At 36.4% G+C, this 60,948-nt stretch overlaps 1 protein-coding gene across 1 annotated transcript; it reads left to right on the top strand.

Moving 5' to 3' along the window:
- Window positions 1-6,957: 6,957 nt before the first annotated feature.
- On the top strand, window positions 6,958-50,387 carry LOC127626029 (ras-related protein Rap-1A-like). Its single transcript, XM_052101538.1, has 8 exons — window positions 6,958-7,160; window positions 26,644-26,732; window positions 32,466-32,534; window positions 32,647-32,703; window positions 35,540-35,680; window positions 47,000-47,143; window positions 47,264-47,383; window positions 49,284-50,387. Exons 2-7 carry the CDS (start codon window positions 26,676-26,678, stop codon window positions 47,351-47,353), a joined length of 558 nt encoding a protein of 185 aa, XP_051957498.1. The 5' UTR covers window positions 6,958-7,160; window positions 26,644-26,675; the 3' UTR covers window positions 47,354-47,383; window positions 49,284-50,387.
- Window positions 50,388-60,948: the final 10,561 nt, after the last annotated feature.

The raw sequence follows: 60,948 nt of genomic DNA, 5'->3' as shown, positions 1-60,948 counted from the left end.
GCCTGTGTAGAAGTCTTTATTACCTAGTAGGAGAGGACTTGTATCAAATCCACATTGTCATAAATGCACATGAACCAAAATGGACTTTGTCAAAACCTACCTGGACATTATTACAATACATAAATAACTTTTATGATACATATAATTTACCTAAACAATAATTTCACTTGTTCATTTACAATACCATTGAGGGTTTTTATGAAAGCCGGTTTTCACCTCAGTTGATAAAAATATATGATAAATATTTTAAAATAACAACAATTTGATATTACGTGAAAAATGTCTTATAATAATGATTGGTATCTCATAATATAAAATACTATAATTATGACAAACATTCTCATCATATGAGATACTTTGTCATTGTTTTGAGAAGTCATTATCATAAGAAAATAAAGCATTATTATGAGAAAGTTTCTCATTATTTTGAGATACTAAGTTGTTATTATGAGATACTTTGTCATTATTTTGAGAAGTCTTAATTATGAGAAAATAAGAAATTATTATGAGAAAGTATCTCATTATTTTGAGATACTAAGTCGTTATTATGAGATACTTTGTCATTATTTTGAGAAGTCTTAATTATGAGAAAATATGAAATTATTATGAAAAAACGTCTCATTATTTTGAGATACTATGTCATTATTATGAGAAAGTTTCTCATTATTTTGAGATACTATGTTGTTATTATGAAAAACTTAGTCATAATTTTTTAGTAAGTCATTATTAGGAGAAAATAAGGCATTATTATGAGAAAATGTCTCATTATTTTTATATACAATGTTGTTATTATAAAATACTTTGTCATTAGTTTGAGATAAGGCATTATTATGAGGAAATATGGCATTATTATGAGAAAGTGTCTCATTATTTTGAGATAATATGTCATTATTGTGAGATACTTTGTCATTATTTTGAGATGTCATATTATGAGAAAATAAGGAATTATTATGAGAAAGTTTCTCATTATTTTGAGCTACTAAGTTGTTATTATGAGATAATTTGTCGTTATTTTGAGATGTCATTATTATGAGAAAATAAGAAATTATTATGAGAACGTTTCTCATTATTTTGAGATACAAAGTCGTTATTATTAGAAAATTTTTCGTTATTTGGGACAAGTCATTATTATGAGAAAATAAGAAATTATTATGAGAAAGTGTCTCATTATTTTGAGATAATAAGGCATTATTATGTGAAAGTTTCTCATAATTTTGAGATAATAAGGCATTATTATGATAAAATGTCTCATTATTTTTATATACAATGTTGTTATTATAAAATACTTTGTCATTATTTTGAGATAAGTCTCAATTATGAGAAAATAAGAAATTATTATGAAAAAGTGTCTCATTATTTTGAGATACTATGTCATTATTATGAGAAAGTTTCTCATTATTTTGAGATACTATGGCGTTATTATGAAAAACTTACTCATCATTTTTTAGTAAGTCATTATTATGAGAAAATGTCTCATTATTTTTATATACAATGTTGTTATTATAAAATACTTTGTCATTAGTTTGAGATAAGGCATTATTATGAGGAAATATGGCATTATTATGAGAAAGTGTCTCATTATTTTGAGATAATATGTCATTATTGTGAGATACTTTGTCATTATTTTGAGATGTCATTATTATGAGAAAATAAGGCATTATTATGAGAAAGTTTCTCATTATTTTGAGCTACTAAGTTGTTATTATGAGATAATTTGTCGTTATTTTGAGATGTCATTATTATGTGAAAATAAGAAATTATTATGAGAAAGTGTCTCATTATTTTGAGATAATAAGGCATTATTATGTGAAAGTTTCTCATAATTTTGAGATACTAAGTCATTATTATGAGAAAATAAGGCACTATTATGAGAAAGTTTCTCATTATTTTGAGATACCAAGTCATAATTATGAGAAAGTTTCTCATTATTTTGAGATACCAAGTCATAATTATGAGAAAATAAGGCATTATTATGAAAAATGTTCTCATTATTTTTAGATACTAAGTTGTTATTCTTAGAAACGTTGTCATTATTTTGAGATAAGTCATTATTATGAGAAAATAAGGCATTATTATAAGAAAGTTTCTCATTATTTTGAGCTACTAAGTTGTTATTATGAGATAATTTGTCGTTATTTTGAGATGTCATTATTATAAGAAAATAAGGCATTATTATGAGAAAGTTTCTCATTATTTTGATATACTAAGTCTTTATTATGAGAAAATAAGGCATTATTATGAGAAAGTTTCTCATTATTTTGATATACTAAGTCTTTATTATGAGAAAATAAGGCATTATTATGAGAAAGTTTCTCATTATTTTGAGATACTAAGTTTTTATTATGAGAAAATAAGGCATTATTATGAGAAAATAAGTTATAGTTATGATAAAGTTTCTCATTATTATGAGAAAATAAGGCTTTATTATGAGAAAGTTTCTCATTATTTTGAGATAGTCGTTATTATAAGAAACTTTGTCGTTATTTGGGACAAGTCATTATTATGAGAAAATAAGAAATTATTATGGAAAAGTGTCTCATTATTTTGAGATAGTCATTATTGTGAGAAGTCATTATTATGAGAAAATAATGCATTAGTATGAGAAAGTTTCTCATTATTTTGAGATACTAAGTCATTATTATGAGAAAATAAGGCATTATTATGAGAAAGTTTCTCATTATTTTGAGATACTAATTCGTTATTCTTAGAAACGTTGTCATTATTTTCAGAAGTCATTATTATGAGAAAATAATGCATTAGTATGAGAAAGTTTCTCATTATTTTGTGATACTAAGTCATTATTATGAGAAAATAAGGCATTATTATGAGAAAGGTTCTCATTATTTTGATATACTAAGTCTTTATTATGAGAAAATAAGGCATTATTATGAGAAAATAAGTTATAGTTATGATAAAGTTTCTCATTATTATGAGAAAATAAGGCTTTATTATGAGAAAGTTTCTCATTATTTTGAGATAGTCGTTATTATAAGAAACTTTGTCGTTATTTGGGACAAGTCATTATTATGAGAAAATAAGAAATTATTATGGAAAAGTGTCTCATTATTTTGAGATAATATGCCATTATTGTGAGAAGTCATTATTATGAGAAAATAATGCATTAGTATGAGAAAGTTTCTCATTATTTTGAGATACTAAGTCATTATTATGAGAAAATAAGGCATTATTATGAGAAAGTTTCTCATTATTTTGAGATACTAATTCGTTATTCTTAGAAACGTTGTCATTATTTTCAGAAGTCATTATTATGAGAAAATAAGTCATTATTATGAGAAAGGTTCTCATTATTTTGAGCTAAGAAGTTGTTATTATGAGATAGGTCATTATTATGATAAAATAAGGCATTATTATGAGAAAGTTTCTCATTATTTTGAGATACCAAGTCATAATTATGAGAACGTTTCTCATTATTTTGAGATACTAAGTCATTATTTTGAGATAAGTCATTATTATGAGAAAATAAGGCATTATTATGAGAACACAAGTTATTCTTATGATAAAGTTTCTCATTATTATGAGAAAATAAGGCATTTTTATGAGAAAGTTTCTCATTATTTTGAGCTACTAAGTTATTATTATGAGATAATTTGTCATTATTTTGAGATGTCATTATTATGAGAAAATAATGCATTATTATGGGAAAATAAGTTATACTTATGATATGATAAAGTTTCTCAATATTATGAGAAAATAAGGCATTATTATGAGAAAGTTTCTCATTATTTTGAGATACTAAGTCGTTATTATTAGAAACTTTGTCGTTATTTGGGACAAGTCATTATTATGAGAAAATAAGAAATTATTATGAGAAAGTGTCTCATTATTTTGAGATAATATGTCATTATTGTGAGATACTTTGTTATTATTATGAGATAGGTCATAATTATGAGAAAATAAGGCATTATTATGAGAAAGTTTCTCATTATTTTGAGAAACCAAGTCATAATTATGAGAAAGTTTCTCATTATTTTGAGATACTAAGTCATTATTTTGAGAAGTCATCATTATGAGAAAATAAGGCATTATTATTTTAGAAAGTTTCTCATTATTTTGAGCTACTAAGTTGTTATTATGAGATAATTTGTCGTTATTTTGAGATGTCGTTATTATGAGAAAGTTTCTCATTATTTTGAGATACTAATTCGTTATTCTTAGAAACGTTGTCATTATTTTCAGAAGTCATTATTATGAGACAATAAGTCATTATTATGAGATGGAAAAGTGTCTCATTATTTTGAGATAATATGTCATTATTGTGAGATACTTTGTCATTATTTTGAGATGTCATATTATGAGAAAATAAGGAATTATTATGAGAAAGTTTCTCATTATTTTGAGCTACTAAGTTGTTATTATGAGATAATTTGTCGTTATTTTGAGATGTCGTTATTATGAGAAAGTTTCTCATTATTTTGAGATACTAATTCGTTATTCTTAGAAACGTTGTCATTATTTTCAGAAGTCATTATTATGAGACAATAAGTCATTATTATGAGATGGAAAAGTGTCTCATTATTTTGAGATAATATGTCATTATTGTGAGAAGTCATTATTATGAGAAAATAATGCATTAGTATGAGAAAGTTTCTCATTATTTTGAGATACTAAGTCATTATTATGAGAAAATAAGGCATTATTATGAGAAAGTTTCTCATTATTTTGAGATACTAATTCGTTATTCTTAGAAACGTTGTCATTATTTTCAGAAGTCATTATTATGAGACAATAAGTCATTATTATGAGAAAGGTTCTCATTATTTTGAGCTAATAAGTTGTTATTATGAGATAGGTCATTATTATGATAAAATAAGGCATTATTATGAGAAAGTTTCTCATTATTTTGAGAAACCAAGTCATAATTATGAGAAAGTTTCTCATTATTTTGAGAAACCAAGTCATAATTATGAGAAAGTTTCTCATTATTTTGAGATACTAAGTCATTATTTTGAGAAGTCATCATTATGAGAAAATAAGGCATTATTATTTTAGAAAGTTTCTCATTATTTTGAGCTACTAAGTTGTTATTATGAGATAATTTGTCGTTATTTTGAGATGTCATATTATGAGAAAATAAGGAATTATTATGAGAAAGTTTCTAATTATTTTGAGCTACTAAGTTGTTATTATGAGATAATTTGTTGTTATTTTGAGAAGTCGTTATTATGAGAAAATAAGGCATTATTATGAGAAAGTTTCTCATTATTTTGAGAAACCAAGTCATAATTATGAGAAAGTTTCTCATTATTTTGAGATACTAAGTCATTATTTTGAGAAGTCATTATTATGTGAAAATAAGGCATTATTATTTTAGAAAGTTTCTCATTATTTTGAGCTACTAAGTTGTTATTATGAGATAATTTGTCGTTATTTTGAGATGTCATTATTATGAGAAAATAAGTTATACTTATGATAAAGTTTCTCATTATTATGAGAAAGTTTCTCATTATTTTGAGATACTAATTCGTTATTATGAGAAAGTTTCTCATTATTTTGAGCTACTAAGTTGTTATTATGAGATACTTTGTCGTTATTTTGAAAAGTCATTATTATGAGAAAATAATGCATTTTTATGAGAAAGTTTCTCATTATTTTGAGATACTAAGTCATTATTACGAGAAAATAAGGCATTATTATGAGAAAGTTTCTCATTATTTTGAGATAATAAGTCATTATTCTTAGAAACTTTGTTATTATTTTGAGAAGTCATTATTATGAGAGTTTCTCATTATTTTGAGCTACTAAGTTGTTATTATGAGAAAATAAGGCATTATTATGAGAAGGTTTCTCATTATTTTAAGATAAGCCATTATGAGAAAATAATTCAGAATTATTAGAAAGTTTCTCAATATATTGAGATACAAAGTCATTATTATGAGAAAATAAATCAAAATTATGAGCAAGTTTTCCATTATTTTGAGATAATAAGTCGCTATTATGAGATACTTATTCATTATTTTAAGATAAGCCATTATTTTGAGAAAATAAGGCATTATTATGAGAAAGTTTCTCATTATTTTGAGATACTAAGTTGTTATTTTGAGACACTGTCATGTTTTTTTAGATAAGTCATTATTATGAGAAAATTTGTAATAATTATTTGCAAGTTTCTCATAAATATGAGATACTAAGTCATTATTATGAGAAAATAAGTCAAAATTATGAGCAAGTTTCTCATTATACTGAGATACTAAGTTGCCATTTTGAGACACTTTGTCATTATTTTAAGATAAGCCATTATTATGAGAAAATGAGTCATAATTATGGAAAAGTTTCTCAATATTTTGACTCAGAGAATTACATTTTTAACCAAGTGTGGCAGAAACCGGCTTTCATAATTCACGTTCACAGCCTTTTCCAGAAAATTACCTACAATTTCCCGTTTAGATGTCATGTCAACACTAACCTTTTGAAAATAATGGTACTTTTTTTCTGGCAGTTTTCAATAATGCGAAGATGTATCGTTACCTATAGATTTCCTTATTGATAGTATGTGAACAGCACATTCAGTACGTATTCCAGTAAAGGCAACCCAATGATTTTCCTGTAATTTACCTCGTTGCATGTGTGAATGGGGCTACTGAGTCATGGTTTGTTGTGATAAAATGATAAAAAAAATAAATAAAAAATAAATAAAAAAAACAGATTTAACCTACGTAAATATTATTCATATTTACAAAAGTTTATTCATTACACCATGAATGAGGTGCATTATTTCTTGCTTTCATTTTTGTATCGGGAGGGCAAATTTAAATTTCCTTCCGGCGTGGAAGTCAAGTTAAAATTGTTTTTGTTCAGATTAAAATGAGTGATAAAATGAAGACATTTGAATCATCAGAAGCAAATCATCCCACCGCAACCTTTGTCTTGTCGGGTGGAGCCCCATGATTCCGCCCGACACCGGAAGATGTCACGAGTCCTCTGCGCTAAAATAGCGGCGCTAGTCTCGCTGGAGCGCTTAGTGACAGGCGCGTTACGTGAGCGGCTTGGGAGGTCGCATTGAGGGCAGTACTGCCGTGTTTTACGCTCCCGTAGGTGTCGTTTCGTGGAATGACTCAGTCAGCTAAGGAGAAAAGGGATTGAGGTTGGCTGCAGCTGAAGACGTTGAAGTTTATCGGTTTTACTCGGGCGGGTGTGTGAAGGTAGGCGGCTAAACGAGCGCGCGCTAACAGATGCAGATATACACATTTAATTAGCTTAGAAATCCATAAAAATCTATTGAACTACATTTACAATATGTTATGAAGAGTTTGTATTTACTTATAACCACTTAAATATGTCAATCATGCATTTGGTCTTAAATATGGGAGTAGTTTTCTTTTCTTTTCTTTTTCTGCTCCAGCAGTTTTGGCATGTTAGCACTGATCTGACTGACTGAATTTAATTCTCTCAAAATCTGACCTAAAACAAACTCGGATATATAGTCAACGTTGTTTTTAATTTAAAACATGCTTCTGTTGTAAGAGTTCAACTTTAAATTAATTTGTCTGTGGTTGATGTAAATAAAACATGAGTGGTTTAAATTCTCTCCCCTCTTAGTTCACGTGAAACGTGTTATAAATTGAATCATAAGATATAGGCTATTTTATGTGATATGAAGTATTCCCTGGTTTGAAAATATATTATACAGATAGAAAAGCTCTGGTGCTGATCACGTTATTCCACACATCTGAGTCGAACTCGAGCTGATTTCTTTTTGTTTACACAGGGATTCATGATATTTTCTTTGCCTAGGTGACTATGACAGTTCAAGTGGATTTTGCTGAATAGACAAAGTGGTAGTTTTTTTTTCATTTCCTGACACTTATGTTTAGCAAAGCAATTTTCAGTTCTCATTGCTGATTATGCTCTAAAATGATGTCTGATTGCAGCTTCCTTTTTCTTTCATAGAAGACATTGGTTTCCACACTTAAGGTGATGGCTTTATTTATGATGTTTGCACTTGTAATGGTGCATGTTTATAAGATGAAGCTTTGAGAGTTTTTGGACCAAACTATCTTATTATATTAAGATGTTCTTCTTGTGTAACTCGTGGCTGACAGTTGCTTATGAACGCAAACTGAAAGTCAATAGGCTTTTTGAGTGGTTTGTGGCAGATGAGTCTGACTTTTCTTCTCTGAACAGCTTCAAACTGCCAGCCACCGATCTGATCAAAATGTTATTTTGGCATGTTTCAGTAAACGTTTGCTCATCGTCTTCCCAAGGTCCTTGACATCCGCTTAGTAAGCAGATTCTTCCACAAATCTATAATCGTGAATTCTTCTGCCTTCCACCTGATCTTTCGACAGTTTCACATCCCTTTAGCCTCTGAAAATGACCATATAAGTTCATAAATAAACTTGTTGTCTTAATGGCAATAGTTCTCATAATCAATAGCACAGGCAAACTGTTGAAGTTTGTGTTCTGGTAGTTTGTCTCATCCATTAGGGACCCAGCAGGTGGGAGATGCAATAGCGCTCCTCTGTTCATCTTTATAAATGGACGTTTGATCACATTTTCAGATATGATGTTGCCGGTTAAGTTGTGAGAAGAGGAGGATGGGGGTATACAAGTTAGCAGTTTCTCGTCATGACTCATCAAGTCTCTGCTGGACCAACAGAGTGGAAACTTAAAGTAACGTTGTCAAAGTGTGGCATGTATCTTATTAAATTGAGTTCATAATCGGATGTGTTGTTGTACTAAATACAGAGGATGTGCAGTCCTCTGATCTTGTACATTAAACAACTTGGTGACATTTTGGTGTGTGTGTGTATGTATGTATATATATATGTATATATATATAAAATTATTATTATTATTTTTTTTTTTTCAAACTAAGGTACATTTGTGGTTTTCTTGGATCTTTTTGTTTTCTTTTGGGTAACCTCAATTCGAGCAAGAAATCACATTATAAAAGGTGATACATTTTCAGTATTTCTATAAAAACGTTCCTTTTCATAGTTCACTGCACACAGTGGTCTTTATCGTAACTTCCCTAGAGTTGCCCCCAAACTTCATAAGTGTTTCTTTAAACAGGGTTTGGAAGTCCAGTGATGTAAGGCTGTCAAAATAAAATTTGAATATTCATTGAATTAAAAAAAAAAAAAAGAAAAAGCACATTCAAATGCTAAAATGAGCATTTGAATGTGTGCTAAGTAGGGCTGCAACTAACAATTATTTTGATAACCGATTAATCTAACGACTATTAGAACAATTATTTGACTATTCGGCGATTATTGCAATTCAGCGATTCATCATTAGCTCTTTAACGATTATTCAGCTTGTGTCCTGACATAAAAGGTTGTATTAAACGTGCTTGTTAACAATAAAGAGGAAAAATCATCTTTTAAAAATACCTCTAAATTGCATTCACTGAATTAAAGGGGGAAAAAATTATACTTTTTATATGTTTAATTGAGTAAAGAAATTCACTGCAAAAATGTTTTTCTTGAGCAGAGCAGCAACTCCAGCCCCGCTTTGCTATCTACATCACCTGAAGCTGTTTTGGAAATGTAGATTGCAGCTGGACTTTGAGCTGTGTAATTGTTCCTCTCCTAAGTTAGGTGCGAGCTGTAGTGCTGCTTTCGTCATTAGAGTTTAAAGTGATCTCATGGTACATTAAATTAGATCAAATGACTGTTCGATAATGAACATTTTTGTAGAATTTTTTTTATTGTAGACGTTGATAACGTCGACTAATTGTTTCAGCCCTAGTGCCAAGCACTGATGATGACTTGATGAATCACATTCTTGGGCTAAAAGAGACACTGTGCAACTAATAAAACAGAATGTGACTGTCTCAAGACATGTTTTTAAAGGCTGAATTTTCTTAGAAAATAACAAAAAAAATGCATCGCTCCTGCATGAGATGCTGAAAAACAACCAAATAAATCCATTGAGTGCTTGCTTTCGTAGAAAATGATGGACGCATTCGGAGTGAAAAGGCTAGGTGGAGGTATTTGGTACTTCTGTCTTGACTATGGCTTGGCTTGCTCTTATTAGGTACTTACATTCTACTGTGTTTAATAAAAAAAAACACTGTGGTACCACCGGTATAATGAAGCTTTGAAGTCTAGGGGTAGGGATGGGCGATATGGCAAAAAAAAGTATCACGATATTCTTTTTCATATCATTCGATATCAATATTATCACGATATTGAATCACATTTGCACATTGCACAAGTCTGAATGGACCATTTTTCTATTTTCATTAACTCTTTCCCCGCCAAACACGGAATTTTCCGGGTTTTATGAAAAAACGCTTCCCCGCCAAACATGGAATTTTCCGGGTATCCGTGTTTTAGGTGGTATACGGTAAGGAAGACCCGCACGCATGTTTTGAAAGAGTATGCAACTCTTTGATCAAAGAAACAGACTGCGATCGTCTCAAACGTGAAGTGGAACACCATACTAATACTAAAGCACTTGTTTGATAAAAATGCCTTTTTCTCAGCTTTTTGTCCGAAATGTTGTTTTTGACAAAACCTACCTCTGTTCAAGTGGCAATAAAAAAAGAACAAATGAAGATAAAATAAAATCGTTTTTTTTTTTGCCTAAAAGCAGAGGCTCGGATCTTTATTTTGATATATAGCATCTTCATATATTCATGGAAGAAAATATTCTGCGGGCCATTAAAGTTTAGCGAAAATCGTCAAAAACCCTGGCGGTGGCTGGCAACTTTTTTAAAAAACGCTGGCGGGGAAAGAGTTAAAGTGAGAAAGACTAGGCTACAAACTAGTAATTCTTTTGCCTTGTCAGAGATGATGACATCTGAATAATTTCACAAAATTAGAACTGAAATCTATTTGTTTATTATTAAAGGCTTGGAACATGCCAATTAATAAAACTAAATTTAGAAAGAAAAAAACTTTATGTTGTAAAGGCGCTCTGGAAACACGTACCTCATGTTTACGCACATGTGGGGAAAAGAGGATGCGGGTGTGGCCGGGTCAGGGCATCAGTGAAGCGTGTTTCAGTGGTAGAAAAAAATATTCAAGAACACAGTGCATAAAGATCAGATATGATGTAACTGTTGTTTTGTCGCGCTGCTCACTAGAGACGATTAGAGGGCGTAACCATTGTCATGATATCTTGCAGTCAAGATGGAATCAATCTGCATTGCAGTAATTCCAGTAGTCATCAGTAGAAAAGAAGCCGTTTTTTTTTTTTTTTTGCAAAATGTTTTCAACTTATGTATCTGGACTTTAAAGTATTCAGATCTCTTTTTTTGTTCAAATTAGTTGTAAGATATCAGCTCACTTTTTATTCACGCAGTTATTTTTTGGAACCCATTTAACTTAAATATTATTATAATTTGTAAACGAATGATAATAATAATAATAATAATATATTATAATAGGAATATATATTAATATATCTCAATCGTGCACCGTTAACTTTTAAACCCTCACGCTTTTATTTTGACATTCCCCAGGAAGTCCTGTAATTGTGTCTTAAAGTAGTTCAATTGGCTTCTTATTTCAATTCTGGTAAAAGGAAAAAAAAAGCACCTCTAAGCCATTCTAAATGCATATTATAAGTGAACCGAACTTTTGAGCATCTACATCTGAGATGTTGTTCATGATTAGCGCTCAAATATTGCACTCCACGTGAAGTCTAAAAATAGCCGCTTGTGTGTGTGTGTGTGTGTGTAAACAGAGCAGCGCCATTCACTGACGCACGGGAGCTGCACATGCATTTTATATATTTACTTATTAAACACAGCCTTTTGTGATTCACAGAGCTGTCGCACATCTTCAAGTGGCTTTGAATAAAATGCACTCATATGAACTACTTTAATGTTGTTTTAATAGTTCTTTTATGTCATTTTTGGAGCTTGACAATAACGAATATGACTAACACACAGTATCTGATTCGGATCGGACTTATCGGACCGATACACGATCCATCTTAAACCTTCAGTATCGGAGCCGACACCGATCCAGCTATCGGATAGGTGCATCCCTAATACTGTGTGGTAGTCATGTTCATTACTGTCAAGCTCCAAAAATGACATAAAAGACCCATTAGAACACCATAAATGTAGTTCAATATTTATAAATGAAAAGATTTTTGGCAAACAAAGTTTAGCTTTTTGTTTGTCCCCATTGTTATTATTTTATTATTATATTTTATTATTAGATGCTAATTCCATGAAAATTTTTTTATGAAATGTATCTAAGGTTTATCATTCATTTGAATTTATTGTGTCATTATTGGCCTATATCGCATTATTATGCATAGTCCATCGTGTTTACAGTGCAAAATAAACACAGAAATTAGGTGACAGGATGCTGGATGCCATTCCTGATGCAACCCCCAGTTACTGGGGGACTCTCACTCACATGGGGCAATTTAGAGACTCCAATTCACTTAACCTGCATGTTTTTGGACTTGTGGGGCAAACCGGAGCACCCAGAGGAAACCCACGCAAACACTGGGAGAACATGCAATCTCCACACAGAAAGGCCCTAGTTGAGCCTGGACTCGAAGCTCGAATCTTCTTGCTGTGAGGCGACAGTGCTAACCACTGATAGCATTCTCATAGACGATACTATTTTTGCAAAAAGACTTAAACAAATGAAGAGAGAGAACCCTTTACTTACATGTGTTCCACAACACTGCATGCCTCCAAACAAACAGCGCATAGACCGCTTTTCTGTCATCTCGTCTGAAAAATATAATTGTGTGTCTCTGTCTAACAGCATTTCTTGTGTCATTCCGAATCCGAGACATCTTAGTTACCCACCATGCAAATTTTTTTCGCTACCTGTTATTACACGTCTTCTGTCAGTGTGCATACTTTGCTGCCTTTGTAATTTTTTACATTGGTGAAGAACATCTGGCTTTCAATGTGTTAATTAGGTTCATTTATCATGGGTCAAAAACTCTTCATTAGGCAACTATTCTTTATTTAAGGCTATTGTATTGATATTGGAAGTTCCATTAATAATGTTTCCACCTTTTACACAGTATAAAATTTCACACCAGTGTTGTCCCTTGTACAGAGTTTTAAAGGTATTAATGGAAAGGAGGAGGCAAGAACCGGCATATTTGACGATGTAAAAATATTTTAATAAGGAACTTTAACCAAAAGATACAAATGCACACATATGACGGACCGCTGCCCGTAAATGTGCTCGCTCTCTCTCTCTCTCTCTCTCTCTCTCTCTCTCGCACCACCGTCCACAGTCGGCCTTTATATGTAGAATCATGACCCGGCCCCGCCCTCCGCCCTGTCACAAGAGTAAAACCAGTAACACTGTACACCATGGAAATCATACTTCACACCTCCCGATAAGCAGTTTGATGCATGGCCCAGTGTGATCATGAAACAACACAAATGCTGTGATTTAATTATGAATATATATAGTCACATTGACTTTAAAGCATGTAGCTCGTGCAGAGTAAGATTGCAGCCTTTCACGGTTTAATAATCACTATGGGACATATCACGAATTAACAAATCGTGTCAAATTCATGTATGAGCATTTGGAAGCAGTTGTGTGTCTGTCAGACAATGTGTGGTTTTCTAATTGAGTCGGTGCTCGAGGCTTTTGTTGTCATGTGAATGCATAAGCCCCTTTCTTACAGGTTATTGAGGAGTGCATATGTGCTTAAAAAGACCGGATAACAAACATCATTGGATGGAGCCCAACTACAAGTCAACACAGTGTAAATAATTCAATATTTCTGGGAGTACATTGGGAAAAGCACTTGCTTTCTAAACCAGTGGTTTCCAACCCAGTTCCTGGAGGCCCTTCAACACGGCATATTTTGTATATCTCCCTTTTCTGACACACCCAGTTCAGGTCTTGGAGTCTCCACTAATGAGCTGATGAGTTGAATCCGGTGTGATTTATTAGGGAGGTATCCAAAATGTGTAGTTTTGGGGGGCATCCAGGAACAGGGTTGGGAACCACTGCTCTAAAGTCTACCCATTTATACACACCAGTGTAAAATTTTGACTATCCCTCACATTCGCCTATATGCACTTGTTCAGTAGGGGAATCCCAGATTTTACGCAACACCGTGGCTACTCCAGACACTAGCGGCTCAACGCGATAAAAGAAAATCACTCCCATTATAATCAATGATGTGTAAATCGTGCCGTGCAGACAGAAAACTACTCTCAACAAAACAAATTAACAGTTTAGAGGGTTTGTTTAAACGTAGACAGGGTGTAAGAAGGAAACCCCATTGTTGCAGCACAATTCCAATGCAGGTCTCATTGAAATGTTAAGGAAACAAATATCTGGATTAGAGATGTAACGGTATGAAAATTTCATATCACGATTATCGTGACCAAATCTATCACGGTTATCAGTATTATCACGGGACTGTTAAAATGTGCTGAAAATGTACAAAAAGTACTGATACTCACACTGAAATCATTTAAACTGGTTTTATATTTGAAAATCAACAAACAAAATGAGTAAACAAGGGAATATCAAATAAAGTATAATAATAATAATTACTATTATTGGTGTGGTTTTATTATTATTATTAACTTACATTTTAAATGATCAAAATATGTTGGTTGGGTGACTAAACTACATAACATGCACCGAAATTTTGGCCACCGAAAATGGCATTTTTTTGTTTTGGCCGAAAGAGAGAAAAGGCCAAAAATATGTGCCGAAAATATGAGCCAAAAATATATGCCGCCCCTCAGTGCTCAGGTTTCACTCTCGGTCGATCTAGCCATAAATACGGCACTACCAATCAAAGGCTGATGTCAGCAGTGCGGAAATACTACGCAATCTGCGTAGGGCACCAACTCCCTAGGGTGGCACCATCTTACCGTAGGAGGGCACCAGAAAGTCCACCGGGTGCCCTTCCTCGCACGTTATACGTTATTCAAGGACCCGAAAGCAGTTGCGCAACACAGACGATCGCTTCACACTCATATCACGCGAACATGACAATCCTTTTGACTACTTGTACATGGACAAAGATCGCTTTCCATTGCTTGTGCGGACTGCATGCAGGTATTTATCTGTCAAAGCACCAGCACAGAGAGAGAGAGACTATTCAGTGCAGCATCTCATGTTCTTGATAAGAGGAACTGTCTCTCCTGCCGGAAAGCTGAGCAACTTTTGTTCTTGAAGAGAAACCTGACACTTTTACTTAAATAGAACGCAGTCCAATTTTTTATTACATTAAAATGTGTTTAGCCCTGCAAAACTTTGTTCTTCACTTGAGGCTACATCTGTCGTTTACAGTTTGAGGTTGGTTTTAGTTCTACTACTGCTGTTTTGCACAATAATGTTATATTAAAGCGGAAATATATTTACATAAACCGAATAGAGGCCCTCTGCCATTCTGTGTTCTTTCTGTTGTTTTCATTAAAATGACTGTGTAGCATATTTAAACTTTTTGTATTTGCAAGATGCTAGCCTAGAGCTGCTAAGTTCATTACTTGACTGCTGTTTTGCATATCATTATAGGTTTCTAGAACGTTACATTATTTGGATAATTGGCAAAAAAAAAATCTGTTAAATTTTAATGTTAAAGAACTGAATGAGGAATAATATATTTAATATTGTTTTAATATATTTTCTGTCCAATTTTGGTGCGTTACTTTCAATAAAAGTGTGATCATTTTATTGGATTGAAGTATTCAATTCAGATTAATTAAATTCATGAAATTAATTAAAAAGTATAATATTAATACAATTTTATATAAATTTTCTTTTAAATAGGTATAAAAAGTCATTTTTCGGTTTTCAGCCAAGTGCATCCTGAATTTTCGGTTTCGGCCCAGAATTTCCATTTTGTTGCTTTACTAATAACATGTTATTACATAGCTCTCTGAAATTTTTGATTCTGGACGCTCATCCTGAAACTTCCCCCGTATAACGAACCGGCTTCTTTCATGTCTCACACGCTCTCCTTTCATACATACACATCTGGTGCCATCGTGCGTCTCTGTTTTATTTATCGATTGTATTGAAAATGAAATCGGAGGACTTCAGTATTTGTATTAGACGATTGTTTGGTAGACTGCAACGGATTATATAACATTTAAAGAACGGGTACAATTTTTATTTTATTTTTTATCTCAAATCACTATTAACCCTGTAATTATTTGAAAAGCCGTGTATAAGTGGTATGAATGTACATCACTTAAATGTTGCACGAATTTGTTATTTGTTACTAACTACATTTCCATCCAAGGTTTTTTTCCGAAAAAGTTGTAGTGCATCAAAATAAAGTTGATGGAAACGCTACATTTTCACAAGTGTCGACATAATATTTTCCGTTTAACTGTAGCGCATCAACTCTATGTTGAATACTTCAGATGTTGGGAAAAACTAGTTTGGAAACACTTTTTGTTGAGGAAATTGGCATTAATGGAAAAATGCAGTGTCACATGACAGAATTTACCCCAATCGTTAGTCATGATGACAAGGTATACATTCTTGAAAGCTAATTTATTGTACGTTAGATATAGATCTGATCTGCAAACATGACATTTCCAGGAGTGCCAACACAAATATCTCGTATCATTCACAACGACAAGTGCACGGAGAACAAATTAATGACCACTGTTTGTGATTAATTTAATCACAGTAGCCATCCGTATATTTATTAAAGTTTCTTTTCCACACCATTCAAAATAATAGACAGCAGTCACGGAATTAAACCACAAAACATATAACATAAAATTTCTATGCACAAATATGTTTTAAATTAAAAATAAGTACACAGTATTAGGAGAAAGGCTTCAGTGTGTTTTTGGGATACTAACATATAACCCAATTCTATAAATATATTGTTTATCTTTTGAAAAAATGCTGGCAAATTTCCCTGTATTAAATAAAATAAAATGCCAAACAAAAAAAGAATTAAATTAAAAAATAAATGACCAAATTAAAAAATAAATATATTTTTAGACATATATATGCTTTTTCTTTACACAAACTTGAATTAACCTAATGCCCTGTTCTGTAAATGAAAAGTCAGCTGAATGACATTCTCAGGATGTTCTACCCTTTTGTTTTTCAAGACTATAATCTATCAGAACTATTTGTCCAATGCTGAGTTCACTTTCAGAAAATGAACTTTTGAACATTTTAAAACTTTTAAATATTTTTAATCTAACCCACTATACCTCGGATCACATTTGCTGAGCTTCATCATGCACCACTTTGGCTAAGGAGCAAGGCCTTGGGCATGCGATTTGTGAAACAGCTGTCACACTTCGCTTGTAAGCATCAAGGAATAAATTCTGACTGGATATACTTCTAGTTTTTCTCTATTTGTTTATTTTGATTAATTAAGAGTGGAAATCGATTAAATATACATAGGCAAAAAGATGATTGACAATAAAAGGGTTTATTTGGCATTTTAGTCCAGCAGAGAAGGCTTTGCTGGTCCTGAGAATTCGCCACAGATGTAAACGTAGTCTGTGTTCAGCCGGGGAAACTGAGAAGCAATCTCTATACAGAGACCGGCCACTTTTCCACTTATTGGACCTGACATTACTACATAACAAGCCCACAAACAAACAAACACCGCACATTTCGGTCTTTGCTTACAGCGAGGTGGGAGCCGTTGTGCAGATGAATGAGAAATTGGCAACTTAAATATCACAATATTTCAATGTTTTGAATCACAATTTTGTAAACAAAAAGAATATATATTAGAGCTGAAACTATTATTCGACGTTCTCGGTAATGTCGACAATAAAAAAAAAATATCACATTTGATTTGTCGAATAGTCGTTTGATCTCATTTAACGTATCGTGAGATTACAGTAAACGCTGATGAAGCGTGAGAGCAGCACTGCAGCTCATGTCTGACTGAGGAGAGGAACAATTACACCGCTTACAGCCCAGATACACTCTAAACTTTCCAAACAGCTTCAGGTGATGTAGATTGCAAAGTATTATATATATCTCATTATACTATATTATATATAGTATTATATTGCAAAGTGAATTATAATGCAAAAATACCAAATAAGTAAATACAGAATCACTCGCGTTGTGGAATATGTGGAGCCGGAGCTCTTTAAAGGAAACACCATGGAGTTACATCTTTACTGCAATTATGTCTAACGCACTATAGCTTTATTAAAGTTCAAATAATACAGAAGCAGATCATGTAAATAACTAGAAACTCCAAAACTGGCATTTCTCTGTGTGGTCAGCGCCTCTTCTATGAATTGCGTTAATGTCCCGATCTGAGCCGCACTCTGTTGCGGGGACACTCATCCCTCGAGGGCGCAAGCTTAATGCAGCTAGATTATAACGTGATGGCTCGTGACTTATTGAATCATAATATATGTCACTGTGCATTTTTTATTGTGAAGCAAATTGTCAATATGCAGCTTTATTAATAAGAGAGAGTTATTTATGTAAGTTAAAGATGAATTGAAGTTAACAAAATACGTTTTTGTTTTGGCTTGTTTTCCAATAGAAATATCTAAAACTCCTTTTTAAAACAATGTACATTTTCTTTAGCAGCTTTACTGCAGAATATATATTTTTTTATCTTAGAATGTTGAAAATAATATTAAAAATACAAATATTTTAAAATATCTACAAATTCTTAAAAATATACATTCACCTGAGAAGCAGCATATTAAATATTTAGACGTGCTTTTAGAGAATAGATCTTGAATATAAGTATATTTTGTCTTCTCATATTTTGTTTTGTCTTGTCACTCACAGAAGTATAATGTATAACGTTAAAAAAATACACTGGTATACAAAATACACTTTTATATATAAGAGATAGTCTCTTAAAGCAAGTCTAAATATCATATATGTTGCTCCTCAAGTAAATGTATCTTGTTTTAAGGATTTTTTAGAAAATTTTAAATGGAAAACAAGACAAAAACACTTGATAACAATAGGATTTTTTGCAGTGAATTTCTTTACTGAATTAATCTTAATAAAAAAAAAAATTCTTTAGTTCAGTGAATGTTATTTAGAAGTATATTTAAAAGATGATTTTGCCCTCTTAATTGTTAGTAAGCATGTTTAATACAACCTTTTATGTCAGGGCATAAGCTGAATAATCAGTTTAAAGCTAATGATTAATTGTTGCAATAATCGTTCTAATAATCGTTTGATTCATAGATTATCAAAATAATCATTAGTTGTGGCCCTAAAATATTATATATATAAATATATATTAATTATACACTGATTCTGTCACATCATTAAAACCACTGACAGGTGATGTGAATAACATTGATTATCTCATACGATGGCACCTGTCAAGGGGTGGGATATATTTGGCAGCAAGTGAACGGTCAGTTCTTGAATTTCTTGTGTAGGAAAAATGGGCAAGCATAAGCTAGGCCTGGGCAATTAATAAAAAAAAATTTCAATTACAATTTTGGCTTCCAATGATTGTGAAAACAAGATTATCAAGATGATGATTATTGTGCCGCCTTCCGTTTCACAATGAAACACCCCAGTGTTATATCTTTAAAGCATCCTTTATAAGTTGAAAAAATAAGGTAGTATGTTATGATAATAAACTAGGGCTGCAACTAATGATTATTTTGATAATAGACTAATTAACTATTATTAGAATGATTATTTGACTATTCGGTTATTGCAACAATGCTATCTTTCAATAGCTCTTAACCGATTAATAAGCTTGTGCCTAGACTTAAAAGTCTGTATTAAACATGCTTACTAACAATAAAGAGGACAAAATCATCTTTTAAAAATATCTCTAAATGACATTCACTGAATTCCAAAGGAAACAAAAGTTTAATTCATGAAAAATTCATAGCAAAAAAACTATTGTAATCAAGAGTTTTTTAATTTGTTTTCCACATATTCTCTAAAAGCAAGTCAAAATATCTTACATTTACCTGAGAAGCAACATATATCTTGTTTCATGTACGGTAGGCTGTTTTTAGATATTTTAGAATATTAAATATTGTGATAAATACTCCAGTAACAATTTTTTCCTCTGCAGTATAGCTACTAATGTAAATTAAAGGAGTATGTTAAATGTATTAAAGGCGTTTTAGATATCATTTTTGGAAAACAAGCCAAAAAAGTCTAATCAAACAACAACTCTATTTTCTTAGTAGAGATGCGTGTTACCGATTTACTTCACAATAAGGTACACACGTGACACATAGGTTACAGTATATTATGATTCAATATGTCACAATCCATCACGTTATTAATCTAGCTACAACAAACGCGCATGAGGGACTGCCATACCCTTGCCAGAGGGTGCCTCAGTCGGGTGCAGTTGCAATCTCTTCCCCCTTCATGCGACTCATAGACGTGGCACTGACCGCACAGAGAAATGTACAGAGTTTGTTTATGATGCACTTCCTTATTATTTGAACTTAAATAAAGGATGAATTAAAGATATAATGCCTGGTTGTTTGCTTTTTAGAGGCTCTGATATGCAGGTTTTGCTTGAGTGGAATGCCAGATCCGGCTCTGCTTTATTTCACGTTGACAGTGCTTCTGTAGTTACTTGTTTTGCATTTTTCCATTTATAATTCTGTTATATTTTGTGATCTACATCACCTGAAGCTATTTGTCTGGACATATTTTCTTCCTCTCCTCAGTTAGGCACAAGCTGCTGTGCTCCTCTCTTGTGCCATCATTAGAGTTTCATATGATCTCATGCTACGTTAAATGAGATCAAACGACTGTTCGACAACAAAAATGTTTGTCAACAACGTTGACTAATCAGACAAGCATACTGATTTAAACATCAATAACGAAAAAATAACTGGCTGTATTTGTGAAATTAGAAACCAATCACCACTCTTGACAGGGTAACTTTAGTAGCTTTAAAATGTATTAATGTATTATAATCATAGTAAAGACCAGTGGTAGTTTCATGTTGCATTTCATTTTGAATGTTTCCTTAAATACTTGATCGCCTACTGCTGTTAAAATCTCTTAAAGCTGTTAAAAAAAGCACAGAATTTTCTTAATTTGTATTTTTTGTTCTATTATTTTTTATCTATTTGTATTCATTGCCTGGTTATTTTATTGTTATTTTATTACTGACTGTTTATTAGTCTTGAATAATTACTTACGAGCTTGAAAACATTCTTCCATAATTAACATATTAGTTTGTGTTATTATTTGTTGTGGTTTTGAAGCTGGTATTGAGAATCATCAAATTTCACTAGCGGCTACTGAAATTGTGGTATTGTGATGTATAGCCTTTATTGTACATGGTAGATCTTGCTGCAATAACATGATGAAAAAGTAGATCTCATTACATAGAAGTGTGAGCATCCCTACTGTAAATTATGGCGATGGAGTCTTTCCTTTATTTGAATTCCATACGTAAAATAAAATAATTACCATATGACAATAGCCTCCTCCCCTACCCAGTGCAGTTTACATTTCAAGTTCAATGAAATCCATTGATAAAAATATATATTTTTTTTAAAGTTCAATAAATGCATGATGTTTCCAGTCAATGAGTAATCGTGATCTCCGTATTGACCAAAATAATTGTGATTAATATTTTTTCCATAATCGAGGAGCCCTAGCGTAAGGATCTAAGCGATTTTGACAAGGGTCAAATTGTGATTGTTATACGACTGGGTCAGAGCATCTCCAAAACGGCAGGTCTTGTGGGTGTTCCCGGTAAGCAACGGTTAGTACCTGTCAAAAGTGGTCCAAGGAAGGACAACCGGTGTACTGGCGACAGGGTCATGGTCACACAAGACTCATTGATGTGTGTGGGGAGCGATGGCTAGCCCGTCTGATCCGATCCCACAGAAGAGCTAATGTAGCACAAATTGCTGAAAAACGTAATGCTGGCCATGATAGAAAGGTGTCAGAACACTTGCTTGCAAGCTTGCTACATATGGGGCTGTGTAGCCACAGACCGGTCGGAGTGCCCATGCTGACCCCTGTTCACCTCCGAAAGTGCCTACAATGGGCTTGTCAGAACTGGACCATGGAGCAATGGAGGAAGGTGGCCTGGTGTGATGAATCATGTTTTCTTTTAGATCATATGGACGGCCAGGTATGTGTGTGTTGTTTACCTGGGGAAAAGATGGCAGCAGCATGCACTATGGGAAGAAGGCAGGGTGGCGGAGGCAGTGTGATGCTCTGGGCAGTGTTCTACTGGGAAACTTTGTGTCTTGGCATTCATGTGGATGTTACTTTGATACGTACCACCAACCTAAAGATTGTTGCAGACCACGTACACTCCTTCATAGCAACAGTGTTCCCTGATGGCAGTGGCCTCCTTCAGCAGAATAATGTGCCCTGCCACACTGCAAAAATTGTTCAGGAATGGTTTGAGGAACATTACAAAGTGTTCAAGGTGTTTACTTTATCTCCAAAGTCCCCAGATCTCAGTCCGATTGAGCATCTATAGGATGTGCTAGTGCTAATGTTAGAAAAAGGTGCAGTGACCGTGACTGGTGAAAAAACTTTTTTGTTACTCAGAAGAGAGAAATTCATATGGGCTTGAGGTTGAGTAATTATAACAGAAATTAAATTTTTGGGTGAACCGTCCTTTTTATTCATTTATTTTTTTTATAATTTTTTGGATGTAGGCCTATTTTTTTAAAGGTAAGAAAACATCATAAAGTCATGTAAGTCAGTATATGATTGCATGATTGAAATGTAGCCCCCCGTGAGATTTAGGGAAAATTGTTGTAAAATTCCTCAAGTTGGGGAACATTGTCAGAGCAGAAGGAAGCAAAGTTTTCTCCCAGGATAACCTTGTACGTGGCTTTATTCAATTGTCCTTCACAAAGACTAATCTGCCCAATTCCAGCCTTGCTGAAGCACCCCCAGATCATCACCGATCTTCCACCCAGTTTCACAGTGGGTGCGAGACACTGTGGCTTGAAGGCCTCTCCAGGTATCCGTCTAACCATTAGGCAACCAGGTAGAGGATCGGTGATGATCTGGGGGTGCTTCAGCAATATCCATGTGCAGAGTGTGGACTTAAATATCAGTGGGCAGGGCTTCACGTGAGACTGAGAGAATCGAAGAACCATGCATTGGGTTTTCCAGCAATTTTTCTGAGGTCGCCCAAGCAAATTTGATGACCTTTATCACGTGTTTGCCTTTTTAAAAGTGCCAGGTATTGTCTTCATCTGAGACGCGAATGTTTCATGTGACTGTTGTGTGCACTGTCGCTGGAGCTCCAAATTGCAAGCAAGTCGAGCACTTTCAGGAGACAGGAGAGTTCAGACCAGAATCACTCATGCTACTCAGTTTTTTACACAGGAAAACCCCAAATGGAGAAAGAAATCACCACAGAACGGGACGAATCCCAAACAGGCTATGAAGAGGAGCTTGTTATTAAAATAGGTGTGACATCTGTGGTGTGGGTTCACAAATGCCTGCACATAGCAGAAAAATTTAATCCGCAAACTGTTTCGCACAACTATAATCACTCGTAATACAAGCAATCTGTTTTGCCACCTCAAAATGAAGCATGCAAAAGAATATTATGAAAACTAAAAGATGAACACTGCATTAATTCTGTCATTTATTTATGTATTTATTTTGCAAGAAGTTCTGCAAGAAGTGTTTATTTTTATTGTATTTATATATATTTTTTTTTTATAGGTTTTATTTTCTTTGTTGCATTGCTTTGAGGAAATCTTAAGTTTCTTGAGCAAAGTTTATAATAATAATAATAATAATAATAATAATGTTGGTCAACAAAATGTTAAACTGAAATGTGGCATACTGTTATATTTAGCATTCTGGCAAGGTTGATGTATTTGTTTACTTGGCCATTGTTTGTCTTGTGCCAAATAAAGAGGAAGTAATTTTAATTTATGAAGTATTTAATTCACTGACTGGAGTTCCAAAGAGCATTACAATATGGTTATTTGATATATAAACCAATTTTTATTGATTTTCCTGAAAACTTTTACTATATCATGATATATCATAATCATGATATCAAATTACTCGTGTTGTGATTTATAAGATTTTGGTCATATCGCCCACCCCTACTCTACCACTTCAAAAGACTTTCATCAGAGCAGCTGATTAAGCCTGCCTTTTGATGAAGTTCAGGAAAGTTTCAGCTGTGTTTATGCTGTGCAGAGGAAGCAGCCTCTCCTCTCAATCCTTACACGGAAAGACGTGTGAATTAGGTAATGATGTCATGCTTAGGGGAGAGGATAGGTATGTTTACTTTTTGTGCAGAAGTGTTACCCAGAGAAACAAATGAGTTAAGTGTTTTGCTGGCTGTAGATGGCTTCACATGCATGAATTTGTTTGTTTCCGAACCTCATTTGAATCAATTATTTGGAGTTGCAGCTGTTGTCTTGAGATACAGTCAATCTCTCCATATGTTTGTATGTTAAGTGTGTTTTTTCAGACATCGTGAGGGCCTTGTGGCTCGAAGTTGTTAGATCCTGAAATGATCTAATCACATCAGAGTTACTGCGTTACTACCTCTGGTCATTTTCCCTCTCGGTGGCCTCAGCTTGGCATCCCATCAGCTTTTCTATGCTGCTGTTACCATTAAAGGAAGAAAATTCTCCTCTGCATGCCGACCCATCCTGTAAAACCAGAAACAGAGCATAGCATTCAAACAATGACACCTACAAACCTCTCTAAACAATACTGGAAGAAATTAGTGGTTCTAGATCGTACACAGGCAAGCCGATATTTGTATCTTGCCCTTTCAGGTATAACATCAGGAGACCTGAATGTGGCTGTGTGTGTTAAATATGTAAAAGCCAGCAGATTGGTTCCCTGTGACCGCTTTTTACACCTAAAGAGATTAGCCAACATGTATTATTCATTCAGAACAGATCTGATACAGCTGCAGCAATTTTAGAAAAGTTGTTTGTTTGAAGAATGACCTAAAATTGTTAAGCTAAAGATGGGTGAAGTAAATAATGGAGAACTCAACCAATGTGGGCCGATTTCTGTATCTAAAGCTCCTGTTTTTTTGCTTTGAAAGCCAGTGATGGCTTTAAAAAGAGTATATACACTCACCTAAATGATTATTAGGAACACCATACTAATACTGTGTTTGACCCCCTTTCGCCTTCAGAACTGCCTTAATTCCATGTGGCATTGATTCAATAAGGTGCTGAAAGCATTATTTAGAAATGTTGGCCCATATTGATAGGATAGCATCTTGCAGTTGATGGAGATTTGTGGGATGCACATCCAGGGCACGAAGCTCCCGTTCCACCACATCCCAAAGATGCTCTATTGGGTTGAGATCTGGTGACTGTGGGGGCCATTTTAGTACAGTGAACTCATTGTCATGTTCAAGAAACCAATTTGAAATGATTCAAGCTTTGTGACATGGTGCATTATCCTGCTGGAAGTAGCCATCAGAGGATGGGTACATGGTGGCCATAAAGGGATGGACATGGTCAGAAACAATGCTCAGGTAGGCCGTGGCATTTAAACAATGCCCAAGTGGCACTAAGGGGCCTAAAGTGTGCCAAGAAAACATCCCCCACACCATTATACCACCACCACCAGCCTGCACAGTGGTAACAAGGCATGATGGATCCATGTTCTCATTCTGTTTACGCCAAATTCTGACTCTACCATCTGAATGTCTCAACAGAAATCGAAACTCATCAGACCAGGCAACATTTTTCCAGTCTTCAACTGTCCAATTTTGGTGAGCTCTTGCAAATTGTAGCCTCTTTTTCCTATTTGTAGTGGAGATGAGTGGTACCTGGTGGGGTCTTCTGCTGTTGTAGCCCATCCGCCTCAAGGTTGTGCGTGTTGTGGCTTCACAAATGCTTTGCTGCATACCTCGGTTGTAACGAGTGGTTATTTCAGGCAAAGTTGCTCTTCTATCAGCTTGAATCAGTCGGCCCATTCTCCTCTGACCTCTAGCATCAACAAGGCATTTTCGCCCACAGGACTGCCGCATACTGGATGTTTTTCCCTTTTCACACCATTCTTTGTAAACCCTAGAAATGGTTGTGCGTGAAAATCCCAGTAACTGAGCAGATTGTGAAATACTCAGTCCAGCCCGTCTGGCACCAACAAACATGCCACGCTCAAAATTACTTAAATCACCTTTCTTTCTCATTCTGACATTCAGTTTGGAGTTCAGGAGATTGTCTTGACCAGGACCACACCCCTAAATGCATTGAAGCAACTGCAATGTGATTGGTTGATTAGATAATTGCATTAATGAGAAATTGAACAGGTGTTCCTAATAATCCTTTAGGTGAGTGTATATATAAAGGAATAGGAAGAATATATATATATATATATATATATATATATAATATTAAAGTGTGTGTATATATAAATAAAGTATTATATATACATCGTTATTATATTAACGTATGTATTAGATGATCAAAAGTACATGACAGTGCGCATCAAATGCCCGCATTTGGCAGGTGTTAATTTCAAACCCTGCTCTCGTAGCTATTGTGTAGCCTCACGCTGCGTCCAGATCAGTGTGGGCCTTCTGAAATGGGTTAAATCCACATTTGCCCAGAGGCTCAGCAGGCCTCAGTCCTGGCTTCAGATCGCACTCCTCCATCCAGAACCCACAGCTGCTTTGTGTTTAGGAGGTCACACTCGAGATCTCCCCCACCCCTGGGCTATGATCCATGACGCTCCCTACCGCACACACAAAGCCTTGCATATCCTTTTCTATCCACTCACTCACTCACTCACTCACTCACTCACTCTTGTTATCTTGTTTTTTTAGAGTGCTGAGGAGTCTGGTGAAGAGGCCCTGCCATGCGTGAATTCAAGCTTGTGGTGCTCGGTTCTGGTGGTGTGGGCAAATCAGCCCTGGTAAGTAAAGTATACAGTCTCTTCCTTTCCAAACCTCAAAGCAACCCGATTCCAGTGCTTGGCCAAGCAGTGATGACAGAAATTATTACTAGATGACCCCCCCCACTTTGGGTTTCTCTGATTGTATTTTAACATTAAAACCACCTGCCTAATATTTTTTGTAGGTCCCCCTCGTGCCGCCAAAACAGTGCCAACCCGCATCTCAGAAAAGCACTCTGAGATGCTATTCTTCTCACCACAATTATACAGAGCGGTTATCGGAGTTCCTGTAGACTTTGTCAGTTCGAGCTAATCTGGCCATTCTCTGTTGACCTCTCTCATCAGTAGGACTGGGTATCGTTTAAAACATTTCCGATATCTTGACTTCGATACCGGTTCCTAAACGATACTTTTTTCCGATACTTTGGTCTAGAAAACCAGGAAAACGACGAACAACGGTATTACCGCTGGTTGGACGCTAGGTGGTACTATGGGATAATTTTCGGTAAACATGGTTAGGGTTAAGCTTACACAATAAAGCAAGACACCTTGATTTCAAACTTTTAACTTTATTTTATTTATTTTAACTAGAAGTTCAAATTAAACTGCATTTAAAATTTGTTGTTCAACTTTTTCAAAGATGGGTTTACAACAGTTGTGAACATCATCTCTCTGGCAAAGAATATATATATATGTGTGTGTATATATATATATATATATATAAGTGAGTACACCCCTCACATTTTTGTTAATATTTGATTATATCTTTTCATGTGACAACACTGAAGAAATGACACTTTGCTACGATGTAAAGTAGTGAGTGTACAGCTTGTATAACAGTGTCAATTTGCTGTCCCCTCAAAATAACGCAACTCACAGCCATGAATGTCTAAACCGTTGGCAACAAAAGTGAGTACACCCCTAAGTGAATGTCCAAATTGGGCCCAATTAGTCATTTTCCCTCCCCTGTGTCATGTGACTCGTTAGTGTTACAAGGTCTCAGGTGTGAAGGGGAGCAGGTGTGTTAAATTTGTCATCGCTCTCACACTCCCTCGAACTGGTCACTGGAAGTTCAACATGGCACCTCATGGCAAAGAACTCTCTGAGGATCTGAAAAAAAGAATTGTTGCTCTACATAAAGATGGCCTAGGCTATAAGAAAATTGCCAAGACCCTGACAGTGAGCTGCAGCACGTTGGCCAAGACCATACAGCGGTTTAACAGGACAGGTTCCACTCAGAACAAGCCTCGCCATGGTCGACCAAAGAAGTTGAATGCATGTGCTCAGCGTCATATCTAGAGGTTGTCTTTGGGAAATAGACGTACGAGTGCTGCCAGCATTGCTGCAGAGGTGGGGGGGGGGGTCAGCCTGTCAGTGCTCAGACCATATGCCGCACACTGCATCAAATTGGTCTGCATGGCTGTTGTCCCTGAAGGAAGCCTCTTCTTAAGATGATGCACAAGAAAGCCCGCAAACAGTTTGCTGAAGACAAGCAGACAAAGGACATGGATTTCTGGAACTGTGTCCTGTGGTCTGATGAGACCAAGATAAACTTATTTGGTTCTGCTGGTGTCAAGCGTGTGTGGCGGAAACCAGGTGAGGAGTACGAAGACAAGTGTGTCTTTCCTACAGTCAAGTATGGTGGTGGGAGTGTTGTGGTCTGGGGCTGCATGAGTGCTGCCGGCACTGGGGAGCTACAGTTCATTGAGGGAACCATGAATGCCAACATGTACTGTGACATACTGAAGCAGAGCATGATCCCCTCCCTTCGGAGACTGGGCCGCAGGGCAGTATTCCAGCATGATCACAACCCCAAAAACACCTCCAAGATGACCACTGCCTTGCTAAAGAAGCAGAGGGTGAAGGTGATGGACTGGCCAAGCATGTCTCCAGACCTAAACCCTATTGAGCATCTGTGGGGCATCCTCAAACAGAAGGTGGAGCACAAGGTCTCTAACATCCACCAGCTCCGTGATGTCGTCATGGAGGAGTGGACGAGTACTCCAGTGGCAACCTGTGAAGCTCTGGTGAACTCCATGCCCAAGAGGGTTAAAGCAGTGCTTGAAAATAATGGTGGCCACACAAAATATTGACACTTTGGGCCCAATTTGGACATTTTCACTTAGGGGTGTACTCACTTTTGTTGCCAGCGGTTTAGACATTAATGGCTTTGTGTTGTTAAGTTATTGTGAGGAGACAGCAAATTTACACTGTTATACAAGCTGTACACTCACTACTTTTCATTGTAGCAAAGTGTCATTTCTTCAGCGTTGTTACATGAAAAGATATAATCAAATATTTACAAAAATGTGAGGGGTATACTCACGTTTGTGAGATACTGTACGTGTGTGTGTGTGTATGTGTGTATAATATACATACATACATACACACACACACACACACACACACATATATATATATGTGATTCTGCCGCAGTTAATTACAGCAGTGCTGATGTAGGGCCATATAGCATGACTGCGAGTGTGATATTGCTTATATACAACAGTTCAATGAACGATTACATTTAAAAAAATTAGGAAAAACCGAGTAAGGTTTTACTCGGTTTATTGCGTTACGGATCAGAATCTGCCGTTGCTGGTTCAAAACAAATGATGCGTCCAAACCTCCATTAGTAATTCAGAAATATTATTGGATAAACAAGGATGGACTGATGGGTGTGTGCATGTGTGATCACCTCTTGGCACTCAAGATCACAAGATCAGCTTTCTCAGTGGAAAAATAGCATCCAAGCAGGGGTATTTCTCCCTATTTCGTGGTCGATCACTATAGAAACAGCGATGCCATTTTTAAACCGTGTGAATCCAATGTGGAAACTCTGTAAGCGCCTCGAGTTCTGTAATCAAACAGTCCTTTTGTGTCTCTCAGCTGCAATGAGCCTTAATCCTGAAATTGTCAATTTAAAGCAGTTTAAAACCATGTTCTAGCTTAAGTAATGTAGTGGTAATACGAGCGATCACAGAGCGCTGTTCTATGTAAACAATGACTAACGGATTCACTTTGCATCACCAACTGGCTCATATTACACACAAAAATGATCTTTTGCCACCACCTGCTGGCAAACATGTAATTTCAAAAATAAAGACAGTAACTGCTAACAGATATTCACTGCTCTTACGCCTTAGTTTAGAAAGGCACGAACACAAGCGGAGTGATATACACCGTGAAGCGCCCGAGTGCTGATCCTGTCAGATCATTAGTGCTCATGGAACGTCTCTCGGCCAATCAGATTTGAGGACCGGAACTAACTGATGTGTGAATGTGAGAGTGAGTGTGTGTGTGTGTATATATGTATGTATGTATGTATGTAACCACCTTTCCATTTACCATCAGGCAAGAATACATCTAAACATGCAGGTGGAAAATTACTTGCACAAATGAAGACATAAAAATAATAATTATAATGATGATGATAATAATCACTGAAATATAAATCATGGTTCGAGGTGAATGTGTTTTTGTATTATTTTATATATTTTACAAGCTGCAGAGTTGCGTTCACAATAAACTGCTCTGTGGCATTAAAGTGAACTGAACTCAAAGCACCTCCTGAACTGCGATATCTGAGGTCTTAATAAATAAATTGGAAGGCAGAAACAAAGTGTGAGATCCTTAGATGTGCGTGTTCCACGAGACTGCACGCCCCTCTATCAGTTTTTCTTTGCTTTATAAAGACGTTTTATTTGGTTTTCACAGTTTTGATAACAAGTTAATATTTTCTGATTAATCTGTTTATTTTTCTTGTCAAGTTTTTTTTATACATGAGTGTAAATTTATGTCTATAAAGCCCCATTTGCACTTTTTTGTAAAGACTTGAAATATTATTTAAATACTCGTTGTACCTCCAACAACTCCAAAGCATTGAAAACCATTGCACTAAAGAATGAATATAATGTCTTGGCATTATTGTAAAAAAAAAATATATATATATATATATATATATATATATATATATATATATATATATATATATATATATATATATATATTAGTATTGTGCACTATGTATACCCCTGGCTTGTTTCTAAGAATAAATGTCTGACGCAGGTGTACATTGATGGGTCCTTAAACAAGCCCTCATAATAAATCTCAAACTGATTGACAAATTCAAATGTGAAATGGATTGCTGTGAACTGTATGCCAATGATTGACTTATGATCAATAATATGGTAGTAAACAATACATTGGTCTTCTCAATGATTAACTCTTCTGCCACAAGAATGTAAATCTGAATCTTTTTTTTAATTATATATATATATATTTATTTATTTTAATCACTTCGTTATTTTAATTGCTTTATTTAGTTTGGAGTGTTAAGAAATCATGAATCATGAAAATTTCACGTTATTTTTTCCTGTTTCATTTGACTTTTTAGTTAAAATAAATATAAAGTTCAAAGTTTGAAATCAAGGTTTCTTTCTTTATTGTGTAAGCTTAACCCTAACCCAGTTTAATGAAAATTACCCCATAGTACCACCTAGCGTCCAACCAGTGGTAATACCGTTGTTCGCCGGTTTGAACCTGCTTAATGTGGAGCCCTGCAATATTATTATTATTATTATTATTATTGTTGTTGTTTAAATGTTCCTCAAGAAACTCTAGATCTTCTCAAATCAATACAACAAAGCTTACAAAACAAATAAGCAAAACATAAGTAAAAAAAATTATCGAAAAAAAATAAACACTTCTTTCAGAAAATAAACATCAAATAAATAAAAACTTCTTGCTAAAAATTGAGGTGGTAAAACAGATTGCTTATATTATGTATCATGCAACACAGTTTGTATATGACATTTTTCTGCTCCGTGTTGGCTGTTGTGAACCCATGAATGGAGAGGAACTTGTTATTAGAACAGGTGCAACATCTGGGGTAGATAAACAAAGTAATTTTCATGACTTGTTTGGAAGTTGTCCTGTTCTTTGGAGATGTCTTTCTACATTAGAGTTTTTTGTGGGTCAAAAATGAGCAGGCTTACTTGCATCATCTACCAATAGCATGCGCCACATTCACTTGAAATACAGATATGCATGTCAGATGAGATGCATATTTAGTCCTTTTGAATGTGATTGAATTTGCTTGGGCGGCCGCAAAAAAAAATTTAAATGACAGAAAAACAAGTTTCTTCAATTCTCGCAGTCTGACGTGAAGACCTGTCCTTTAAATAGATGAGCCCAAGCCGTGCGCATGGAAATGAACATATCGCAATATACATGATATTGCAAAATATCTATCGATTGAGACTTTATATTGTCGCCAAGATATATATCTTTGGCAAACCAGGTTCTCAATGTGGAAAGGTGGGGTCCAGGTGAACAAACAGCCAGATATTTAATGAACACTTTTCAGTGTATAACAAAACTTTTCATCCAGCTATGTACAAACATAAAAGATTCACACACACACACACACACACACACACACACACACACACACACACAGACAGTCTTCGTGTCTCTTTTTCTCCTTTCTCTCTCTGGAACTGCAGCTCTGGCTCCACCTTATCCCTCTCCCAGATGATTGCGATCATCCTTCCCCAACCGTCCCTCATCACTCGGCCACATATATATATATATATATATATATATATATATATATATATATATATATATAATGTCAAGTCACATGGGACAGTCCTTAGCACTTGATTTTCAGGTTAACTCCTTTCCATATCGGAGTCTAGTTTCATTTGTGAAACCTGCTCTCTGTTATTAATTCAGTATTGGTCTCTCTCACAGACGGTCCAGTTTGTCCAGGGAATTTTCGTGGAGAAATATGACCCCACAATAGAAGACTCCTACAGAAAGGTAGCTGCTCTTTTCTCTGTAGCTTCTCCTGTCTTTCATTTAATACCCAAGCATGGGGTGGATGCATGTTATCACTTTGTGCTTTAATTTCCTCCCCTCTTTCCTCATGCAGCAAGTAGAGGTGGATGGCCAGCAATGTATGTTAGAGATCCTGGACACAGCAGGAACAGTAAGTGCTGTCGGCCTCCCTGTCGTTTCCACACCTCTTCGACTCTGAGGGCTCAGCCAACAACTACTGGCAACATACTGCAGCTAGATTAGAGGATAAAGAATTCACACTCTTCTTTTGTTTGCTTTCTCAGTTTAGATTTGAGGTCATAGATCAGACACATTCTCTTAAACTTAGAGCAAAACAAGATGGGAACAGGAGCTTTCAAACTCCAAAAATGACAAAAAAAACTGCTGTTAAAGTAGTCCAAACAAATCATGCTTTTTATTCAAAGTCTTCTGAAGACATGGGATTAGCTTTGTGGGAGGAACAGACTGAAATTTAAATAGTTATTAACTTAAAAATCTACACCTACGGTGTAGCTCTGAAATCTCATTCTTGCTTTTGCACATTCAGACTTGAAGTCTTCATGGCAGGCATGACTTCAGTGGCCTTAAAGGTCATTAGCTGGGTTTCCATTCAATTTTTGTTAGGAGATTTTTGGGTGCTATAATGCTATTACGCTTTTGCTTTTGCTCCCAGACATGCTGAATGCTAGCAAACATGATGTTTTTCATGTTTTAAAGTTTGTCAAACTTTCATTTGTGCACTCTTAACCGTGAAAGTAATTTACATAATTTATAAAATGTGCCACAGTGGTTTCAATTTCATTTTAATTTCTATTTTTGCATCAATTTCCGCAGAAGTGGCAACTTTTGGTCTCAAACACATGGGATGGAAATGTTGCTTTATTTGCAAATGGTTTGTGCGATTTTATTCTGAAGTTGCATCTTTGGAAAAAAACTTTGGTTCTCACGTCTTGTCATCAGGGTATGAAATTAACTTTTTTACCCAGCAGATGCTGTGCTGGGGGAATACCCAAATTTACCAGCCACTTTGTGATATGTTAAAATGAATAGAATTATATTGTTATTTTAGAATATAACATATAAGGCCATAGAGTATTATAATAGTAATTTTGCAAAAGAGTAGACAAGCATAGAACAGAAACTTATTTTTCAAGAACCATTTCTGATGCTGTTATGAATTGACACGTATGGCAGTTCAACTGTAGTCCAAATGTTGTTGCATGTCATTTGCTTCTGTATCCTGAGATGGTCTAAGATCATATACAGTGTTCATAGACGACACTAGTCTTGCAAACCGTTCCAAAATGACTGATAGAAAAGAAATAGTGAGAGCCACCGTGGCAGATAGATGAGCAAAATTACCTGCCGATGCACATGAAATACCAGCATTTAGCAGGTGATAATTTCATACCCTGCTTGTCATTGACCCCATTTACATGCAAAATAGCCCCTTTTTACAAGATGTAATATAAGTCTCAGGTGTGCCCAGAATGTGTCTGTGAAGTTTCAGCTCAAAATACCCCCACGGATCATTTATTATACCATGCTATAAATGCCTCTTTTTTGGGTGGAATCAAAAACATGCAAATGATCTGCTGCTTTCTGGAAGAGGGCTGTGCCTTAACAGATCGTGCTTTGGAAACTACAGCAACAACAAATCAGAACCAATATGACTGACAGCGTAAATACCGGAGTTCAGCCAGGGCTGGACTGGGAAGAGAAATCAGCCCAGGATTTTACATAGCAACTGGCACAAAAGTTGAGAGGGGGGGGGGGGGGGTGTTCGCTGTCCTTTTCTGCATATCGCAGCGCTGTTTTGTGGTCCGTTCTGCCTAACGCTGCGGCTCATTTTAGCTTATTGCGGCCAACCCACCGGCCGCTCAGTTCTACCGATGGCCAGTCCACCCCAAAGTGCGTCGGCCCACCGGGAAAATGCCCGGTATGCCAGATTACTTGTTCAGCCATATATGTATATGTATATCTGGTCTCCATGAATGCAATCAGAGACAATGGTAACTTTAGCTGCATTAGCCAGGAATTAGCTAACAAGCACATTCGGAAAGGCAATTTGCAAACATTCACAAAATATAAAGTGTGATACTTGTCACTCGTTCACAAAGCAGTCCGGTGTAAAATGATTTGCACAAACATGCACACATTTTTTTATGTTTTGGGGCACATTTCCTTAAAAAACAAAACTTCCACTGCGTCTTCAGTGGCTGATGCCAGGAGTACATGAAGACTCTTATGTTAATTTTTACAGCCAACAACAAGAACAATTATGACGCTTACGAAACTGAGACATTCTTCTCACTCTATTTGCTCCAGCTTGGAAAGAAATGGCAGACTGTGTGTAGATTACTCAGGGGAGGATCTATGATAATAGGGTAGAGTCCGTCACCAGTGGTGGTCGAGGCCTGCCCTAACGTGACGTCACTTTAGAGCAGAAACGAAAACCGTTCATTTTGACACACTGTTTTTAATTAATCGTTTATTAGATTAATAGTAAGAAAGAGGAGTGCGTGGACTTAACATTGTAGGGTGGTTGTGTACACACACTGCCAACACACATTTATGTACAAACACCATGTAAAAGTAAATTTAGCATAATATGTCCCCTTTAAGAAAATGGTTTATTCCAGGGTTTTTGCAAAAAGCAGCATTCTGAAAGTCATGTGTTTTGAGAAAGTTTTCCGTTTAAGGGATGAGAGAAAATGGACATATAATTGAGCCTACATCATATTGACAAATTTTTTTAATTCATAAGCATGAGTTATGAGAGCTACATTGGAGAATTAAATTTTCTTGTTGAACTATTCCTTTTAAGGGGTTTTAAGATAACAACCCTCTAAAAAGTGGCCCTTAACATGGTAAAACCACTGCAATGCATGGCCTCCATTGTCTTATTGCTTAAACTCAAACATTTTTATTCTGTTGGTGAAATTTAGAGAATCATCATTGTTTTTTTTTTCTTTCTTCCCCTTCAGGAGCAGTTCACGGCCATGAGAGACCTGTACATGAAAAACGGTCAGGGTTTTGCTCTTGTGTACTCAATCACCGCGCAGTCTACGTTTAATGACCTGCAGGATTTACGAGAGCAGATCCTACGAGTAAAGGACACGGAAGATGTAAGTGTGAGAGAAAACATAATGTGTTCAGTGGACATAATGTATGAATGTGAGGATGTGTAGCACTTAATGGACTTGGTTCAACAAATCACTGCCTTACTGAAGCCATTATGTGTCTTTCATCACAAGCTAAATATACCTGATAGCGGTTAAGACAGGGATTTAAGTGTCTCTCTCTCTCTCTCTCTCTCTAGCTAGTTATCTATCTACGTTTAGAAAATCAAAGGTGTACATCACTTCTGAAATGGCTTGTTGGATCATTTTTCCTTTTCTTTTGTTAGCCCCCCCCCCCCCGTTTTTAATCAAATCATTGAAATGGACGGATTGATCTGACTCATGTGAATGAATCATATTTTTTGATTTCTGAAGTTTAAATCAAAGACACCATAAAAAAGTGCTCATACTTGCAAGTCTCCACACAAGAAGAGATTGAAACTCTTTAGGAAGCTTCAATAACCAAAAAAAGCTTATTGGAATATTTTATTTTACAATTTAATGTAATTTTATATCTCCAGCAATATCAGATATAATATCCATCCATCACCCAGCCCCATATCATGGCAAATGTCACGTGCTGTTAAAACAAGCCTATCGTCCCTATGTCAATCATGGGATTCCCTTTTTTGGACATGTGTGAGAAGTGCGTGTGCGTGTGTGTGTTTTAGAGTAGTGTGAAGCGCAGGCCCAGAGGATCACAGCCTTGAGCAGTTAACAGCTCTGGAATTTGTTTTGATTGGCTTTACACCGTCTGCCTCTCTTCCTCTCCTATTATGCTGCATCTGCGGCCTGAACAGGCGATAAGCCCTGATTTCCAGCGAAGGTTGAAACCCATTGACACTGGCAAGCGTGAATGGAACGTGTGTGGAGGTCATGTAGGTAGTTTGAGTTGATTTGAGGCCAACTTTTCACTCTGGGAATGTATGAATTAACTCTTGTGTCTTTTTCCACCCTTGTTTTGAACAAACCTGATTGACTCTGATGTGGGTTATAGGAGTCACTCATCACCATTAAGTGTGCTTGTGGGACAGTTTGATGTTGCTTTATGCCGTCATTGTCCGTTAGTTCTGCATCCTTGGCGCTGGTCTTTGGTACAATTATTTTTAAGCTTACTTGGAACATTCCTGGTTCTTTTTCTTCACAGAGGCCTGTGCGAAAATACCTGCCCCCACCACCACTCCTTCCTGGTTTGTTTAGATTTGAAACATTTTCCATGTGGCCAGACCAAACATGGCAGGCTCCTGGAGCTAGTAGAGTGGTCCAGTGAGAGAGTGGCTCTGTGTGTTCTCTACTGTTGTGAGGCCACAGAAGGAAAATGAATACCTACAGCATCATGCATCTGTCCAGACATGTTTAAAGAACTCTTCTATGATTTACAGACATGAAGCAGATGTCATTTTAGCTTTAGAGGAACACTTTAATAATCAAACTGATAACTGTATCTAAATGAAAAGCTATCATATCAACACCCCTATTGAATGTGCAGAAATTTTGTTTCAAATACATGTGATGCACATGTAAACAGATTTTTTCAATTAATTGCATAGTTTAAAGGACTGTGTAAAATTGATGATTTTCTGATGCATTGCAATCTTCATTTGAAGGATATAGATTCTTGAATCCCAAGATTGATCATTTACTCTATGCAACATCCCTCTACAACTGTAAATGCCAAAGATGGAATTATAAGAGACATTCTCATTGACACATGCGTCTTTGGATACACATTACAAGACAACCAAACATTTTCTCTCAACATGCATTGAAATGATGCTGAACTCAGTGCTGCACTAGTGAGTGAAATCTGAAATATTACAAGGCAGTGGCTAATTACAGACATTGTAAGTCGAATATGCGAGCTATATACTCTCATAGTAAATTTATGTGCAGAGATTAAAAGATTGGTTTTGGGATTTTTAGAATCAATATCGATATTATCAAATGGAGATTGCTGTTAGCTGTTAAATCTGCCTCCGTAGGGCACTTCAAAGGGGGAACGATCATGGCCGACATGTTGAAGGGTCTGTGGCATGGCGGAGGGCTAATCAAGCCTCTGAGGTTTATAGGTTGACTGCAGAGTATCGTGCGGGAGAGAGAGATCGTTTATGGTCATGTCCGTCATGTGTGTGTTTATGTTGTCTTTTAAGTTTCTCATTAAAATATAATTTATATCGTCAAGCCAGTTCTCGCCTCCTCCTTTCCATTGATCCTGTTACACTGGTGCCGAAGCCCGGGAAGGAGGAGGGATACGCCGTAGTAGAGTTCTCGCCACTACTGTCCACCCCAACGGAGCAGCCGCGGCCATCTGCCGAGGGACGAGGAGCCCAGCCGCCTGAACGAGGACGATGGCCGCCTACCGCGAGGGGAGAAGGGGCTCCTAGCCAACCGCCTGGAGCGGTCAGGGCCGCTGCCAGGGGCGGAGGAGTCGCCTACCGGCCGCTGAAACGCAAAGGGGTTTAAGACCGCCGACCGCGAGCGGGGAGGGGCTCACTGCCGACCGCCTGGAGCAAGAGAACCGCTGCCAGGGGCAGGGGATCCCCTTCTGTTCCCCGAGAACGCGGCGGGGTGTTCCATCCACCAGGGGCTGGACGACTGCCTCGGATCTGCCCGGAGAGGCGCGGCTGTTGACAGATAGAGGGTGGAGGAGTGGCCGAGGAACAAGCTGTGGCATATCAGAGAACTGGCAAGGTTTTATTTTAATTTTTTCATCTCTCTCTCCTCTCTCTCTCTCACTGTCGCTCTGCATTGGCCTTTTCCCTCTTTTTAAATTTTACAGTTTTTGGGGGGGTACTACACTGTTACAGGAAGTACCCCCCATTTTAATTATTTCTGTTTCCCTCCCCGTGTCCCCTACCTCGTCCAGGTAGATGGGGATGACCTGCCGTCAGTCAGCGCTGAAGGCGCGCCCTCCCCAGGGAAGGGGGGGGTGTACATCAGGCCGGGGGCTCCCCGGCCTGAGAGAACGAGGGAGGAATGTGGCAGGGCGGAGGGTGGGGCCGGGTCGTGATCATACTCACCCGGTCCCGTATTAGGCTAATCAAGCCTCCGAGGTTTAAAGGTCGACTGCAGAGTATCGTGCAGGAGTGAGAGATCGTTTACGGACATGTCTGTCGTGTGTGTTTGTGTCTTTGTTTTAAGTTTACCATTAAACTATCATTTATATTATCAAGCCGGTTCTCGCCGCCTCCTTTCCATTGAATACCGTTACAGGGTCGTTCCAAAACAAAGGGCACTTTAAGGGGTGTTTCCGTTGGGTTCAACTGATGGACACTTCGCTGCCAAGTAGAGGCATAGGTCATAAATCTGCAGGTTTGTTGTAAATTAAACCATCTGCACTTTGGTTCTTTAAATAAAAATCTATGGTTATAAAGGCTTTTCATTATTAAGCTATAGTGAACTTTAAACCCCTTGCTTTCTGTTTGAATCTGGCATTTGCTTGTGTTATTTTCCTGAAGCCTAAATTCGCTTGATCTGTTATTCAAATAAAGGAGTTGGAATAAAAGAAATATACAACGTGGCATTTTATTTATTTAATATTTGAACTTCTACTGTTCGTTTGTATACTGGCTCATTTTTTTTATTCATATTTTTTTAAATAAAATAAATATTTAAATGTAATATTTGAAGCTTAAATTTCTTCATAAAGTCTAAAAGTTCATTTTGGTTTGCACTCTGAAAATAGTTAATGGTAGACTAAGGCAAAATAATTTATAAACATTTCTGATTAGGTGCAGGTGATGTACATTAGTGTCAGCATTTGTGCAACAGCAGCGGCTCCATTGGCTTGGATAGATGACACTGAAGTGCGTTCCGAATGACTGGTATTTTTGAGCCCTACACCCTTCAACCCTGTGAAGTTATAATTCTGGAAGGCAAACCCTCTGAACCCTTCGTCTTTATTGAACTGTTGGACATGACGTGAATACAGAAAAATGGTTGAATAAAAATATCGATACAGGGATCTAAAGTATCCATACAATATTGTGAGGAAAAGTCTTGCGAAATATTTGATAGTATTGGCACAGCCCTAGTTAAGAGTAAAAGTTTAGTTTGAATCATTCCGTGTAATGTGTCCAAAGATGAGATCCAAGCAATCCATTTCTCATTGAATAATCCTTTCTATTTTTTACAGTTGTTGCTCAAAATCGACAAAAAATAACATTTAATTCTAATCACAAATAGCACAGATGCGGTAAATAACCTATTCGACAACTTTCTCGTGAATGTGCGCTCAACCGAAGCGCGGAGACGCTCACTGAACTGCCGATATTCATAAAGAAAGCGAACCGGTTTTTCGACAAATCAAATTATGCATGTTAACAAAATATATACAGTATATATGCAATATAATACATTACATTTTTAAGATGACATATTTATTAATGGAATACATGTATTTGTACACTTTTAAAAAAAAAAAAGCTGAAATTTGACCAAATGATAAACTAATGATAAAGTATAATTTGTAAGAAGGTCCCCTGTATAAATAACAGCATTAGTTGAGAGATAATTTGTATTATATGTAAGCAACTGAAATATACCCATATGAATTGAATAAAATTAATCTGCACAAGGGCCTAATAGGATGTGAACCCTTTGGAATTAGCTTGCTTTCTGCATTAATTGGACATAAAATTTTAGCTCATCTTCATCAGTCACAAGTATAGATAAACACAATTTGCTTTATCAACACACAAACAATTAAATCATTTAACGTCTTTATTGAATACATCCCATTAAACATTCACAGTGCTTTGGAAAAAGTAAGTGAACCCTTGGATTTAATAACTGGTCGACACTCCTTTGGCAACAACAACCTCAACCAATCGCTTCCAGTAGCTCCTTTATTAGACCTGCAAAATGTTCAGAAGGAAATTTGGATCATTATTACTTACAGAACTACTTCAGCTCAGCCATATTCTTAGGATGTCTGGTGTATAACTTTCTTGAGGTCATTCCACAGCATCTATATTGGGTTAAGATCTGGGCTCTGACTGGGCCACTCCAAATGGAGATTTTCTTCTTCAATCCAATTTTCAATACACAAAACATTTTCCTAATAGGGTTGTGAAGTGTCAAAGTGGTCTTTACAATTTTCAGGCGAAGCAATGATTTGTTCCTTCGTGGTGTCCTGCCATTGACACCATGCCTGTTAGATTCATGAATGAAGATGTTAACGAGTTCCATTGATTCCTCAAATTTCAATGCGGTCACTCTAGGGTTCTTTTTTTTTTTTTTTAAACCTCGTAGAGCATTCTGCAGTGTGACATTTGAGTAATCTTGGCTGGATGACCACATCTATTGAGAGGAGCCACAGAACCAATTCTCCATTTATAGACAGTTTGTCTTAAGGTCGGCAAATAAATATCTAAGCTCCTTGAGAATTTGTACCCCCTTTCCAGCTTTATGCAAATAAATAAATTTTGATGTGAGGCCTTTTGTACGGCCCTCTTTCTTTGCGAGGCATGATCCACGTCTTGTTTCTTGTGAATAGTAAAAATCACTATATGAGAGCTTTTTATAAGTCAGAGTAGCTCTAACCCATACCTGCAATCTCGTTTCAATAATTGGTGCCAGGTTTGCCAATTTCTGACTCTAATTAGCTTTTGTCTCTATTAGCTTAGGGTTTTAAATGCTTTTTCCAACATGCACTGTACACTATTCAATGATATATTCAATTTGTACAAGAACAATACAATAATTTGTGCATTATTAATTAAAACAGAATTTGTTTGTTCATTAGTGTAACTTGAATGACCAAATCAGATTTTAAGAAATGTATACATAAATGCAGGTAATACCAAAGTGATTCACACATTTTTTCTTGCAACTGTATACACACAGTTCATTCAGAATCTGCAGTTTTATTGCTTTTAGTTTGGTTTGACCTATCTAATGCATTAGTGTTGCTAATAGAGTTCCCTAAAGAGATCATTGAACCATTAGTGTTCCCTATCCCACACCTTTCCTACATGGCCATGACATTTATAAAAATGTATTCATCCATACATATGTTCAGGCTATTCCACAGTGCAATCAGGGAATGAAAATCAGTACAAACACTTAAATATGAAGTTGATGTTATCCTCCATGGGTTGGGCTGGAGTATTTCCTTTTTACCTTCATCCGTAGGTGCTGTTCACTTGCATGCATATCGAGTCAAGAAGTAATCCATAACATATCAGATCTTCATTCCGAGACTGTTGAACCTTTCCAGGCCTGTCAGTGTGGCCCAAATACCAGCAAGGCACTGTCATTGGTTACATGTCAGTCATGGTTATGCATGTGGAGTCGCATGCATAGCTGCCACCAAATGTGTTTCTTCTCCACAGGATTTTGAAACCCTCGAGAGCACTGAATTGCATCCACTTGCCTGTTCCACGATGATTCAGTTTGGCAAATAGCTGTTAATCCTTTTCTTTTTAACATGAAAGATTAACCCATAAGAAGTCAGTGTTCAGGCCATAGTCTACTCTTCACATTCTAGACAGATCTATGGACTCCTCCATGTGTGAAGACTGTGCGGAAGGTCAATTGTGTTTTCATTGGCCGGTGATTGGGGAGAGCCTTAGTAATCAGTACTTGGTTAACTATAGCCACTGGACGATTGACAAGCCAAGTCTGTGAACTCTCATGACAGATTCATCTACAGTCAGGTCCATAAATATTGGGACATCGACACAATTCTAATCTTTTTGGCTCTATACACCACCACAATGGATTTGAAATGAAACGAACAAGATGTGCTTTAACTGCAGACTTTCAGCTTTAATTTGAGGGTATTTACATCCAAATCAGGTGAACGGTGTAGGAATTACAACAGTTTGTATATGTGCCTCCCACTTTTTAAGGGACCAAAAGTAATGGGACAATTGGCTGCTCAGCTGTTCCATGGCCAGATGTGTGTTATTCCCTCATTATCCCATTTACAAGGAGCAGATACAAGGTCCAGAGTTCATTTCAAGTGTGCTATTTGCATTTGGAATCTGTTGCTGTCAACTGTCAGTATGAGATCCAAAGAGCTGTCACTATCAGTGAAGCAAGCCATCATTAGGCTGAAAAATCAAAACAAACCCATCAGAGAGATAGAAAAACATTAGGTGTGGCCAAATGAACTGTTTGGAACATTCTTAAAAAGAAAGAACGCACCGGTGAGCTCAGCAACGCCAAAAGACCCAGAAGACCATGGAAAACAACTGTGGTGGATGACTGAAGAATTCTTTCCCTGGTGAAGAAAACACCCTTCACAATAGTTGGCCAGATCAAGAACACTCTCCAGGAGGTAGGTGTATGTGTGTCAAAGTCAACAATCAAGAGAAGACTTCACCAGAGTGAATACAGAGGGTTCACCACAAGATGTAAACCATTGGTGAGCCTCAAAAACAGGAAGGCCAGATTAGAGTTTGCCAAACAACATCTAAAAAAGCCTTCACAGTTCTGGAACAACATCCTATGTACAGATGAGACAAAGATCAACTTGTACCAGAGTGATGGGAAGAGAAGAGTATGGAGAAGGAAAGGAACTGCTCATGATCCAAAGCATACCACCTCATCAGTGACGCATGGTGGGTGTCATTGCGTGGGCATGTATGGCTGCCAATGGAACTGGTTCTCTTGTATTTATTGATGATGTGACTGCTGACAAAAGCAGCAGGATGAATTCTGAAGTGTTTCGGGCAATATCATCTGCTCATATTCAGCCAAATGCTTCAGAACTCATTGGATGGCACTTCACAGTACAGATGGACAATGACCCGAAGCATACTGCGAAAGCAACCAAAGAGTTTTTTAAGGGAAAGAAGTGGAATGTTATGCAATGGCCAAGTCAATCACCTGACCTGAGCATGCATTTCACTTGCTGAAGACAAAACTGAAGGGAAAATGCCCCAAGAACAAGCAGGAACTGAAGACAGTTGCAGTAGAGGCCTGGCAGAGCATCACCAGGGATGAAACCCAGTGTCTGGTGATGTCTATGCGTTCCAGACTTCAGGCTGTAATTGACTGCAAAGGATTTGCAACCAAGTATTAAAAAGTGAAAGTTTGATTTATGATTGTTAATCTGTTCCGTTTAATTTTGGTCCCTTAAAAAGTGGGAGGCACATATACAAACTGTTGTAATTCCTACACCATTCACCTGATTTGGATGTACATACCCTCAAATTAAAGCTGAAAGTCTGCAGTTAAAGCACATCTTGTTCGTTTAATTTCAAATCCATTGTGGTGGTGTATAGAGCCAAAAAGAATAGAATTGTGTCGATGTCCCAATATTTATGGACCTGACTGTATATTATGCCACTCTTTAAGTCTGATAATCAAACACGTTTGTATTCTCTGTGAAACCCTGAAACAAAGGTCATTGTCATTGCCAGTGGTCTAATAATTACTCACACAATAATACATTATTTGGCCAAAAATATGTGAACACTGCCATCTAATTAACGGGTTTGGCTATTCCATTGAAAGCAAATTTTAATACTACACCTAGGGATGCCCTGATCATTCAGCCAGCAATTGGTATTGCCCGATATTCTATTCCTATGACTCGATTGGTGGTCTCATAATTTGGCCGATAGCATAACCCGATCACCCATGTCACAAAAGAGACATGGCTCCTTTAAGACTTCTGCGTCACTGTGGTGTCATCATGGTAGTGTGGGGAATGCTGGATGAATACTGTAAGACAATAAACTTCATTCATCAGTTGTGAATGATGCAGTGTGAGAAGTATGGCGTATATGAAAAGCTTGTGTACCGTATATTGAGTTTCACATGCGTTTCGGCAAAGGGAAACAGGCACATGTTGTAAATACTATAGTAATTTACAAGCCAGGAAAACAACAACAAAAGCGATTCATGTGATAGGGTCATGAAACCCCATGAAATTTCTTGAGATGCTAACAGTTATGTACACATTACACATTGAACACAATGATGGCATGCATTATGTTTAATACAAAGTGGGGGTGGTTACATTTTCTTTTTTTTAGCCATTTCCGGTTAAGAAAAAATAAAGTTGAAGCAATTTCACAAAATGTGAGGTATATGCATAAAGTCTTTGATGCGATTAGTTAGAGAGTATGTGTCTACATCATTAGATTATGAGCGTTTCTTATTATTATTTATGTGAAGGAATGCTTCCGTCAAAACACTGCGCTGCCTCATCCATGAGATCGCGTTTCAGCTGAGAATATTTAAATCACTCAGAAGACATGACCGGCGCAACTTAAACAGCACTCGCAAAATAAATGAGAGCTGACTTCTACACACAACACCATTGTGAGATCTAAATCACTCATCAGAAAAGATCGCAGTCCATGACGAAGCCAGCATGTTTGTCTATTTTTTAAAATGCTGCGTAGTTTTATTCATAATAACCAGGAAGTGCAGTCAGATTTTGTGTCGTCTTGAAAGGTGGAGCCTTAATTTTACTATGTACTCCGCCCAGCGATTTTCAGAGAAAAAAGCTTGCAGGAACCTAATTTTTTCTTCTAATCATCTTAAAATTTGAAACGTAACTTCTTTAGACTTGTGGCTTTGAGAACATTGTATTTCTGGTTTGTTTTGGCACTTTTATTACTGTTTTTTTAGATTATAATATTCAGCACAAAATATTTCCATTACTATAAACTTTAGCTTCTCTAACTTTAAAAAAGAACAACATATTAATTCTGAAAGCCCAAAGTGTCTTCTTTCAAAAGATACTACAATTGTGTCCATAGTCTTAAGGGTCCAGTAATACAACCATTTAAGTTCAGGTATGTCATTTTCATGATTTGTGCTCAAAAAGGCGGTGCGTACAGGCTATTTCTCAAAAGTTTGAACAAAATATCTAAATCTTGGATTTGCAAACTGTCTTCACTCTTCACACATTCAAACTTTTGACCCATGATTGACATGCAGCAAAGTTCCACAAAACTGTTTGTTTTCGTCTTTACTCACATTTTGATGTTCAGCCATCTCTTTCATGAGTGAGTTTTGTGCTTGATCCCTTCCCATTCCCACCAACTACCATCCCACCTTTTTACATCTATTCACACCCACTTCATGAGCTTTAAATCTGAGGTTTGACGACTGCTGCTGCATTAGGGAGGTTTCATGATGAAGTTAGGGAGACCGTCCATTGATCAGCTGAGTATGTAACACCATCCACAGGGTGACAAAATATCACAGAGAACACTGTTGCAGTTTATTCAGCAATACAGAGAACTACCTTAAATACCAAAATGGACACCTCACATTTGATTTTGATAAATCTATTTTTATTGTGAAAATTATTACATGGGCCATGGGCATTGTATAGCATAGCATAGCAATAAGATGTGTCCTCGCATGAATGACTAGAATACCTGATAAAAATGGCCGGTTATAAATCATCTGATCGCAATTATTTAATCTAAACGCGAGATAACTGAGATTATTGTGAACTTCAAATTCCAACCACATTATACCCAAATAAGAAAAGTTTAATTGAAAATATATATGTCATGGACGATGCATTTTTGTTAGGGATGGGCATTTTCGATAATTTTTTAATTTTGTAGTCAAATATTCTAACTCAGCAAAAATGAGAACTCCATTACTCGTTATTAGAATGCACATTAAAAGAAAATATTTTACATGTTGTTATTCAGGAAAAATGAGTGTGCAAGTTTGCTTTTTATAAAATGTGCTCTGTTACAGTTCAGAGATTCAACACACATACTGGTCTAATCAGCTTCCGAGTTCGCTTCGCATTTTCTTTCCACCAATAAAAGCTGATCCTCATCTGCTGGTTTGCATGACTCCAAGAACCGAAAACAAATAGAATTCAATAAGAAGCAAAATATTATAAGCATTGCCACAAATTGCTTTGGGTGAAAGTACAGAAATCTTATCTAATTCTACTCAATGACACATCCACAGCACCCCCTCCCCTCCCCAGTGGACTCAATTGTAACAGTGAGATTTGTGAGAGATTCAGAGGGAACAGTGTAATTCAGCACTGCGCACAGCAGGCAAATGCTTAAAGGAAAATAGATTTGTGATATTCAAGTAGTGTTTTTAACACTTGAGAAGCTGGTGCAGAACAAGTACTCAATTACTTGTGCACATCCCTAGTTTTTGTGCCTCGTATTCCGGTGTTATTGCATTGTGAGCACTCCAAATGAACTTCGACCGGTTTACTGAGCCACAATGCAGACTGCACTCGGAGCACCTCCTGAAGAGCACATGAAGATTAACCATGTTTCATAACCCTTCATTTACTTTTTGTCCTCCATTGAAACCATGATAAACATTTTAATGGCCATTTCTTGACTATTCTCTGTCTGTATCTGGCTGTAGGTACCGATGATTCTGGTTGGTAATAAGTGTGATCTGGAGGACGAGAGGGTGGTGGGGAAAGAACAGGGTCAGAATCTGGCCCGCCAGTGGAACAACTGTGCCTTCCTAGAGTCCTCTGCCAAATCAAAGATCAATGTCCTCGATGTGAGCATGTCTGCTTTCTTTATGTAAACAATTAAACAGAAACCTGTTCAGTAGATATTTCAGTATTTAATGTTCATGTGAGTTTGTGTGGTTGATTTAATTTGATTTCACACATTACAGATCTTCTATGACTTGGTCAGACAGATTAACAGGAAAACACCATTGGAAAAGAAGAAAGCTAAAAAGAAATCCAACTGTGTCCTCCTGTAGAGCCCTGTCCCGGCAGCAGCTCTGAGCCAGGTCTGACTTGCACAATCATTTGTCATTCCTTTACAAGTCTGTATTTTTATTTTAAGGTTCCTTGTTTGGTCAGTAAGCCTCTCCCATTTGAAATGAGTGTTTATCAAGTTATTGTTTCAGCGACCTCTGCTGAACTTACAAGCCAGCACAGCTTAGAAAAGTCTGTCAATCACATCTATTGATCTGCAGATCTTAATTATAGTCTAGGGCTGCCCCCTTATAGTCGACTAACCATTGGTCGATTTGAAGCATCTTGGGCGACTAAGTTTTCATTGGTCAGTTGGTCAAAAAAAAAAAACTCCACAGGTATCCGATGAACTATTAAGGTATTAGTGCTGGTTGGACACTAGGTGGTACTATGGGGTAATTTTCGTTAAAAATGGTTAGGGTTAAGCTTACACAATAAAGCAAGACACCTTGATTTCAAACTTTAAACTTAATTTGTTTTTAATTTGAACTAAAAATTCAAACGAAACTGGAAAAAAAAAATAAGTGCATTTTAAATGTGTTCAACTTTTTGAAAGATTGGTTTGCAACAGTTGACAACAACTCTCTGGTAAAGAACCTTCATCTCTGCATTCTCTACCTGTTGGGTATTTCGTTATCCAGGAAAATAGTACAAACAGCATGTCAAACATGAACATATACGGCTTTTCTGTCATCTGTACTTAATAATATAATAAAGAGTGTTTCTTCAAACGCGTGTCTTTGTGTCTATGGGCAAATTATTTGTAATATTAATTGGATAATAATAATAGTATAATAATTTAATAGATTAAATCTGACCATCGTCGATCCCGAAGTTCATCTATTATCGCCTTGGCATCTTCTTGTTATAGTAATGTTAGTTTAAAGTTTTTAAAACATACCACAACAAAACAAAAACTAAATATTATTCAAGATATTTTTAAGATAATTTTAGTTAACATCAGAGCCATGAAAATTTGAGTTTAGTTTCAGTTTGTCCACTATGTTTTTTGTTTTAAATTTATTTTTATTTTTTCTCCATTTACAGAAAAATAAAAATTACATTTTGTTTTCGTTTACAATTATTATCTTGGGTGATCTGATCACAAGTGAACAGTGCAAAATACAGATGTACATGGGGTCTAAAAACATATTGTAATCATATCACTAAAAAAACACACATTTTGTTTTTTACTTAATCATTTATGTGGGTTAAAGTGAAAAATCAAATTCTATATTGAGGCAGAATGTCATCCTCAGTCACCATTCTCTTCCCCTAAAAAGATGCAATGAAAGTGAATGACGACTGAGGCTGACATTCTCTCTAACATCTTCTTTTTGTTACACCGAAGAAATTGTGAGAGTGAACTACCCTTTTATGTGGGTTAATGTTTTGTTCTGTGTAGCTGATGGATAAAGGACTCCCTCTACTGGTCTGCCTGTCAGTTCAACTTTTTTCACTTGATTTTAAACATCTGCTTTTCTCTTGATGTCTAGCAAATCCCCATTAAAGGCGTCCAGCATTTAAGGGTCTGGTGATATGAACAGATGCCACATTTGCCTGCACATTTACTGTAAAACTCTTCTGTGAATAAATTGTTTACAACAGTTGTCCAGTAAAGGACATCAGTCTGAGGCAGTCAGGATTATGCTGTACTACACAGATATATTACTCTATAATTTGAGGTTTTAGGTCAGTGTTCTTGTTTACTCCAGTGGTGGTGGCGTAGTGGCTAAAGCACAGGGCTGTTAATCAGATGGTCACTGGTTCTAACCCCATGGCCACCACCATTATGTCCTGGAGCAAGGCACTTAACTCCAGGTTGTTCCAGGGGGATTGTCCCTGTAATAATTGCACTGTAAGTCGCTTTGGATAAAAGCGTCTGCCAAATGCATAAATGTAAATGTTTATGAATGTGTGTTTCCTCTGCAGAATGTAATGAAGAACTGTTAGCTTGTTTGGATCATGCCAGCATTCCCATCCTCATTGAGTGGAACAGCAGACTAACTTGGCAGAAAAATCTGAGGAAAAACTTCAGTAGAACTGAGGAGGACTCTACATTTCCCCAAACCTTTATGGCTGACTAAGAAATTAAACCTCATTATTAACATAATAGTGAAAATAAGCCTCCATAAACTCAAAAAGGAACATTTTCCATAGCTTCACCAAATGAATCTAAGGACATGATAAATACCTTGGAATTTAACATCTATTTTTCACTTCCCTTCAACTCTAAACCTTCAGTGCCAAAACCCCCATAGCAATATTTGAACTCCTTCAACTTCCTCTGAAAACGCATGGATACATCTGTTCAAAAAACGTCATGAACAAGACATGCACCATCAAGGAGTAAATCACTGAAATTGCACAAATATCTGTTTTTAAAGGATTGAAAACTTTTTCCCATGTTTGAACTCATTGCTTTTCAATGGCCTCATTATCTATTGAGAAGACAGGATGAGAAATCAGAGTCGACAGTATTCATTTCTGCAATACCACACATTCAAGGACATGGAGGACGACGACATAGAATATCAAGATATTGTCAAACAGCATGACTATCTTTACGTGTAGATGTTGTAAATTAATTCAAGTTCAGTTGTTACTTCTCATAAGTTGTACTTCCATTCTTGATACAATGTGTAAATGTCTATAGACAACATAAAATGTACATAAATATTGTTTTGCTGACAACTATGGATGCACACGTTCATCAAAAAATACTGCCCCCTTCCCCAATGTGACGTTATTTTGTATGCAGTCACTTGGTTTTCCTATCCCATATACCATATTCTAATGCCATTCTTTTTCATACTGTCTGTTTTGTTAGAAAACAGGAAACAGGCCTTTTATAATGTAAAACAAAACTATTTCTATGTCTCTTGACGCTGAAATATATTGTACTAAACCAATTATTTCCTCTTGAGTTTTTTCTGTCAAAAGATGTTCTGGCTTTTAAGATTATTAAATTTTAGTACCTTTTCATTATTTCTGCAAGTCTTTTTTATTGGTCTGTCATCTTTGACTATATTTGAATTCTCTCTTGGTGGGTTATTTCTCAGATTAATGGAACTATGAACTTTACATTAAAGTCTGGAAGGGGAAAAAACCTGCGATCATTCATTGAATGCATTTGACTGTTGGCTTATTCTGATGTCTTTGAAAAACCCTGCAAATATTTCCAACTGTATGCAACCCAAAAACACAGACAATAATGACTCACTGCAACAGGCAAGGGTGACTATGGAGTCTTATGTTAGTGAATCAGTTGCAATAGGTTATAATCAGAATCTGTAAAGCTGTTAACAGCCCATTTCATCAGATATTTCTTTGCAAAAAAGAAAAAAGTGAGGCAGCTGAACCTCTTCAGCAAACAAAACTACCTGTAACATGAAATGAAGACCACAATTATGGCAACAGTTTTCATGTATAACATTCGAGTAATATAATTGAGTAACGTCAGAAAACTATAGCCCCTTCATTCACAGTATGAGGAGATGGTCACATCCTAATTGATTTGTAACTGATTCATTGATGTTGACAGTTTGTTTTTTTTTTTTAACGGGGGAAGGCCTTCATTAATAAACATTGATGATATCTTCCTGAGACTTCACAGTGAAGAACGCCTTTTGAGAAATCAACAGCATATTGACAGTGCTGAGCTCCACGTGATTCACCTGCCCATTCAGTTCAATCTCTCACCTAAACATGTTTAGTTTGTTATTTATTTTTAATCATTTTATTTCAAGCTCTTCCTTGGAAAACCTATTTTCAAAGTCAAGACTCTTGGTAAAAGCACATTATTAGTAAAGTTGTGTTTGTATTTGTGAATCAGGTTTTTCACAGCAAGTTTGCCAGTATTACTTCATATACAGGTATTCATTTTTTGCATGTTGTCTATAACTTATACCTGAATTATGAGTTTGATTGTTTGTTTTTAAGGTTAAACAGATTTGCTACTTTATTGAAACAGGAATAGTTTTTAAGGTTTTACTTTTTTATTATTATTATTGGTCTAGGTTTAGAATATAATAGGACATTTACAATAGAATATATTATATTGAATGAAATAAGATCTATCAGCCAATTGCATTCAGGTTGGATTGCTATTTTAAAATGTATGCAGTTAATTAATTTCCATTCAATTTGAATTAACTTACAAATAAAAATACATTTAAAAAAACTAAATATTTTACATTATTTGTATTATTTTGTTAAAGATTACATGATTCAATTTGATGGATTTTTAAAAATTATTTAAATGCTTACATCTTAAAGATTTTATATATATATATATACTGTACATTGTATATGTATGTATATATGTGTGTGTGTGTGTATATATATATATATATATATATATATATATATATATATATATATATATATATATATATTTCAATTCAAAGTGGCTTTATTGGCATGAATGTAAACAATACAATATTACCAAAGCAGAGGCTATATAAAGACAGAACTACATCTTAATCTATAATTAAAACTTTGTTGAACAATTTAACAAATATAAAAATAAATAATAAAAATAAATACAAAAACAAGATCAGAACTGCTGAAGACCACAGTGTTTAAATAACTGTTAAGCACTTACACAAATATACACACATACACTGAGGGTCACTGTGGTGAACATTGGGTGACACACGGGGTAAAACACATAAAACATTCACCCACTGTCTCTCCTGCTGTGTGTCCCTCTCCAAGTATTATATTCATTTTTTCTTGTTCTGTCATGGTCATAAATTTGTCTATGCTGTTTTTTAATTTATCTATATAAATGTCCCTTGTATCTTTCAATTTTGGGCAGTTAAGGAGAAAGTGCACCTCTGTCTCGACCTCACCTGTCATACAGAGAGCACACACCCTTTCTTCTCTGGGTAACCATGTTTTTATGTGTCTACCTCTCTCGGTGGCGAGACTGTGCTCACTGAGCCTGTACTTGCTCAGGATCTGTCCCTGCTTTGTATCTCTGACAGTCAGGAGATACTCTTCCAATTCACACTTTGATTTTAGAGTCTGATAGAATTGTAATTTGCTTTGTGTTTTAGTTTCTTCATCCCAATGTTCCAGATAGGTGATTTGAGATTGTTTGATGATATGATTTATTCTGATGTTTGGTTGTAAAGCAGTGCTGGTCTGAGGCTGGTTAGTCTTAGTAGTGTTAACTGGGTTGGTGAGTCTCAGAACCAGCTGACTGAGAGGACTTTTTTCAGGGTTCAGTTCTTGGGTTTGTAGCGCTTTATAATGAAGGGACTCTGTGGGACTTGATTTTAAATGCATCCAAACAATTTTAGATATTTTGTATATATTAATAATCAATTGGAATTGTCCTAATTCTGCCCTACATGCATTATTGGGTGTTTTCCTTTGTAATTTCAAAATGAATTAGCAGAATTCTGTGTGTAGGGCTTCTGTTGGATGTTTGTCCCATCTAGTGTAGTTCTGATCACTGAGTGGACCCCATACCTCACTTCCATACAGCGCAATGGGCTGTATGACACTATCAAAGATTTACACCAGATTGAAATTGGTAATTCAATATTATAGAACTTTTTCTTAATAGCGTATAGGGCTCTTCGAGCTTTTACTTTAAGTGCATTCACCGCCTTACTGAAACTTGATGCAGTGATAATCAGCCCAAGGTAAGTATACTGCATAGTGTGCTCTAGGACGGTGCTGCCTAAAGAGAACCGGTATCTGTGTTCCTGACATCTGGGCTTTTTCTGAAAGATCATAATGTTTGTCTTCTTCAGGTTGACTGCCAGGGCCCAGTTCTGGCAGTAGTTCTCCAGCAGGTCCAGATGCTGTAGTCCTTGTGGGGTGGGTGACAGCAGCACCAGGTCATCTGCCTAGAGCAAAAACTTGATGTCTTTGTCTTGCAGAGTGAGTCCAGGGGCTGTAGACTGTTCCAACTGCACCGCTAATTCATTAATGTAAATGTTGAAGAGTGTTGGAGTATTAGAGCCCTGCCACACTCCTCTCTTCTGGTTGAAGAACTCTGTTTGTTTGTTGCCAATTCTTATTGCACATTTGTTGTCCGAATACATTGATTTTATGATGTCATAAACTTTACCCCCTACACCACTTTGTGCCAAATAGAATCAAATGCTTTTTTGAAATCAACAATGCATGCTAATATTTTCCCTTGTTTGGTCTGGTTTACCTATTTATTGATTGGGGTTTTTAGGGTGTACTGTGTGTATATATATATATATATATATATATATATATATATATAATATATACTGTATGTGTGTGTGTGTGTGTGTGTGTGTGTGTGTGTGTGTGTGTGTGTGTATAGATGCACAGTATGCAATAGAACCAGTCTACTGCATATGGTGGCAACTCAAAAACAAACACAAAGACAATGTTAAGCTTCTTTTAAGGAACCAAATAGCTTTCAAATGTGTTTGATATAATGACAAGAGATTTTCTAGAACCATATTAGCAATTTAGCATGAATACTCATGGCTGCTGCAAAAGGGGCCTTTCTAGATTTGATAAAAAATGACTTTTTACAAATAGTGATGTGCTGTTTTTTACACAAGTAATGTTCTGACTATATTTTATGATCAGTTGAATGCCACTTTGGTGAATTAAAGTATTAATTTCCTTCCGAAACAGCAACATCTGTATCAGACACAACTAAACCAGCTGATGAGAGATGATTTAGTGTTTTGTGTGTCCAACAAATATTAGAGTGTATATTCACTAATTATCGGTTAGTGTGGATTTAGTATGTGCTGAAGTGGACTGAGAATGGGCCTTTACTCGTTCAGTCTCGGGCACAACGCACATTATACTAGGAGCCGCGCGCACGCGCATTTGCATCGGAAAGACCGCTTGTTTTATTGTAACGCTTGACTCTTTTGTGTAAAAAAGTGTTATTGCAATGAGAGTTGCTCTGTAATTATTGTTGTTAAATCCGTTACCCGACAACCAGGTGCTTATTACGTCCATGGAATGTAGAAACAAAGGTCACAAATATATTACCATGACGTCACATATTCGGAGTTCCGACCGAGTTTGCTTCAGTTCTCATAAACTCAGATCGTTTTGAAGTTCTTAATACTGACAGACACTTTCTTATTTGTTACTGCCGCATTTCACTATTGGTAAGTCTGATGTTTTATTATTGGTATACTAAAACGTATAATAAAGGCTATTTGCTGTTTCCCAATTGACCAATTTGATCCGCCTTTTGATCCGCATTTATCATTTGGTTTTACTTAATTTTAATAAAATATTAAAGAAAGTTTATTGTGATTAAAAATCATGTATAGTGTAAATATACAAGCGACATAGCTCCCACTTGTGGCCTAGTCATGTAGTGTAGAAAAAAGGGCAATTGTGATATTGTCCCTTTGCCCTAATCACTCTGAAGTAGGCACTGTGAAGGTAGCATGGATTTACTGTATGAATGTGCCCTTCGTTTTGTGGAAGGAACCTTTGTGAGAAAAAAAAATATAATTTTCTTACTACCTTTGAGTGGCGTCCCCTTTCCAGCAGTGCCCTTACACAATTTTATTCTGAAAATATGAAAAATAAACAGGTTTTCTTCTGCAATGGAATATTTAGCTACTATGCAAACTCAATATTACTGGCATGTATTTTTAATGAACATGCTAATTAATAGGCTTACTAATGACGATTTCTCTTCCATTTCTCTGTTAGTTTTTGCAATGGGACAAGTAAGTAGCCAATTTGGACGCCGTGGAGGTGCATTCTGCTGTAGGATAGAGGAAAAGGAGGAGGAAAATGGAAAAAGACAGGAGTTTCCTCCTCAAGAAGACTCTTCTCCACAAGAACAATGTGGAGAAAGTGACGGAGAGACAGAAGTTATAGACCTGCGGATGATAGACCTCGCGGACTCTGAGATAATATTTGATGCGTGTCCATCATCTACATCTTTATTTGTCCAGGATTTATTACTGGTGGGTCAGGCAACTCTTGAGGAAACAATTGCATCAGTTGAAGTGCAATCCATCACAATATCTCTCTCAGTATCACAGACAGCTGAGGAAGACAATAGAGACCAGGAGCTCAGTACTAGGAGTGTACTTGAGAGGGTACTGCAAAGATTTCAAAGGTACTGCGAGGAGAGAAGGGTCAGACAGAAAGAAAAAATGAAAATTAAATATGAAAGGAGATGGCAGAAACTTCAGAAAAGGATGGAAAAAATTCATGCCAAAGCAGACACAGAAATGGAACAGTTTAATGCTAGAAGGAGAACAGCGGATGTGCAATAAGGCCTTCTCATTCCCATCTCTTGTTACCTGCCCTTCTCTCGAGATAATCAGTTGTCTCTCCCCTCCCTCCCAACAAAATGTCTTGCAATGGCATCTCAGGAAGAAGAAAAAATACCTGAGAACAGTGCACACGTAATGCACCAAAAAAATATATGAGCACAGCGCGCACACACAAAAAAAGAAAAACGACAACAACAACAAAATAATGGAAATGGTTCAATCTTCAAAATAAAGTCAGCATGAGTAATCAAAACTGTCTGGATTTATTTGTCTTAATGAATGTTACTGGTCTTATTGTGAACTATGCATCCATGCATATGTATTTCTTTTAATTAAAAAAAAAAATGTCCTCAAAATATCTTGTTCTTCTGCTGATATGAATTCTTTGCTGACAAGGGCGTAGATGTGGGGGTTGCCACATGAAGCATTTTTATGTTTCCATTGATAATGGTATAAATAATTGTCAAGTTGTACATGCTTGTTTTGATTATAATAATTTTATAATAAGAATTTAATTTATATAGAACCTTTTAGCGACTAAGCACATTCACAAAACATGAAATCCAAAGCACACACAGTAAAACCCAACATATTCACATAGTAATAAAAGCAACACATGCAGTAAAACACAACACATTCACATATTAATAAAAGCAAGACTATAAAACTGAGTATTTAAATGAGACTTAAAAACAGTCACAGATTCAGCAGATCTAATATCCCCAGGCAGGCTGTCCCATAATCATGGGACCTTCACAACAAATGCTCTATCACCTTTTGTTTTGTATCTGGATCATGGAACAGCCAACAGTTGACAAGAAGATATAAGAGATCTAACTGTTTTATAAGGTCTTAAAGTTCAGCTAAATATTCAGGCACCAACCCATGTAATGCCTTATATGTAATTAATAAAATCTTAAAAACAACCCTAAAATGAATTGGTAACCAATCAAAGAAGCTAAAACTGGAGCAATATGGTTAAAAGACCTTGTTTGGTTTAAAAATCTAGCTGCAGCATTTTGCACTGATTGTAGCCTTGCTAAAGTGCATTGATTTAACACTGTAAAAAGCGCAATACGATAATCAAGGCGAGACAAAATAAATGCATGAAAAGAGCTTCTCTGTATCTGTAGTACCCTCACCACCTGGTAAGGGGAGACTGAACAGTAAACAAAGACACAAGACACGGAGCTGCTGCAACATCATCTGAGTCTCTGTATTGTCTGAGCTTAATGCAAATATCTCTGCATTCTCATTTATCAATTAATGTATAACAACACATTGTCTAAATAGATAAAGTCACAATATACAGAAAAATACACATTTACTCACATACAGCTTCTCATCAGGTACTGTCTCCACAAATTAAACAAATAATTTCAATAAACACTAGGATTACAATGCACATTAATAATACTATGTTCATTCTGATGAACCAGCACATTCCTTCTTTAAAGCACTAACTTCTAACTCTTAACTGTTAAATTAGTTATCAAAAGTACAAATACTACTGTATAAATTTACTAAACTTTCACAATTTCTGTAACCGCATGGTCTTTGCCATCAGTTCAGCATTCACCAGTTGCACACGTGATACACTCATAGTTAACTTGAATCGAACTTTTAGACATTTTTAACAAACATTTAATACACTTCACAGAATGACATTTGCCATTTTTCATAGCCTTTACTTATACAAAGTGTATTTACATGACAATTTATTCATGTCATACCTGGTAAGGGGAGACTGAACAGTAAACAAAGACACAAGACACAAGAGTCTCTGTATTGTCTGAGCAGCGCGCTCCCTCCCCCAGCAGGTGAACAAGTCCCAAGGCAAAAGCAATCAAACAATCGATTGTCCATAGGCAAGGAATATCAGTCACCATCATCCAACATCATACAGTATGCATTAATGACATTCAATTTCTTTTTTAATAACAACATCATATTCTGATGACACTAATTATTATTTATTTTATTTTCTCTTTTTCTTTATATATTTTTTATGACACTAATGATCATTTCTTTTCTTTTCTCTTTATCTTTATATATTTTTGTAACCACCACACTCTCCCCGTTAAAAATAAATGTCGTCTCCTTTTTATTTTACATTACTCTCCTTTTACTTTTACTATAAAAAAAAATATTTCTCCTGATAATGTTGTTTTATCTCAATGTTGTACTGTTTGTATGCAATGTCTCAATGCCTATGTGCACTGCATGTTAACTGTGAATAAGGGCATATATTTGAAACGGCATAGTCTTCCTTCTTCAAACCCCATTCTTTTTTTTTTCCATTTACTCAGTTCCTCATGCATACAAGTATACTGGTTGATAGTGTTGTGCTGGGTAAGTCCATGGAGGTAAGTTCTGCATCTCATATGACATGGATTGAAACACTGTTGTGTTTGAGTGCTCTACATTATAACATGCCGGAGTACCCAAGTAATCACAAGTAAATGTCTTTGGTGGTCTCCTTTCTCTCTTTGGCCATCTGTATTCCTGTCTTGTTTCTCTGTCATTCTCACCAGGTACATCTTCCATTTAATCAGGTCTTCCTCCAGGTTGTTCCTCCTCCATCACATCAACTTCCTGTTGAGGCATCTCCTCATTTTCCATTCGAACTTCTGTTCCATGATCCTTTGCTACCTCTTGACCAATTTCTTCTCTTTCCTTTTCAGTTTCACGGTGCAGGATGACTGGCAAGTTTCCACTTACTAACTCTCCGTTTCCTTCCCTAGGTTGCTGAAACTGGACTTCAGGTACGTATTCGTCTCGCCAGTTTTCACGCCCAGGTTGTTGAGGATGCACCTCAGGTAGGTAATTATAGTAAGGATAATCTTCATCCTCATCCTCTTCTTCTTCCAGACCTTGGTACACCTCTATTTACTGGTTTTGGCCTTTTCACTGGTCCCTTTGTCTTTTCTTCCTTTCCAAGATCAGTCTCCAAGGGTAGATAATCACAAGGCATCAAGAGGTTACGGTGGAGAACACGTGATCTTCCTTTAACATGTTCTGGTTTCATTTAAAAAACTGGGCGTTTTTCTCCTAGTTGACGGACTACTGTGTGTAACAACATCTTACCAATGGTTTCGAAGCTTCCCAGTTCCACCTCTAGGTGTCAAGTTCCTCACCAAGACACGATCTCCAGGACATAACATAGAACCCCTCACTTTTCCATCATAGTTTCTCTTGTTTCTTTCTGCCACCTTCTTTGCAGTCTGTCTGGTGATTTCCAATGCTTCCTGCATTTCTTGTCTCCATCTCTTCACATATTCCTTATAATCAGTAGTTTCAGTTTCAGATGTCAAACTGAACAATAGATCAATGGGTAATCTCGGGGACCTTCTGAACAGTAAGTAGAATGGTGAAAATCCTGTAACTTCACATCGTGTGCTGTTGTATGCAAAGATGAGTTTGTTTAATGACTCTTTCCAATTGGTTTTCTGCTGTTCAGTCAATGTCTTCAACATCCCAAGTAGCGTTCGGTTGAACCGTTCAACCGGCCCATTTCCCTGGGGGTGATACGCCGTGATTCTTGATCCAGCAACTCCACAACTCTTCTTCAACTGAGCAACCAGCTGGTTTTCAAACTCCCCTCCTTGGTCATGATGAATTCTTTGCGGGAACCCAAACTTCAGAGCGTAGTCATTAAGCAACTTGTCAACAACAGTTTTAGCTGATTTTGAAGTAGTTGCATAGGTTTGTGCAAATCGTGTGAAGTGGTCAACTACGATTAGGATATACTCATACCCTCCTTTACATTTATCCAGGTGTAAGAAGTCAATGGAAACAAGCTCGGACGGGTGAGTAGTGACTATATTCTGGAGCGGTGCTCTGGCCTCCCTACATGGTTTCTTCTGTTTCAGGCAAACACAACTCTTGGTGAAATAGTGATCAACATCATTGTGCATTTGTGGCCAATAGAACCTTTCTCTGATTAAAGATATTGTTCGATCAATACCCTGATGACCCATATTATCATGTAATTCTCTCAAAACACGCTGCTTGTACCTTGCAGGTAAGACTAGCTGTGTCTGGGTGTTCGTCTTTCTACGGAGGATGCCATCGTCTCCCAGGAAAAGTTTGTCCCAACTGCGCAGTAAGCATTTACTTTGTGCACTCAAGATCTTAAACAGATGTCCTGTTGGTTTTTTTATTGGACAGCTTAAACTGTAGAACAGGTCCAATGTGGTCATCATTTCGCTGTGCTTGTCTGATCTCCTCCACAGGTAATGGCTTGCATGCATGCTCAGATGCCATGGTGTCATCAAGAGAAATCATTGCGGTCCAGGAGATGCTGAAGTGTGGTGCCTCAACAGATTGAATGGTTGCTGTCGGTACACGATCCGTTCCACCTGCACGATCCGTTCTACGCATGCGTAGTAGACGCAGTAGAAAACGCACATGCGCAAATGATAATTCTGTTTTGCGACGCTGATTTTGATTTACGACACTGCACGATCTGTTCCACGCATGCGCATATTTGTACCGCGAGACTTTCATTCACTCACAGCGAAAGAAAATGGAGTTCAGCGGAAGAAATGAGAAGTTTGCCCTTTACGCTGCCGTTAGACAATATTTCGTTGATGGGTTGGTGGATGCGGCGTTGAAGAAGAAGGTCTCACGAATGGCTGCAAATTTCGTTATAAGAGGTACGTGAGTGTGGGTATTTGAAATAATATTAGCATTGTTTTAGTTAACGCGTGTGAGCATGTCAGTAACGTTCCATCTAGTCAGACATAGTAACCGCCAACATTTTTCACCACACGTGTTTGCATCCCTGAACAAAGACAAATGTGCACATAAGTGCTGTATTGTAATACCAAACAAAGCAGCAAAATTATTACGTAACAAACATTGTTTGTCTATCACAGAAAGTAAATTATTCTACATTGGCCCCAGTGCACAATTCACGAGGCTGGTTGTGCTGTCTGATGAGCAGAGGCGGGCTGTCCTGGAGGAGTGCCACAACAACCCTGGCACAGGGAAGCATGGGGGCATGAGGGCGACCATGGACAGGGTTGTTGTGGGGTACTACTGGGATAACAAAGGCAGATTGGGTACTTTTTTGGAACTTTCATGGAATTTAACACTATGGCTTTAAGGCAATGAATTGATTTAGTGGCTTTGTTTGACTTCAGATAATTATTTGGTCTAAATAATAAATTATCCATCAGGTCAAAAGCTGTCACAGATGCCAAAAGAACGACCCCATAAAGACTGTGTCTCCTGCCCTTCACCCTATTAAGGTAGAGCTTACCTTGGTGTACCACTTGAAGCAACAAGTTAGGTGATGTGGTAATATTACATATCTCTACAGGTGAAAG

This window comes from Xyrauchen texanus, chromosome 32, assembly GCF_025860055.1.
Source record: "Xyrauchen texanus isolate HMW12.3.18 chromosome 32, RBS_HiC_50CHRs, whole genome shotgun sequence".
In the NCBI taxonomy this organism is placed as follows: domain Eukaryota; kingdom Metazoa; phylum Chordata; class Actinopteri; order Cypriniformes; family Catostomidae; genus Xyrauchen; species Xyrauchen texanus.
Note: the sequence above shows the minus strand (reverse complement) of the source record. Positions and strands in the feature narration are given on the sequence as shown.

Coding starts and splice junctions, on each gene's coding strand:
- LOC127626029 (XM_052101538.1), top strand. CDS start 26,676: ATGCGTGAATTCAAGCTTGTGGTGCTCGGTTCTGGTGGTGTGGGCAAA. Junction 32,704..35,539: donor TCCTGGACACAGCAGGAACA/GTAAGTGCTGTC, acceptor CTTCCCCTTCAG/GAGCAGTTCACGGCCATGAG. Junction 47,144..47,263: donor CAAAGATCAATGTCCTCGAT/GTGAGCATGTCT, acceptor CACACATTACAG/ATCTTCTATGACTTGGTCAG.